General features: G+C 44.9%; 1 protein-coding gene across 2 annotated transcripts; it reads left to right on the top strand.

Moving 5' to 3' along the window:
- The first annotated feature begins 32,595 nt into the window (after positions 1-32,595).
- LOC144130398 (uncharacterized) lies at positions 32,596-55,025 on the top strand. 2 transcript variants are annotated; one of them, XM_077664322.1, is made up of 11 exons: positions 32,596-32,875; positions 34,511-34,717; positions 35,912-36,111; positions 37,787-38,157; positions 40,177-40,372; positions 43,247-43,446; positions 45,267-45,377; positions 46,250-46,441; positions 51,369-51,491; positions 52,091-52,234; positions 54,856-55,025. In XM_077664322.1, the coding sequence occupies exons 1-11, from the start codon at positions 32,648-32,650 to the stop codon at positions 54,897-54,899; spliced, it is 2,016 nt and encodes a 671-aa protein (XP_077520448.1). In that variant the 5' UTR covers positions 32,596-32,647; the 3' UTR covers positions 54,900-55,025. The 2 variants fall into 2 exon arrangements, with proteins under 2 accessions (XP_077520448.1, XP_077520449.1); XM_077664323.1 differs by having other exon boundaries at positions 40,177-40,336.
- The last annotated feature ends 17,064 nt before the right edge of the window (positions 55,026-72,089 follow it).

Consider the following 72,089-nt stretch of genomic DNA (forward strand, 5'->3'; position numbering starts at 1 on the left):
AGGTATGTGTTTAGTATATTAGGAATTCGATATTTTAGTGTCTGAAATATATCGAATTTAGTTCACAGGGGTGAAACACTTAGGAGCAGTTCTATTGATTCAATTATAGCACTGCTGTAGGACTATTTCTTTGAGCTTTGTTGACAGTTGGCCCAATATTTTGTACATTCTGCATATAACTTGTCGATATTCGTATTTTGTCAGCCTCTTTCGTTCCGCGTTTTTATATTTATTTGCGCTCAAATTACATTTCCGTGCTCCTTTTTATGAGCGACGTCTTTATCAGTGGACAATGCGTGGGTCGGGACATTTGAAAAGGCAATAGGCTATTGGCTGTAGTTGCAACTTTCAATAAATTTGTCTCACCTGCACAAGCGTTTTATGTGGGCTCCTTCGTTAAAGCTGATGAGTTTTGCGCTAGAATTGGTGACTTAATACTTGCACTAGACTGGTATGCAACCTTTAAATGCAAACATTCTACAACTAGAAGCTGTTACACAGCCGTTCTGTTGAAAAGGACGGCATTGATTCGTCGGTCATTGGTGCGGCGCACAAAAAATATTAATTGTCCAAAGGCGCTCCCCCCTCCTACCGGCGCAAACAAAGCTGCTTCATTTCTCAATTGCTTTAAACAGTTGGCGATCGCCGCTGCCTCACAGGAAGTTCAAGCAAACCTGATGTCGTCACAGAAGTAAACCGTGCGTCAATGGAGGAGAAGTGTAAATAGAAAGATTGAAAAGTAATAATTTAAATACTTGAGGCCATTTTGCAAAATTATATCGGACGCGTTAAATATAAAACATTAACGCTACAGGGACAGGAAATATCCGTTCTCCAGTAATCACGCGCTCCGAAGCAGTCTCATACGAGTCTAAGTGTAGTTTCCTATATTGAGCGTTAGTGAAAGCGTGACATGCTCAAGTCCCGTTCGTAAGTGAAGTCGTGCTCGAACGGGATAGATCTCTTGACCAAAGCGAGCACCGGCGTGAGAATGCTTAAAGTCACAAGCTGAGTCATCGCAAATTCTTTTCAGCCTCGTCCTTGTAAGCTGCACTTGAGTATTTTATGCGTAGCCTCGTCTGTAGCGCATGCCAATGGTCTTCTTGTGTCCTCAGATTGTTACAGTCCACACGCAGTGACAAAGCGAACTTGCTGGAACAGAATTCATCCGCATACCTCGAACCAGTGTTTCTGTCTAAAGGCTTCCAATGTTATTCGACGTTTATGATTTATTTATTGGCGCATCCTTTTCTAAGGTTGCTTGGCCATTGACCGGCTGTGAATTATTTGCATTACCTGGTAGCAACTACGCCGGCCTGTTAAAGGCCAAGCAACAAGCGTGCACTCTGGGCAGTCAAGCTCTGCGTGCATGCGAAGTAGCGCACTCCTTCGCGAGTCACGAGCGCACACTTCTTTGATATCCTACCTTTATCATTTCATAACTTTTATTTTTATTTTCCGCCTCCTTAAGCACCCACTTCGTTACCTGGGGCGACCCTTTCTTTTCATGGCTGTTTGCGACAACTGTTGCGTGAAAAGTCAGACTTGCCGAGAGTTTCAATATTGTTTTTCTATCCGCGGAGGTTGCTCGCGGGTCTAAGGAGAAGGAACGCTGCAAGATCCGAGCATTCGAGCAGCACCGCACCGCACGGGTTGCTCTGCCAAGCAGTACCTCCCCATGGATTAACTGCGATCCGTTCACGCAGAAGCTTCCGGTTCGCTTGCTGGAAGGACCGGTTCTTCATTTATTTCGTCCTTTTTCATGCAGTCATTTTTTCCCCTCCACGAAGCACACACACACACACTCGATGATCAAAGGATGCAACAACCGAGGTGCCAGAACCTGCTTCGCGTGAGGGAGCACTTGCAACTGCGCTGTACCGGAGTGCATTTTGAAAAGAGAATAAAAGGGCACGGGCACCAAGCTAGCCGCTTGTTCTTCACCGGCCTTTAGTGTTTTTACTCAGGATAAACGAGCTAAGTGCACAGTTGTTAGTTGCTGTTTTGCTCTTTCCCTGGAGGAGCACAAATAAAGTACAGCTTCTTGTCGACGCACACCATTTCTATGTGAAGAATCAATATTGATTTTTGTTATTTAGGGGTAATGCTTGCTTAATGTAAAACAACCATGAGGTTACAACTCACAGGGAATCCCAGCATTCTTTCAATCTCATCAAATGAAGATTAGGTATGGGTGTTATCGAAGTATTCACTCGATATTGTTAATATGCTGATGCCTAATGTTTAGAATTTTCTCGTGATGTAGATTAAAACCGCTCTATGCTGATGTAAATTTATAATGTAGTTCGTCTACTTCTTTCACTGCTACTAAGCTCCTTACACACAAATTTGTATGTAAGCTAAAATAAAAAGGAAAAAAATATGTATCTCCAGGTTTTCACTGTTTTCGCTTTATTACCGTCATTTTATAGGCTTCGGAAAAAATCAATAACAAAACTGTCAAGGATTTTTGTCACCGTTGCACTGACTTTATAATCATGTCACAAAAAATTAAGGTGGAACAATATGTCTAAAAAATTGGTTGCATTTATCAATATTGTAACCGTTTCTCTTTCCGACAGTAGCTTTGGCGACAGGTAAAATAAATTTTATTTTCATCTCATTTTATTTTAATTTTATTTTTGTCGCACGTACCAGGATAAGAGTGTTGCTCCCTGCTGTGGCGAGTATGCATTTGTAATCTTCCGCTACTTGCTAAATTGCACATTCATCATGCTAAATTCGAGGTTAAACTTAGAAACATCAGAGCAAAGTAGGACTGAAACTTTTGAGTTGTTTTAAAATCCTGATAGACCAGGAAGAGCAGAAATAATGTGTTTATTTGTTAAAGAAGCAGGTAATATAAAGCGTTTTATAGGTGCTTTAGGTGCCTCAGTAATCATTAAACAAGAAATAATAAAATTGTTAGTTGTACACTGTCAACATAAACATTCCTTCACGAGAAATTTACTTTTTTCTTGTATTTTTGCCACCAAGTATATTTTGAGGAGAGTTCAAGCAGCACTATGATAACACAAGCCTGTTCAATCAATCAATCAATCAATCAATCATTTTTTATTCAAGACAGTAATACAAGACTATTGTCTTGGGGGACGTGACAAAAGGCGGAAAAGTGCCTGACGAGGTCACGCCACCCTGCGCAGCATTCAAGCGCAGATACGCAGCATTTTCGCTGCTGATACAGCGCAAAATCTGAGATTTCTTTTTTGAAGTCTCTTAGACTTCAAGGAAATAAAAATGTTGAACTCGCAAACTCAGTCGCGTATAAAAATATTTTTAAAGGCGCTTCGGTAAATTTTCATAGATACCTTTACTTTTATTCTTTTTTTAACTCAGATGCACTTTCATCAGGTAGGAAGGTCGTCATGCTATGCTAAGCTAGTGTGCATCTTATGCGCTCATCCATTTAAGCAAATATTCATCAAACGCTTACTGCAGGCAGATAAATGGCGGACGCTCTTGCGACTGTCTGCTTTTATGCAGCAAAGCTTACTTCATAGCAGCGCTGATTTAACATTATTTCAAATTTACTTGGAGCATATCCGTGTGTCTACTATGTATGAATTCTTGAAAGACATCAGATATAGGCTCCTTAAACGCTCCCGTCACAGCACTGTCTCTCCATGTCTACCTGACATGACGGTGCTTTGCTTGCCCGAACATAACGTAATGAATTAAAAAAGAAAACGCCTGTTAAGCTTCGCCTACTGCATTTCAGTCGTAATCGAAGATCTGCCACCGAAAGAAACTTAGCAAACAGTTCAGTTAGAATGACCGGCCGCATAGACTTGCTCTTTATTATAGTAAGCCTGCTTTGGACTGCGTTAATATCTCAAAGTAAAAAGTAGACGAGATTTCAACATTTTTTTTCTTTTATTTAAGGGACCACCGTTGCGAAAAACCTTAAGCCTACACACAGTAGGTCATTTCCCGCCCCGGAAGACCGAGACCAGGAAGAGGCCTATAACCATTAATCAGCCGGACGCGCGCAGGTGGCCGTGCACTATTAGCTGCCCGCGAGCCGGGCCTCTTATCGGGCGGGGTAAGGCCGTTTGTCCCAGGCTATATCGATATCGGGTCCAATAATGGGGTCCACTCTGCTCGGTTGGCAAACCAGGGTTCTTGCTCCGCCTGCAGCATCCCTCTTCGCCGAATAGTATCCTTAACTGGATGCTAATAAAAGGCGCTACAAATTGCGAGGAAAGTTATTGGAAGCAGCCTTGCTTCTTTTTGCCCTTGTACAAAAGAGCCTAGAGGTGTGTTACGCTCTACGTACGCCATGCATGTTGAGCGTGCGTGGAAGCTTCTATCTGTTCATGACAATTAAGAGACTCCACAATGCAGTGACTCCATTTCAGCTTTGCCCTTACTATTGTTGCTATAGCGTTGGAGTTTTCAGGATACGGTTCCTTTAAGCGATTTTTTCGTGCGAGCCACGCTTCCAGTTCACTCTACCCGGCCTCTTCAACGGCGAACACCTGTGTATACGCAGTGGCTAACCAGATTATATTCTGTTTCCTGCATGTGTTACAATATTTCTTAGAACGAAGGCTGGTCGGGGTGAGCCGGCTAGTGAAAGAAGCCCACATAATAGACTTTCTCATAAAAATGCTCTTTAGAACAGGGGGCGAGCAGTGCATGCTTATGACCTCCCCAAAAAAGAATCAACAAGCCCCAAGAAAGGGTGTCAATTGTTTCTGGTATGGTGTTTTTTTTAACGAGTGAGTTCGTGCCAAAATGAGCTGTGTAAAAATGACGCTCCGTTCCTTTTTTTATTGTGGCTGGCTACGAAGTCATATTTTAGTAGTCGCTGTAAAAGTCGTGGAAACTGACAAGCGTTTTTCTGAATTGCTTACAGCGCGATGGCTTCAATTTAAATCGATGAAAACTCAATTAATCATTGAGACTCCCTTTGTTAAGCGTAGCTGCTTGATCAGTCGTAAGCATCGCAGTGTCCCCCTTAAACAGTCAGACGAAAGAAAAGTTCAGCCGCAGTAAGCGCTGCACAAATGTAGCGAAGGAAACGGCGGAACTTCAACCAGGTCACAGTGTTAGAACGGCCAAAAGCCTCGAGCAGTGTGATGAACGTGTCATCATTTGTAGGATGCGGTGTTCGGCCGAAGCCTCTCAGAGACAGACGCCGAAAGGTGCTGAAGAAGTCGATTCCTTGATCTAAACTTGTAGCAAAAGAAGACTCCGTGCACAAAACCAAGCTGCGAGAAAGATGACAAGAATAATACTGCTTTAAAGTATGCGCTGTGGATATTTCTACTCTGACAAACTCCTTTGAAAGATAGAAAAACCTCAAGCTTCCCCTCTCAGTTCTGTTGTTTCCTGTACACATTTGTGCCGCATAGTATGTGTCAACGCCTGTGCGGAATGCACCGCAGTACAAGCGCACTACTTTGTTTACTTCAAGCTCGATGGCTCAGAATGCCTGCGGGATGCCCTTTGCTTCATTAAAAATTCTTTGCGACTATTAGTGATAGAACGAGTGCCGCCATGTATGCTTTCTTCAGAAGGGACATGAGGGAACTCTGTAAGAACAAGAGTCACTCTGAGCACAATTTTTTGACAGCTTTCTTCACAGCTGCTATGCTTATCTACCGAACAACCTGAAAACCTTGCGTTATTTGTGAGGATATACACTTCCTAGGAAATGTAGCATTTGCAGCGATACTCCCTAGAGTACATCACCTATACTGAGCCGTTGTGCTTGTGAAAACGATCAACTTCCCTAAAACAAAAATTCGGTTTATTATGCAGCGTTCGCCCATGCCGCAGCCCTTTTCTACTTCTGTTCGAGTTCGCGATAGGAGAGAATAGAATTTTCATGTCTGTATACAAGCGCAATAGAACCACAACTTGAAACTCCATAGAGAGCGAGTAAAAAAATATGCGTGCTCTGAAAAAAAAAGAACGTTAGCCTATATCATGGCCAGCATTCTTGGGAAAAAATTTCGAAATTCGAAATATTGTAAAGGGTTCTTATGGAAAGTTTGAAGATTATGGTTCATCCTTACAAGGCACAGCGAATTTTTTCTTTCGTTTGTTTTTCATCGCACGCATCGAGTAGTTAAGACTGCTGCAGTAAAATCAATAGAGAACATTTTAAAGATAGTAAAATGATGATAGGATGAAAATTAAAGCCTTAAGAGGGAAGGTGTGCGGATATATTGAATGTGTTAGGGAAATCTCGCAATCCATGACAAAATGTGTTCATAAACTTTTTTTAGTTGAGAACTGCTGGGTATCACCAAAAAAAAAATGTTAAACACGTAGCACATTTCTATTTTCTAATTCCTACGCAGTAGTATAAAAAAGGCCGCATCTCCGTGGCTTCGGTGGAATTTAAATGAAACATTCATGGCTGGAATGATGTTCCTTCGTGCAGAGTACCGGATGTTCATGACACTCCACGAAAATATATCATTACTGATTGAAAAAAAAAATACTTGTCATTTTCGTCATGTTTTACGACTATAGCAACTGCTGATTTATTTAAACATTCAGCCACTCGAACAGCATTCGCGAGCTATCTAGTCGGACCATACGCTCAGGTGATGCCAAAAAAGCAGCTCCAAAATATGGCCATGTACCAACGAAAAAAAGAGGCGGCGCTGTGCTCTGCGGCACCGTTGTCCTGTCGACCAGCAACCGTGCACCCGAGAAGACTTATCCGTGACACCCAACAGTGAGGAAAGCAATTGCGGCTTTGCAGGAGGAAGCCTCTGATAATAATGAGGTGCATGCCAAGTGACCCGCCGCTCCCTCTGAGAGAATAACGTGGCGGCGAGCTGCCTCGTTAGGAAGCCTACCAGTTTGTGTTTCGTCAGTTCTTTGTTTTCAAGTTACTGACCTTATTCCATGTCATTGCCTTCAACGACATTACTCACGTTGATTTTGATAACCGATGGCTTCCTAGCCATGTTTTTATAGTGCAGCAGTTTGGAAGTCAAGCCTGCTTATCAGATGAATACATTTGCGGCCTTGTGGCTTAACCACAGAATACGTACGTACTTTGTTTCTGACTTCGGGGATCGTTTTAGCATTAGATACACTTAAAAAGTTTGCACTACAGACTTTGAGAAAGTCTGCTTCCTGGATCAGGGAATTCACATTCAGAAACGTAATAAGATCTTGTCTTTGATGATCCCGAAAATTCTTTTATTCTTGCTCTAAGGTTTAATAAACCATTTTGATCACAATCGGATCTACTTCAAGCTAGCTGTAACTTTTTGTGGCAAGAAACTTTTTGTGGCATGACGGACGTGTATAGAGCCACGCATTAGCCTGCCTTAGAGTTAGAATTATTCTATACACGTGAAGCTCAGCTCTCCTAGAGCGAGGCGCTTCCTAATTGCTGAACGGCATGATTAACCTCCTATTAGACCACTTCCCTATTATACGGAACCTACTTTCGACGGCTCCTGGAGCCGCTGCCAACCCGGCGCTGTGAATCAGTACATATGCGACTTATACGGAGTCTAGGTTTTTGGAAAACAGAAACGCCAAAGAGATTCTAACAAACGCTCAAAAAACGTGTCATAAAACATTCTGTTTGTTTCAAAATTAGTAATGAAGCAGGACATGAGAACTGCGTGCCATCTGAAAGCAAGGCTCTCTAATCTAAATTCCAGTTACCACAAGGAAATAATGCAGTTTACTTTGGCGATATGCAGACTAGTTGAAAAGTCATTTAAAAAGTAATATTTCATAATCCATAATGCGTTTCTGATAAAAATGTGAAGGCCGCAGGAAGTGTGTTCTTAATTACAAAAAATTTCGTTGCCAGAATAGTTTCATTTGCTGCCAAAAGGTGACGTTTTAGCTTTGCAGTTTAGCTGTGAGTATTGTGGTACCCGCCACCGCCGCTTCGAACTGGACGCTATTAATATCCATCCATGTGCCAGTAGCTTATATGATGCGCAATAGCGCTGTTTTGAATTGTGGCAATAAAATTTTTAATCACAAAATAAAACCTGACTTTGTGCGCATTTCTATGAAGATATCATTGATCTAGTGTCTGCCTTTTTTGATTTCTGGGTTTTTACGTTTTTTCATTCTTTTAATTTACCTTGTGAAGCTATCGGTTTACAGCAGAAGTTTCCAGGTGTTTGAGCAGTCGCTTTTATATGCCTAAACAAGGAAATCTATTTACCATCGATAAGGAGCGCTTTCATATGGCGGATTACCTGCTCGTATTCAGTTTTCATTCACAATTGCGGTCGTAAGAGTGGTATATTGCAGAATTAAAGACGTCTGCTATTTGTTATACGCCGTTCTTGTGCTTCTATGTTATGTGCTGATGCAGGAAGGTGGACACCTAACCGTTGCATGGTCGCGCCTTCTCCTAGACATCTTGCTTCATTAAGAAAATAGACTTTCACTTGGCAAATAAACATGCCAATCGCGTGTCGTTATTCGTTTCGTAATGGTTAAGCCACACAAATATCATAGTCTGTCAGCAAGGGAAAAAATAGAGACATCGTAGACTTTTTAGAGAACCATTGGTCTTTCCTAAAGTTAAGCACGAACATAACACACTAAGCTGAGTGATTATGGAACATGTTTTGCTTGAGTTTTGAGTCTTTGTCCGGAAGGTAGCAGAACCGTATCCCCTCAGTAGTTGGCGATTTCGTAGGTGGGAGATTGCGAAAACACCTCTGTGCTGTGCGATAAACGCGCATTCTGACGAACCCAAGAGGGTTGAAATTAATTGAGATTTTTTTATCTAAAACTACCTCTACCACAGACGCTAGCGATGTGTTCCGGAAGACCATTCCAGTTAAAGATAGCCAACGGCAAGGCGGTTGGATTATATACGATGGTTCGACCTGAAAGGCATCGGAAGCTTTGACAGTTTTTAAACCGCGGGATGTGCGATAAGGTCGAGCAAGAAGCACAGTTGAAGGATTTGTAATTCAGAGTATCTTGTGAAGTAGGCAGATTGGGGCGGTTGTTCTCCGTGATTGTAATGTAGGAAGACGTAGCGATGATATAATCTTTGTTTTCTGGTTTAATAAAACTGATTTAGCCAGTATGGTCTTCGAATGATGTCAGTATCATCGAGGTTCAAAAGGCTGAGAAACCAATATTTTAAAATGAAAGATATTGCAACAGACATATTATCTCGCGTCTGCCATCCGTCAAAGCTCGTTGCCCTTAGAAACAACTCAGGTGCAAGTTGAACGAGCTTTCCCTGCCCAGCCAGAAAAAAAAAATGGAGAGTAGAAAAGGGCGGTTCCTATCAAAAATCAAATCAAACAGAAGACCGAAAATGTGTAATATAGGTTGCCAGGCAATCCAGACTTTTTCAGCAATGCAGCCCTCATTGGTCAAATTTCGCTGAGATTAGCAAGATACCTCTAAATCTGATAAAAAAATGCATTTTTCCCGAGGAATGAGTTAGAAAAACGGATAGGTGATTTGATTCCTGAGGGAAAATATTAGTTTTACTGATTATCAGAAAAGGCCTTAGGGCAATCTGACGTCAGAAGAAAAAAAATGCGTTTTTCCTGAGGCATTACTTGGAAAAAAGGATAGCTGATTTGATTCCTCAGGGCGAAATATTAGTTTAACTTATTCTCAGAAAATGCGTTTGGCAATCTGACGTCAGAAGAAATAAAGCCTAGACAACTAAAACCAAAGTGGTCCCGACGAACACTGGGAACGACATTCAAGCGCGCTCCTAGTTTTCAAAGGCTACATTTATTTCAATTCAACTTCAATTCAGTTTATTCGATTTATTTTCTAGAAACTGACAAGGGCGAAAATAAAAGCAGGGCTATCAACTGCTTGACAGGCCTCGCCACCCTTGTGTTTCAACAGTGATACTATGTAAAATATGTACATTAAATGGTCATTGTATCGAATGTCACCCATCACAACAAAAAAAATGTAAACATATTCAACATTTAAAAAATTTATTAAAAGAACCTCAGCAGAATAGAAATTGAATATTCTATTGCTAAGATAAACAATTTAGCTTGAATTATAATCAAAGCGGTCCCACATAAAGCAGGCGGATTCAAAATCATTATTCTGAGTGTATCATTGGTTCTTTGGTGTGAACCAGCTCGTATATGCTGTGGAGGAGTTATTGCTTTCACTCAAGGTGAACTGATCGTCCAAGCTAAGCATCGAGTGTGGAATATCACCAAAAAAGAGCGATAAGTGTCCCGCTAATCCATATTAAAACCAGGCGTTGTGTCTTATATAAGCAGTTGTCATTCGTTTGCGCTAAACTCTAAGTGGGGCTTGCGCACAGTGCTACAACGTCATCTTTCTTGAGATAATCATTGTTGAATTTGAAAGAAAACCTAAATTCACAAGCTTGAGAAGCTGAGGAGCAAAGAAGAACCAAGAGCAGTTAGAACACACTGTGCTTGAATAAAGTGAAAAGTCGCTGAGTAGATAGCCCCGGATCACAAATCGTAAAATTTCAAGAGTGGGCACGCAACCTTAATACATCACGAAGGCCTCAACAAAAGATTCTGAAGAATTCAGTACACAGAAGAAAGCATATTGCGCTCCAATCAGGAGACGACAAGCTCAGAAGCTCTCGCAGCGACATCAAGAGCCAAATAGGTTCGTGACAGTAAAGCCAGAATTTCGAAAGTTTCAATCTGAAGCGATGAGCACGTTCTGGTCATATCCTCTGACAGGCAGTTCACCGAAGTGGTATGGCACTCGTCGGGTGCACTCTGTCTGCGGATTAGGGCGCCGCTGATTGGGCAACTGCCAAGAGCCTGAGTTCAGACATATCCCACTTATTATCGTCCCGCTTTTTCCTTCCTCTTTCTCTTATTTTTCGTTTTTTTTTCTGAATTACTGCACACTCAACGAGATGTGTATGTTGCGCACGCCTCTTTTATTTATTTCTTTCTCCCGTCTGAGACTTTACTTCAAGCCGTACTCTGATAACAGTGCTTATTTTGTTTGTTTTCAAAGCGCCTTTTTTTTCCGCATTATTAAGTTTCTAGTCGGCAACTTTTCTTCATTGTCCTTTTAATATGCCAATGCATTTCTTCCTCGTGGATTCTGAAAGGGAGCGCACTCATCCAGCGTCGCCTGTCACTCGACGGCAGCCGTGCGAGTTTTCGAATGGCCTTGTAACTTTGATTTTGAAGACGTGAGTGGAAGTGCTGATAAACTGCAAGAGCACGGAAATGGACAAAAGAAAACATTCAGTATGTTTCTCGAATATTATAATGCAGGACAGTCGCGTGTAAGCTCTGGGACGCACAAAAGGCCGGCCACATACACCACTCGTGCGACCTGATTTTTCGGTCGCCAAAATTTTCACATTCGTTTAATGGTTCCGACCAGCATAGTGTTAGAGCAAATACTCTAAAAAGTTCATAGGCAGCTCGGAAAAATTTGGATGAAATTTACGGCTTCCGTGGCCTCTGCACGATTCCATGAAACGAGAATAAGTATGAGAAGAAGGTGCTTCTTCTATGCTTAACACACTAATCGGGGGCCACAGTAAACCAACGCTCCATGCACGTGCTTTACAAGAGGCAGCTCTGCTAAAAGCTATTGGTTCTTTCGCATCGACGCAGCGTTCGACGACGGGAGATGTTCATGCACGTGCACGTGCGCAATCATTCTCATCATCAATGTTCGTATGAAATTATTACTGATGCACTAATACACTGAGTATCGAATCTCCTATAGCTTACCGTTTCTAGAGAGCAGTAATGCTATTTTAGCTATTAAAGGTCCTCTTCAATGAGTAGGTAAGTTTGTGAATGCTCAGAAAGCAATATCTTTTCTGTAGGTGAGGTGGTTCAAGAACTATGACTATGCTTCTACGTTGCTTGCTCCACTGAAAATATTAAGTTAAAAATAGTGCGTTTCATGCCGCACGGGAATAAATCTGCAATATTGTTTCATTACTGCTAACAATCACCATGCATCACGTCAAAAAAAAAAGGAAGTAGAAAAAAATCAACGCATAATTCGGCCCATGAATCAACTAAAGTAAGCACCGAACTGCAGATTAAATGAAGTTTTTCCAATGTTAGTATGAAAGCTTGCAAACATGAACACAAGAAGCCTCACAACCTCCAGTTCTCCAGACGCATAAATGAGTGATAGAATGTCAATCAATAAGAACCAAACGCAAAAGTCTTGCAAAATAAAATGCCGGCTATATTTCTTCAAGCTGAGATATGAATTATTTGAATTGTGAATACGGAGAGGAAATGTTGGACACCAACCAACCAAACCAACCTGCTGATTTTCAATGTGGGCGCCCCAAAAGGCACCACCTCCACTTTGCCTCTCTCGTGGTACCTATTTCATCTGTCACCCATCTGACTGCGGTCCCGGTGATCACAGCAGAACTTTGTGTTTGAGACAGGAACGAATAGCACCAACGAAGACGAACGCAGTCCACTAACTCTAATCGCCGATATATTGCCGTGTTTATTTATGACCAGGCTATTTATTTTCCTATGTTATTTTGCAACAGAACCTTTTCACAATAATGTCAATAGCTATACTAATTCTTACTCGACAAAAAGCTTGTTTTTGACGAGCCAATCAACCAATAATTGACTTGTGCTTATTTCACGGCGACAGTGACGAGCGGTTGCTGATTTCTGCGGCACGTAGCGGTGCATCATTGTGCTTATGAGCGGCTCGGGATGGAGTACCTATATATGCTCTGACGCTTCCGAGAAAGGGGCCGCCACGAGGATCCAGGCTTGTTGACCCACGGGAGTTGGTCCGTTGCTAACGAACAAGCGAGGCTGGTCCAAATCCTCTGTCTTCATAGATCACCACAGGGGTGGTAAGCGGAGATGGATCCAAGCATAGAGCACGGTAGCCACGAAGGAAATGGAGACTTTCCTTTTGCCTAGCGTCTCTCTCCTATCATTCCGATGGATTGGTTCTCCCAGTGGCGGTTTTAGTTGGTAGCGCATATATCCACTAACAGATTCGGCAACCTCTGCTCTGGTGTGGAGCTGATAGTGGAAGTAAAGAGACCGTGCCATTTGTGTTGATGGTTGTGCTACTTATAAAAGAAAAACAACAGAATTAAAACAGAAGAAAACCAAAAATCTGACGTTAGCTTGAGATAGGATTAGCTACGAATTTAGCCTATCATATCATCCTCTTTCTCACTGCCAATTTCGAGGGACTGAGAAAATGCTTCCTCTTAAACATTTCCTTCTACAAGAGATGTTCATACAACATTAATTGCTAAGCGTATTATCTGCCAGAAAACTAAATTAGAGCAAAACTTAAAACCGGACTTGTTCGTGAGCATTCAGGGTGATTTTGCGCGGCGACAGTATAAAAGAGACGAGAAAAGAAATCAGTGTCCATTTCATCCTTCTTTGCGAATGCAGTTTCTGCTGTCGAAGTGAAATTAATATCCTCCATTTAATTAAGCCTGTAGCTTTGCGACGTGCTGTAGGTCATTTCAATCACTCAGCTCTTTGTGGAAACGTATATGTGATAGACCCACAAGCCGAACTCAACGAGTCATCCTTCCTGATTTTCAATCCTTCAGACTGCGGTGCAGTTCTCTTTGTTTCATATTTCAATTTTGTGTGTAAATCTGAAAGTAAAGGGCTGAGTAAGCTCCTAGTGCTTTGGCCATCATTATCCTGTAAATGTCGACAGTGATATTTTAGAAGTAACTTGTAAGGGTTATAAAGGTAACTCAGTGATCCGTGGAGAATTTGCCGTGACAATTTTTTTGAACCTTTTAGTGTGAAATCTGTTTTTATCTATGATGTCGAATACTATATGCCCTGCAAAAAGCACACCTTTGTTGCCTTATTGCAAAAGAGAGCAGTGACCGAAGCGCTGTAATAAGTTGGCTTTGAAGGAACAACCTGCATAAAAATATGAATTTCAGTACACTCTATTCTTTCACGGCCAAATTTAATGGTCAGCTTAAATACGCCCGCAATACGTACATTAAGCCTGCATACATGTCCTGCGTAAAGCAGGTGCTTGGCTGCCTTTGCAGATTCATGCCGTTTTGAGTCAAATAGTTGCATCTACGTAGAGAAACTACATAGGAAAACTTATTAACACTTAGGTATTCTTATTCTGACTGTGTGCAATGCTTAAGCGCCTTGCTTTCCACTTTCCTCTACATTGCGCAGAGTTTACAAACCAACCACATCTTTTACTGAACGGTAAAGCCATTATGGCCTTTACCGTTGTACCGCTCATATTCACTGTGACAAGGGCTACCTCTCGTCTCTCTCGCATAGAGCAATACTGCAGCTGAAAACTGGTTGGGCTCAAGTACGCCCATCGAGAACTTATGTCACTTTCCTAAACGTAAGCAAGCAGCGGCATATTCTCCTGTGTTGCATGATATAAAAACTTCGCATGCCATACATAACGACTGCTCCGGTGAGGGGATGGTCCCAGGTTTGAACTACAGATCAGAACAAATTTTTTTTAAATCTAAAAAGTGTCTGTGAAAGCAGTATAGCTTTCTTTTGCAGCCGTATGGTTGCGCTAGGGCAGATGTCAGTGAGTAATTACATAACTGTTACAAATATACTCCAGCTTGGGGGGTTTCCCTTAATCAATGGACTAACGGCGTTTGTGCTTAGAGAAGTTGACCAATTTTCTCTCGCTCTAATATACGCAAGCATTCCTAGTAGCTCAGGTGGTAGAGCGACTTCTCCAGTCAGGCGGTGATCTCGTGTTCGAACCCCAGATCAAGACGAATTTTTTAACTACAAAGTTTCCGTGGATATTCTAAGCTTTCCTCTTCAACCGCATCACTGCACTTGGGCAGATGAAAGTCAGTAATTACTCTTTTTTGAATAATCTACAATAAAACGCAATATACAATGAAATTTATCGAACAACTAACTGTAATGGCGGGATACTTAACCTGGTAATAAATCGGAATACAAAGAAAGAGGGGGTTATGAAAAGGTTCCAAATTCTTTTCTATAACAATATCACGAATAGGTGACTAAATATTTATATGATTCTTTGATAAATCATTTAGACCATGCACTACCAAAATAATAGAAAGAAAGGCAAAACCATAATATGTTCAAAGTACTTGAACATATTACACTTAAATACGTTAACATTTTTTCTTGAAGATTAACGTCTATTATTATCATTTCAACATGACTTCACCAAGGGCTATCAGCGGTAACACAAATAATTGAATTACAACACAACTTATCCAAACGTAGAGAGCCAGTAAAAAACAGACTTAATACTAGTTGATTTTTCAAAAGCAATTAATTGAGTTACGCATGCTAAACTAATTAGCAAGCTATAAACTACACTAATTCACCGATCTGTAGTTACCTTCATTAGGAAAGGGTTATCAAACAGACCGAAATTTGTAAAAATAAGCAAACAGCTTCCTATAAAGTTCAAGTATTATGTATTGTTCTCCAGGGTTGCGTCTTGTTCACTGTCCTCTTCCCAATTTTCGTCGGTGATTTCCCGGCTGTTTATAACGTAAACATACGACTCTTCGAAGACAATCACATCGTTTATCGGGAAATAAACATATTTCATGAGCATAATCTTCTTATAAATGCATAAAAATATAACAAAATGATGCATGGAGTGGCAGACGAGTCTCAACAACTGTAAAACAGCTAGTGTGGTAATAACAAGCAAGATGCATCAATCAAAATTTCATATATAATAATGACGTACAGCTCACTCTAGTGACTTGAACATCTCGGCGTAATTATAACCAATGACCTCAGAACGCACACATATATGGGATTACTTCAACAGCTCTAAAACGACTCCTTTATACTAGAAAACACCTGCGCCTACTCTCTTTCGATATTTAACTGCTAGCTTAGAACTATTTCGTTATATGTGTTATCGAATATGCTAAGTTCATTTGAATGATTTGTACTATTCACAGAAATAACTAAACTAGAAGCAGCGTAAAAAAAGCAGTGAGATTTATAATTAACAAATGCAAAATAACTGATTCACCAACTGTGAAGAAACTAAATGGAATACTTAAATAGCAAATCTGTGCAAAATTCGCGCCGCCTAAGCTGATATCTCAGTTAATTTATCTATACTTAAACAAGGTAGTCTGGTACAAGAGAACTGCAAACAAAGAGAACTGCACCGCAGTCTGAAGGATTGAAAATCAGGAAGGATGACTCGTTGAGTTCGGCTTGTGGGTCTATCACATATACGTTTCCACAAAGAGCTGAGTGATTGAGATGACCTACAGCACGTCGCAAACTTTCTATGGTAATCAAATATTAGAAAATAAACTACCACGACTTCTTAACAAACTCGCACAAAACGATATTGATCTCCAAAACACAACACGCCACAAACTGTTCGAGTATTTTTTTTTTTTACACTACACCTAACCTTTTTTCTGTGATTTGTCTACCTAATTCTTCTTTCTTTCACCATCATTGTAAGTTTTCTTTCCAGCCAGGACAATGCTGTTGATTTTATGCTGACTACAGTAACCGGATAACAACTCTGCTATATGTATTTTTTATTTTCTTTATTGTATTGTATTGTATTTTCTTTATTTCTTTACTGTATTGCTGTCAAAGTGGGGGCCCGTGGCCTTGTCAAGCTGTCAAACGGCAGCTTTTACTACGGGTCCCCGCCATCATCTGTACCATGGTGGCAAATAAAATTTGAATTTGAATTTGAAAAGGCACTACTAAACCTATGTTCTTCTCTTAAGCAAGATCAGTGCGTCATAAACATTTCTTTACATTTAACGACCATCATTTCAGTGCTGACTGCTTTAAATACTCTGTTTTTCCTTCAGCAATAGAAAATGTAGCAGGTAGAATCTTTTTATTCGTAACGGTTCACCACTGATAATGTTTACCTCTTTATTTAAGAGCATAAAGCGTAATCAGAAAATTATTTCTTGAGTTTTTCTGTCTCTGTATTTTTCTACCTTTTAAATGAACAGTTAATGGTGTTTAAACTTGTTTTCAGCTGTGACGCTATACACAAACCACCGATATTACTTTCCTGTCTCTGGCGAGGCACCTATTGCATCAGGCTTGATTGTATGCTGTTTCTAATAAACTGGCTCTCCTTCTGTTGCTATTCTAGCACTTAACCTACAGTCGTATTATTTTATGACGCTTTTATGTTCACTTAAGTTACGGCTTTGTTTTACGGGACTAGTTACTAATAGTGAGTATCCTTCATGCTTTCAATTTGTTGTTTTTGATTTTTTTATGTTTTCAAATTGAATGTGTTTTTTTCGTCCATTATTGATTTTTAAGGCCCTGCTGCAGCAATCCAACATGCGATGAGTAGTGTCTGTAAATAAATACAATAAATAACTAAATAAACGCAGTACTTTCTGCGACTTATAGTTGATATATCGGTTGCATTGCACGCTCGATGGAATACAAATCTTCTGCAGAAAGGCTGCACGCCACAGCGAAAGTTATGCTGAAGCAGTCGTTCTTTTCCCGAAGGAGTGACTTTGCTGTGCCAGGGTCAATGTGAGACAACCAAGCGAAACATAACATTAAATCGCTGCGAAACCTACCTTTGCGTTCAATATTGGGCGCAGATTAATAGCTCACGACATAAGATGTGTTCTCAGCAACGAAAGGTTCATTGCGCTGCAGCTGGAAACTAGGAATTTAGGGCCTCTGAGCGCCGAGAAGAAGGCTTACAGATCAATACGCTGAACTTATGCCCCATAAAGGCAAAGGCAGCAAGCTATGACCCAGCATGAAAAATGCGTTCTTCACCACTCTGAATGAGGGCCTTAGAGAAATTCCGCGTTGGAAAAAAATGTACTGCAGACTACCGAGCATGTTGTCCAATTTTAATTATATATGCATTTTCTGCCTTCCGTTTATGCCTTTCTCATTTTTGTGGGTAGGCCGCTATTCCCGCAGGGGCATTGTGCTATCAAAAACCACCAGGCTGCCGCGTATGTCGGGGCCAAGGCCTTTTCGTAGCTCCCTTTTTTCTTCTCAACAATCAGAGTAGTGAAGTCTACAGACTTTGAAAAGATTTTTCATCTCACAGAGATCCCGAGGCCCCGCATATGATAGGCTTTGTTGCAGCAACTAGGCCATGTTCTCTATGACTCGTCAGTGCGCTCCTTGTGCAACTCGGATAAGAATGAAAGGTATCTGAAGTGCGAAGCTCCTGTCCTAATTCCGCATCAGTTTTATTATCACGTCAGCTTTAGAATCGCCTGTGCAAGCGGAAAGGGGGGCCACCGTCACACATTGTAACCTCGCAGTCACGCGTGGCCTCATTGCATATAACAAACGTTAGGCCGCTCTTCCCTAGCAAACTCTCAACATCAGTCATTAAGTTAGCGTCCACATGCGTGGTGGGCAGTTATGCATGACCTGATCATCACAACCATTATCATCATACTGAGAAAACTGGACAGCTTGAGAGGTGCCAATTAAATTAGATTGGGTGCGAGAGTTTTCACGGCAGGAGCAACATGGGTCTGACAGGTCCCACCAGTGGGCGTGCTTGAAACACCTACCTGCCACGGCGGTAGCGCATCGCTTAACCGCTGCACCACTGCGCAAGGAGTCGTAAGAGTACACCCAGCTATTTATGAATGTAAAGTAGCAAATGATAAATTACACATATATAGGCAATATCCTGTTACTGTAGTATCGTCCTATGCATGGAAAACGGAAAACGTAGGGTATGGCGTCTGTTATGATGATGATGATGATGATGATCGTCAATCGTCACACTGCGTCGTCAATGATCGCCAATCGTCACATTGCAATCGTCACACTGCTGACGTTATGATGTAGATACAGCCTGTCAGCGCTGTCTGAAACCTGCCGAACTTAGCAGGATGTTCAAACGACTTGCAGAGTTTCCAGATGACCAGCGTTTTCGCACAGACGTCATTGGTACTAGCGTGCCTTGCAGGCAAGGTTATTCGCCAAGTATGTAGTAGATCCGCAGCGATAGTTGCTCCTGGTTTCGATGTAATGCACTGGCGATGCTGACAGTCGGTCATGGCCGGCACTTGACAGTCCAACAAAAGTCATGATCCGTGCTCATATCCAACGCGCTTAACTGCTTGCAGCCTTTTCCGGTAGCTCTCTGATTTCGTGGGAAGCTTTCTCGCGCTGACAAGCAAGGGGCACGGTGCACGACAGCGTCAGACAAGAATCTTCAAGAGGGGGCGTTCACAGAAATAGTGACTAGACATCTTCTCAAGCGGTTAATACCGAATCATGTCGTCCGCCAGGCAAGCTCCCAGACCCACACTTAACTACAATGCTGCGAAGCGAAGAGGCGTACTCATCTGCTGTCTCGCCAGAAGCTTGGTCTTGGCGGCGAGAAGAATAATTAGCAGAGATCACGTTCACGAAAAATTTGTAGTGCCCCGCCAACAGAGACAACAACTCGTCGAACTCGTTAGGGCAACGCGCTTCGTCACCATATTAGGAAGTCGCGGCCAAGGGCCTCGAAGTTAACTATGGCAGTAAAGTGTAGAAGACTCACTCACGTTCAGTGCTCAGTTCTGACGCAGTTAAGCATAATGACCTTCTGGCTGTACGCGGCCACTATGGAAGCACCCGACGTCGGCAGTTGCGGAGCGCAAGCTCCGATTGCGCCAGGAACGGGAGGATTTCCAGTAGCCGATAGGAAGAACGGCGGCGGGTGGAAACCCAAGGAACTCATGACGGAATTAAAAAGGCCACTTCCACTTCAAGCTTCTTCGTACCGCATTCTCTTCGTCAAATAATTTTGTATTATCCTCAGTATGCAAAACATAGGACACGTATGGTAAGGATCCGTTAGCAGGCTGTTCAACATTTCTTCTTCGGTCGCGTCGGCGTGTGTGCGTGCATCGCTCTAATTCTCACCCTTTATAACAATTACCATCATCGCACCATACCCTTAAGGTGTAGCTACTGCTGAGTTGAGGAAAGCAGGACCGTTGAGACGCCAACCGGACAGCTTTGTTCCAGCCAGGCGAATGTCGGCCCGAACCCCTACGCGTGCCAGTTGCCGCCAGGCTCGCGCGAGCCCGCAGCAGCGCAGCGCAGTCAAGCCAAGCCAAGCAGACGGCCTAGCCACTGCATTAGGCTACTGCCTACAGCTGCAATAAAAATCAGCAGCAACAGAAAATGCTAACGCATTCAAACGATCCATCGCAGACCACCTAAGCGTTTTTTTATTTTTCCTTCATTATATTTATCAATGTGTTTCTTCAGTGCTTGAAAGAATAACGGCTTGAATTGAGTGGAAGCGTCTGATTGCCCCAGCTTGTCAAATAGACAGGCGTGACGTTTAGTAATGTGTTTGGTTGATAGAGCATATAGTGCCATTGCTTCTGCGATACAAGTGGTACAGGCAAACATTTTTATTGTGGTGTTTAAAGGTTTTACGAATGCTGTTTAAAGAACCTTGAAGTGGCCTTTTTACTTCCGTCCTGAGTTTCTCGGTTTTCCAGGCACTGCCGCCCTCTCTGCCGACTCCTTGTAGTTCTGCCGTTTCTTGGGCATAGTGGGAGCTTGCGCTGCGCAATTGGTGCCGTCGGGTGCTGCCATAGTGGCCGTGGACCAGCGGAAGTTGATTATGCTTAACTGTTTGAGCACTGAAAGTCAGCGAATCTTCTACACTTTCCTGCCTTCAACTTCGAGGCCCTTGGCTACGCCTTCTCTATATAGTGGCGAAGCGTCTTGCCCTTAACCGTGTGTCGCGAAACGGTGCCGCACCGCCGACTATCCAAAGGGGAACGCCATCGCGTGCAGGCTCTAACAAGGCAACAAACAGATCAAACAAAACAAAACGAAGCCGTATATCTAATCTAAAGGAAAATAGCCGATAACAAGCGAAAACACAAAGAAATAAAGTCAACACGCGTACAACATTACAGTTTAAAGGAAAGAGTTAACCCCATATTGTGCGCCCCAGGTGAAGCGGGGTGCTTTGCAGACAGGACGGACGCGGATAGATGAACTGCGACGCGTCGCTGGCGTTTCGTCGACGGAAGCGGCGTAAGCGAGCCGGGTGGTAGTAGAGACGTAGAAGACGCCGGTGGACTCACGTCAGCCGCCCCAGAAACTTGGCAACAGGAAAAGCGCAGCCAGGTCCGGTCGACGGCGTCCCGAAACGCCATAGGCTTAATGCAGGCTATCCAAGGGAGCCTCTCGGCAGCACGGACCATCAATCCATTGGCTGCCACCCCCAAACTTAAATGGGACGCAGGAGACTTGAGTTGGTGATCGAAGGGAGGCCCACGGCAGCCCAGACCCAACGTCCGACGGCTGCCACCTCCACGCATGAATTACCCGATATCCGCTGTGCTGTCTCCCTTAGCTTGGTTTGGTTTTTGAGGAAAAGAAATGGCGAAGTATCTGTCTCACATATCTGCGGACAACTGAATCGCGCCGTAAGGGAACGGATAAGGCAGGGACTAAGAGAAGAAAGCTTGACACCTCGGTTTTCTGACACATCAGCTCTCCGCTCCTCGTGCTCGAAACGCTCCTTGTCGCGTCGTCTCGCACACACCATTCGCACGCGCACACGCGCAACGCTGGGCTGGCACGCGCAGCCCTCCGTTGTCGACACACCACTGTCGACACACCGCACTAAAAAATCCCCCGACGATTTCGTGTGCACATCACACCGTGGTACTTATGTGGAGCGGGGAGCCCGCGCCTTTGGGCTCATCTATTTTCTGCGTGTCATGACAAGTAACAATGTGGACTTTATTTATTATTCTGTGCTACGCGACACTGATTTAAGGATAATGTTGACAGCATCGCTATGCAGAGATTTCCCATAGAAGAACACTTTTTTATTTTGTTTTCTTCCTAATATTGCCCTTCACGACGGCGGAGCCATAAAAAAAAGCATCGTCACATAACTTCTAACAAAGCGGGAAAAGCAAGCGAAGAATTTCTCGACCGCAACTGCTAGTGGCAGGTAACAATTATTCTCGTGATTAGAGCTGGAAGTGTAGCTCATACCGCAGTTTCACAATAGGCCACCGGGAATCAGGGCTTTGAATTTTTCGCCAGGTCCTCATAACTAGTAATTAAGGAGGTAACGGCAATCCTGGTTTTCTTCAATAGATGCTATACATTATAGTAAGCACAAATTGGTTTTGTTAGGTGCTTGAATTGAATCATATGAGCAAAATATTTAGAGCGGGAGCTAGAACGAGGTTTTTATTTTTCCTCTTTCGACGGTATATGACTTCTCATAATATAGCAAGAGTCAGAGCAAGCACAAAGACGACAGAATGTCTCGCTGTTCGTATAATAAGAATTAAAATGCATCGCAAGTATTCTATTTACAGAAGTAGGGTCTTCTAAAATGAGTACATGGTGAAAATAAATGACGAAAAGCAAATGTCAATGCTCCTCAGCCATCAAAAGATTCCGAACTGATTTTGTTTCATTATATACGCATTTTTCCCTTCTGTTCGCGGATTAATTCTCTTTATATATCGCGGACGTGTAGCAGCAGTCAGAACTATTTGTTGGTAATTAAAGCGTCATTATGTTCACTGCAACGTCACATATTTTTAACCACAGCCAAAGGTGCACATCCTCATACGCATCTTGAAATCTGAATGCAGCCAGTAGTACCCGTGCTAAATGATCTTGACACGACTGCAAGTTTTCGCAAACTATTTTTGAGACAGATCTCAAGAAAAAGCCATAAATCTAGCCATTTTTTAACGGGCCAGGCCGTTGCCTCAGTCTGCGATTAATGTGTGGCTGCTTGGCTCGGCGCAAAGCCTCGCCTGACAATTGACGCGACTCAGAAGGATGTGTATCATAAATCTTTCGTGTCGTGTCGAGATTATTAATCACATCTAGCGGAGGCTAGGCGCAACTCAGACGAGAAACGATGCTGCCGCTTTCGCTACCGGAGCCGTCGTTTGTTACGGCAGCACCAGGCCGAGATAATGAGACCCGTCAAGTGCATGAAGGCCGGATAAGCAAGGCGCTCTCTCAGCCATAGAACAAAACGCCAGCGACGGATGGCCAATTGACACTCCCAAAGTGTGCCTTGTTGCTTCCTAAGCGATAAGGCAGTTCATTGCAAAGCAACACAATGTGTTTTTTTTTGAGCACGGAATGCTTTCAGCTGCATTATTTGCAGACCAAAAGGAAAATCGTCCGGAAGACGTGGTGGACATAATGTTGATCAAAAAATCCAACTGGAACCGAACCTCAAGCCGCAACGATAAAAAAAAAACTCTCCAAATTTTTCTGTCCAAATGGCAGCTAAAGGGACAGTGTTCATCACTGTATAAGATACGTGAAACTGGAACTAACGTGTGCGCGAAAAAAGACAATTTTCTTCTCGACGACTTCAATTGCCTAATAGTCGTCGTTTTTTTGGAGGGGTGGCGGGGGGGATTTTTTTTTTTATTTATTGATACTGCGATCTTTTACAAGACCTTCGCAGGGGTGGGCACACAATACATAAATTCTGGAAACAACAAAAACGACCTCAGGAACAAGCAAACAATCAAGAACAATTGATCAACAATTTAAGATCAAGAAACAATGAAACAAAAAAATGTAGCGGTAAGACATTATAAAAAAAGTTAAAGGTGGCTTTCAAACCTTTTTAGTGAAGTTTGGGTTACTGCATCATTAGTTAGATTATTCCAGTCTGTAATCGTTCTGGGGAAAAAAGAGTACTTAAAGGTGTTATTTCGTGCGTTTAATGGTGTTACTGTAAAATCATGGCGTTGTCTTGTGTTGTACCCTGAGGAGAACGATATAATATTGGATGTGTCAATATTGTACTGACCTTTGATTAACTGAAATAAAAATTTTAGACGACAGATGCGATTTCTATGAGAGACTGGAAGCAAACCACTTTGATTAAGAAGTGCAGTGATAGAAGTGCGGTTATATGAATTGTAAATAAACCGTGCTGCTTTCTTTCGGACTCTGTCTAATTTAGCAATGTTAGACTTAGTGAAAGGATCCCAGATTATGACGGCATATTCTAACATAGGGCGAATAATAGTGTTATACGAAAGTGAACGTACACTGGGGGGGCCGAGCTTCAGAGCACGTCGGAGGAAAAATAGTTTGCGTAGGGCATTAGCTGTAACGTTGTCAATGTGCTCTGTCCAGGAGAGGTTATTGCAGATCCGCAGACCTAGGTATTTGTAAGTATTCACTTGAGAGAGAACTTTGTTTTTAGCAGTATAGTTAAACAAAAGAGGCTTCTTTTTCTGGGTTATACGCATGAACACTGTTTTATCATAATTAACGCACATTTGCCATTGGTCACACCATGTTATTATCTTAGTGAAATCGTTATTTAACCGTACTTGGTCCTCAGTAGTAGTAATCTTTTCATATAACACACAATCGTCAGCATATAATCTAACAGAAACTGAGATGTTATCGACAATGTCTTTATGAGCAGGAATGCGCCATACAAAAAGATTACCTAAAAACAGCAAGCTAGTGGCTGCGCTGCGAACACTTAAAAGATGCTCAGAGACACAATAATAACTCAACTAAAAAGGTAACAATGAGAGACAGCACATAAACGATGAAAGCCAATAGGGTGAAAAGTCATTTTCTTCACTGATGCCTTTCAGTCGGAGCACCATTTTACTGATATGTGTGCTGAGTGACATCAACAGGCTCGGAATACTGTTGCAACATACGCTCTTTGGATACATTTCGCAGTTCGGGTGGAGGAAACATCTAGGAATTATGTCATCCTTATTAACTTTGTGCTCTTTCTACTCAATTCATTTTAATTTCTGTTGTACCCCACCACTCTCCAACCAAACTATGGTGCACGGCTAGAAATTATACGACTGAACCGAAGGAAATATTCTTCTCAACGAATTAAACTCACTGCTTCCCTTTCCTGTACTTTCACAACGCCATCAAACCCTTCCAGATGCCAGCATACCTGTCCTTGGTGGGGCGGTAAGCCCGCGCAGTCCACATTTCGCGCAATTGCGTGACGATACCATTCAACCTAACAAAATTACCATCATCTTACGAGCAGTGGGAGGCAGCCCTGGCCGGCAATTGTATGAAGGACCAACGCTAGACCACCCGACGAGTCCAAACATCACCGCAAGCCACCGAAGTCCTGAACTAGGCAGTCCACCAATCTGAGTCTTCCAACATTTAAAAGCCTTATAAATTTTTGTGTATATCTCAGTCTCTCTCACTGCACCCTGCTGCTTTATTACTGGGATACTACCGCTAATCAAAGTTTTCATCGGATGCGTCATTTCGCTGCTTTGCATTTAGGCTGTGAACCAAATTGGGGCTTAATTTACATATGAGCATTATAAGTGCTCCTTCCTTTCCATACATTTATCTCGCTCCTCCAGCAGGCTTTTTCTGCGTAGCCTTTTAGAGCATGCACTGTGCGTAAACTGAGGATCTGCCTCGCATTGGTCGCCAAGTGTTCCCTACGGGGCCTGCGGCGGTTTCAGGCTAATACAGCGTTCGCTCTCAGGACAGAGGTAGAAGTATGTTCCTGCTGACAGGATACTTTCGGGGTGCCTCAGGAAAGGCTCTTGTAAACAACTACTTTCATTCCCGTGTTCGCGACGCACTTCTTGAGCGCGGTGCATATATCTCGCAGCCCAAGCAGAAAATGGCAACAGTAGTCTTGTCCACAGAGTTGTTTACACAGACAGGATCGGCTCGGTGCGCTTCGATGATGGGAGTGCCTGAGTACCCAGCACGTTAAGTTGAGAGTCCGTGACGCTCGATGCTCATGCGAAGGCTTCTCCGCGTCCAGATGTGTGTGTATTACATCGTAAAAGATAACATGGAAGAGGTGGCAAACTACAAATTTACTGTTCGTATTTGCCTAGATGACATTGAATGAGAAGAGTTCGGTTCGTTATGACCACGGGTATAGCTAGGAAATATTACAAACTCGCCTGCTTTTTGAAATAGGAAGGATACACCGACCCTACGACGAAGCTGAAAGAAGTGAGCACATGGCATGGATCCTCAGCCTGCTAACACCCACTTCACTGCCGCTGCAGCCAACGACACAATATCCGGGTGGTGGACCCAGTCAAGCCCGTTTAATGCATTTTGTTCGCGGTCCTCAGCATTTCTACTACTGGAAATGTATGAAATGAATGCGACCCTACCTTACTGTGAGCTTCAGTGCGCGGATTCTGAAGAAGTAGCATCTCTGGTCACACGATGCTGGCGGGCCTTGCAGTGGATGTCCTCACTGCAGGCACCGCACTGTAAATGCCGATGACACTTCGCCACTTTGGGAACAGTCGACAGGTCTGGGAGTATTTTAAAAGCTGATATTCAGCGGCGAAAAAATTGTCGCCCGACTACTACCACATTCCTAACAACACGCGAAGACTGTATCATAGAAACAACACTCTTGATTTCATTGGGTTGGTGAAGACAACGCACATTTCCAGTGCTCACTTATGGGCGCTCTTCTACTGTTCCAGTATTTTATAGCGTTTTTTTTTGGTAACTATGGCTTCGGGTACCGGTCTTGGTTATGCTCCCACAGCAAATATGCAGCCTGTCTAGCTTTATTATCCACATTATCGTTAATATTACCATAAATATCTTGAGTTAATACACAAAGACAAAATTGGAAAAGCAAGAATATCTTATCACCAAACACAAGCCTCTTCTCAAGGCAAACAGAACCGCCACCACGACGTCATCAAAGCCTGCCTGCTGCACAAAAAAGAGGAAAATGTTTTTACAGGCGATGTTTATTGCCTCAGGGCATAAAGGTGATGAAATGAGAGATGAGGAAGATGGTTAAATAAATGAAAAAAAGTAGGCTGATCTATTGAATTCAAGTAGTGAACGATGATATGGACCCTGTGTTTAGGCATTATAGGAATACGGATTGTCCGGTGAGAGACCCACCGCCGCCAGGTGCCGAATTCTCGTCGGCTTCAGCGCCGGGCAAACCCACAACAGGTGGTGATAATCCACCTCACAGTCTCTGATCTTGCCGACTGGACACCCGGGGCAGGGGTATAGATCTTTGAAATGTTGCCACTTGCGTGTCACAGCTGGAGTTATGGCAACCCCAGCCCGTATCCTCTGAAGCGCAACCTCCTCTGCACGGGTAAGACCACGGGGGAGGGTTGCCGCACACGGAGAGATTAGAGCACGTGTGCGGCGCCGGAGGTGTTCCTTTCTTGTTAAAGGAGGGTGGAGTCATCCAGAGTGACGACTCGCGGCAAAGACGAGGCTGAGGTCGAAAGGCGTGTCGCAGAATCTGTGCAGCTTTGTGCGCTCAGGAGGTCACGCGGGACCCATTCGATACGTATTTGCTACGGGATGCCTGCCGCTAGACGGTGGATGTCTTTGGAAATTTCTGGGGTGCGACTGACGCGTCGTAGTAGACGTGTGACGTGAAGGACGTCGGTGAGAATGACAATGCGGGCCTTAGGTAGCATGAGGACGCCGGCCACTTAGCAAAGTGCCTCTTGAACCGCAAGCATCTCCGCACAGGAGGAAGGTGGTTCTGAAGGTGGTTCTGAGAGGCGAAACTTTGACGTTTTGTTCGGGGCAGGCTTGAAAGTAAAGTAAACTGCCGTTGTTTCGGAGGCCTGGTTGCTGGCGCCAACGTATATAACGATGGAGCCATGCGGCAGATTGGCGTCTTGCTCTGTAATTCTGTCACGAAACGATGATGCCGCGCGAGTAGGTGATGGCCGACGTAGATCGGTTGGCTTGTTGTCGCTTAGCTGCAGAAAATGCCACGGAGGAAGAACTGGCGGGGGCGGCTGTAGAAAGGAGTGCGATGAAGCATACGCCCTGAGCGCACACTTTGTGTATGTAAGGTTTGACTAAAGGCGGCGAGCTTCGCGTCATTGCTGCACGAGCTCATGTAGTGTATTCAGCTGCGCATGTTCTTGGAGCGCCACGATCGGGGTAATGCGGGGAAGGCCAGTGATGACCCTCATTGCCTCTCGATTAACAGCTTCTAGATGATCCCATTGAGCCCTCGTCAAATGCTGGAATTGGGCTTAGTAAAGAGGCGCGGTTGCACAACCGCCCGCACAGACTGTCGTGCAACATGACAGTGGGCTCCGCCTGTTTTAGGAGCAATGCGGCTAATCAGACAAAACGCCTTAATTGCTTGCTTTTTAGCCCCAGAAAGCGAAGCAGCACCTGTTCCTGACTAGTGTATAGTTTAAGCCCAAGATTTTTACGGCCGAACTTTCTTGAACTGGAGTTCCGGATAAATAGAGACGAATTGGTGTTGCAGCGAGTTTACGGCGCCCCCAGCGGTTGGCGGCTGACAAGAATGTGGTTTTGCTCACTGAAAGCTGAAGACCAATTGAAAAAGCATAAGTCAACGCAATGTCTATGGCTGATTGTAGGCCTGCTGCTTGAGTCACCAAGTCGCTGTGAGTTATATCATCAACATACAATAAGAACTTAATCTCAGAGACATCATGTAAGCGCCAAGCAAGGGGGATAAGAGCAATATTAACGTGTTGGCGATAACACCGATCCCTGGGGAATGCCGCGAAGAGGTACAGATGATACGACGGCCTCACCACCGAGGCATATAGCAAATTGCCGTCCTTCAAGGAAGGATTTAACAAAGTTGCGCACTCTAACGGAGAAATGCAGCATTCCAAGGGATTACAAGATGGCAGCATGACTGATATTATGGTACGCCTTTTCAACGTCCATGGCCAGTACAGTATGTACATTGTGGCTGCGAGTTGAGGCCTGAACTGCTGACGCCAAGACAGCCAGTCCATCTTCTGTACCTATAGACGTACGAAAGCGAATTTGGGCGGGATGGTAGAAACCATGGTGCTCAAGCCACCACGATAGTCGGGTGGCAAGCATTGTTTCGGTAAGCTTGCACAATGTTGGCGTAAGCGATATAGGCCGGAAATTTCCGAGGTCTGTCGGCGGCTTCCTCGGATTTGGTACGCGGATCACAATAGCCGATTTGAAAGTTTCTGGTACAACGCCTTCTCTCCATACATTGTTAATGGTGGCGAGGAGTTGAGGCAATACAGCCGAAATTAAGTTCTTGTATTCCGACGGGCCTCATCTATTGCTGCAAGCAACTCGTGCATTGGAAATGGGCTTGAAATTCCCTCGGCGTAGGCTGTAGAAAGGAGCTTATCAAATATGCTGGAATGGCAGCCAAAGGGGCTCCTATGAGCATTGAAGGCAACACATTATACTTGGGGAAAAATTTCCGCGCTGTCTCTCTGGCGAAATCATACGAAGCTAAGTTAGCTTCAACGCATGCTGTGGCCGCTGCGTCAGGACGACGGGAACCATGTTCCATTGCACGAAACGTTCGCCAGAGAGCAGCATTCGATGACTTTGTCGAAAACTGCTCAAACCACGCATGCCACTGCCGTCGCGAGAGATCGCGTTCATATCTGCTAGCCTTGGCAGTAAGATAATTCAGCCTTGTCCGTGACTGCGCAGAAGTCGGGTCTCGGGAAGCTGCCATCTCCGCTTGTCGGCGAGCAGCCCACAAATTAAGCAGACCCACATCCGGCGCCGGGTGATTCACGTCCGTACAGGTGACAGCAGTAGCCTTATTCAGCGCAGTTTGTATGCAGTCCACAAGTAGTTTAGATTATTGCAGAGAGAGAGATCTTCGACGGTGGTGCGAAACGTGTCGCAATTGACCACAGAACACCTATGGCGTAATCGACGGGCCCTTGATGGATGGAGACCGATGATGATAGGATGGTGATCACTACCCCAGCAGTCTGGCTCCACGTGCCACGAGGGAGTGTCGGGTCCTGACCACCACGCAAGGTCTGGAGCATATGTTGAACTGCGACAGTGGCGCACAGTCCGCGTTGATGAATCTGGATGGTTGAGTAAAACAAACAGCGCATCCGCGAACGCGTCCCGCACACGCCTACCACAAGGGCTTGAAGTGGGGTACCCCCCGTCCGGATGAGGAGCGTTAAGGTCACCACCGACTAAAACAGGCCACCCTGGGTGCTGTCGTCATAGAGGTAATAACCACCCCAGATTAATGCGGGAGGGAGCTCCACCGGCGGGTCTTTCATAGTATGACACGACCAGAACAGTTGCCTTGGGGAGCTTCACAGCAAATGCGCCTACTTCTTGATATGAGGTGCACCAGTTTTCTAGAGAGAGGCGAACTTGAGGAAAACAGGCTTCAACATACACCGCCGCCTTTCCCGGAGGGACAGCAGTGTGCACACGATGGTCGTTCATTCAAGGAGACATGTATCCATAAAAGCCCGGAATGGATGGCAAGGCATTGTTCTCCTGCAGTAGCAGGGTCCACACCTGGATGTTGTACATGCGAAGTCGAGATTTGAGCTCTCCCAGCTTTGTGGAGAGGCCTCTGCAGTTCCATTCGAATACACTACAACAAGTACTCGCCATTATCGATTAGGCTTCCAAGCGTTGTAATAGAACTGATGTCAGGTTAGATAACTGTTTTACCATAAATCAGAGGAGGGATGTTGTTGAGTTATCCTGCAGTGCTGCAGAAGACCTGGTAGAGTCTGTGAAAAACGCATGAGGGCCGGACGTAGTCGAAGGTGCTGCAGCGTTGACTGGCGTGGAGTGGGATTCCGCTGGTTGTCTACGGCGCGCAAGCAGTTCTCGGCGTTACCGTAGCTTAGAGACCTCGGCGAAAAGGCGTGCAATTTGGTCGCCAACTGCTGCCATGTCCTCTCGCAGAGGTTCCATCATGCTGTGCTTTTGTGTAGCTTGAAGGTGACGGCGATCCTTGCGCACTTTAACACTGTACGACTGTTGGCCAGGGGCTGCAGGTGGATTGGGTGCAGAAAGCTCCGGCCAGTCGTCTTCATCCCACTGGAGAGCCACAAACCTGTTGGATATCTGTATCGGGGCTCTGTTTTCATTAGGGGGCACTTACTTACGAATCTCACGCCGAACCTTCTCAGTTGCTTTCTGTTTTGTTGGGCAAGATGGAGAGGTGATCTCGTGGTCGTCAGTCTTGCAAAGTCCGCACCTGTAATACGGTGTGCCTTGTGGCCGAGCCTCATCTTGCGTTGTAAAAGGGCATGATCGGCGCATGTGGCCAGGTATGAAACAGCTGTAGCAATAGACAGCACTCGGTTTGTAAGGGCTAGGCCGCAGAATACGGCCATAGTAGTAAAGTCGTTCTGGAAGAGTCGGTGGGCCTTGTAGTGTGGCGATGCACGAGCTCCCCTTTCTCATATACCGCACTTGGATGACACGGTAGTTTGGACAGTACAGCTCACGTTGGAGGGTTGTCTGGTCTTCGGCAACGTCGACGTTGTAAACAGCACAGAGTTGTAGGTCCGAACCTTCTACTAGGTACACCTGGACCGGCACCGAGATCTCGCTTGTAATCGCTCTGCACTTGAGCGTTTACAGACGCTCGACAGCGTCTAAAGTCGGGAGCCACAAGCGATGGTATTAGATTTCGTTATAGCGATGTCTTAGCCACGAAAACCTTTGTAGTCACGAAAACATTTGGTCCCAAGACACTCGTTCAGGCTCACCTGAAGAATCCTGTTCGGAATGTCTGTCAGGCTTTTGGCTGCCAGAGCTTTAATGGCCACTTTATACGATACCGATCCCGATGTCGGCACAGCCACCTGGTTGGCATGCGCTGGGCAGGAACGCTTGCCTTGTGAGCTGCAGTTTGAAGAAGACGAATCCTGTGCAGTGTCCCCTGATGGGCACTTTTGAGAACTGCAGGAAGCCGGTGGCACGAATCGAGGTGCTGAAGACAGGTCCATTGGAGAGCTCTCTTCCTCAGGCTGCACGGTTGAAGCCCCATACAGCAGTGGAGGCTGGGCAGCCATTGCCGAGTTCTGCCCAGAGGGCAGATCGCTCACGGGCTGAGATACATCTGGAGAAGTCGGGATGTGCGCTGCCGCTGATGGACCGGGAGCAGGGACCGACACTGGCGAAGCCACCTTAGCCAACGCGTCACTGGTGGTCCTAGGCCTGGTCTCGGAGCCCAGACCAGCTGCCGGGTTGACTGAAGGACATTTGCTGACTGCCACCCAGTCAGACGGCGCATGAGCTCCGGGAGCTTCCTCAGATGGTGTGAAGTCAATGCTCTTGATATAAGGAACGTATTTACGCGGATGGTAAATTTTTCACTGGAGCGATGTGCAGCCACCTTCTTCGTCTTCTTCTTAGTAAGCATGGCACATACCCACGCTGGGGGATTGGCCAAGGTTCAGTGGATAGTCCCAATGACGTATTTGCTAGGGGAAAAATAGGCGTGTGAAGACTAAATCAATATAAAAATTGGAACAGTTAAATGACCTAAATAAATATGAATTTCCAGCCACCTTAGCTGGAACACTTCGCCTTCTTCTTCCTCAAGAAAGAAATTGATCTCAAAACTGCCTTCAACACAGGAGCCTTTTTCAGCTCCAACGCCAAGACATTTCTCAGCGCCGACATGAGAAACACCAAAAAGCAGGTTACTTGGGGCAAAAAAGGCACGCATGATTGAGCGGGTTACTGCAACTTACAGCATAAATTCTAGTACACGGGTGGTAAATTGAGGACAACAAAAGCAATAGTAGAGGAAGAAATCGAAGTGTTTTCGCGAGGCGCGAGGTTCCGGGCACGCCACCAGTAACCGACCACGTGACGGCCCACGCAGTGAAGGCGCAGTCGAGCCGACAGCCGCCATGTTCTCGGGCAGCGGGCTGCTTCCCGGGGGCGACACGTTGGCGGACTGCACACTGCGTACGACGGACGGCGCTCAGTTCCGGGCGCACCGTGCCTTCCTCTGCACAACGAGCCCCTACTTCCAGGCCCTGTTCGGCGAGGACTACGGTGCGCCGAGGAACGTGCTTGTCGCGGGAGTCAAGGGCACCGCGCTGGATGTGCTGCTCACCTTCGAGTACACGGACCAGGTCGGTGTTAGCACGTTTCTTTATAGTTTCGGTGCGACAGAAGGGAGGGGGATGGGGGGGGGGGGGGGGCGGATCACTCTTGTTGACAGGAACCAGAGCCAACTGCGGCAATGAAGTACACATGAAGGCGCTCCTCAAGGGTGTGTTCCTTTATGTAGAATACCAGCTCTATCACAGGGCACCAAAGCCTATACACGTACGGCACAATTCTTAGGTCCCTTGAGTGAGGCAAGAAGGTATGGGCGAGGGAGAAGCGGTCACGTAGGTGAAGGCGTCTGGGTATTGTCACTGAGCGTCTTATTAAAAAAATAAATTAAAAATTGGCATTCTCCTGCTGCCAACACAGCTATTCCTGCAGTGGCGGTTTCGATAACTCAGAGAATCTGGTTCAACTGGGAGGCAGTCTTCGCTTGTTCAAGAGAACTATTAGGCTGCAACACTTGCTTCGTTAAAAATCTACATGAACCTACCGATCCTAACCTGTAAAAATTGAAAGGAGTTAGAGGCTTCTTTACGATTTTTTTCTGTTGAGCGTGGAAGGAAGCGATCGCGATGATTTCGTGTTTTTATCTTTCTTTCTGCTCTCCCTCAGAAGTTACTTCTTTTCACATTAGGGTCGTACCTAGTTAAGATTTTCTTAGCCGCCACGATTCTGGGCTCTCCGAAGTGCATAGCGATAAATGCGAAAATTGTATTCCGACTGCACTCTGCATATACACACAAAGAATGTACTTATATCATAATGTACATTAGCTCGGATTTATATAATCGAGTCGCTAGTAACGAAAGAAGACGTATGAACAATTGAACACCTGCGCATGAGAGATATAACGAGAGATATAATATGAGAGATATAATAGATAATAGTGAGTTATAGCATAGCGCGATCCGTGATCCGCTTCACCGAGGTGCCACTGCGCGTGCGCAGAACTCCCTGAGGGCACCAGATGGCGCAACGTGTCCGCAAGCTACGTGTACGCCTGCCGCGTCGGTACCAATCAGCGCCTACGAAAGTGCTGTATGACATTGCTTGCTTCCTATCAGTTTCTAACGTTACAAGCGTCTTCCACCAGAGCTCCTTCAATATACCAGTTCAGAAACCCCCCTTGAAATCACGAACAGTGCCTGTGCTACCTTCACTTAGGCTAGCAAGTGGAGGCGCCAGTTGGAAGCGGCAAATGAAAACTATCGCCGTTCGTCGAAATTAACTTCAGATATACTTCAATTTATTCCATCTTCTAGCAGTTAATTTATCTCTCGGTATGAATTGATTCTGAAAAAAGGAGAGGCCTATTAACTGCTTCCTTGTTTTAGTGGAGATCTCAACCGTGCTATGGGGCAAAGCAGAAAGGAGGGAGGTAATGCAAATAGAAGTGTCAACATAGTGAAGGCCACCGCATAAGTTCCGGCGACCTGGAGTTCGTTAACGTGCACTAAGGTGTACAAGGCTGTCTTGCATTTCTCCTCCATCTACAGGCGGCCTTCTTGGATTTGAGTTGAATAGGAACTATCTCAATTGTGATGATCGAAGTGCCCTAATTGCCACGAGGGATGCAGTGGGAAAGCGGTGCGCCTATAAAGGAATCCTTACGAAGCATGCTCCAGCTGATGTATTCTCACTGGCGTGCGCTGCAGCTATGCGTGAACAAGGATACCGTGTTGGACGTGTTGGAAGCGGCCGACATGCTCCTCCTGGACGCGGCAAGAGAGCAGTGTTTGGACCTGTTGCTCCGCTCCATGTGCCCAGAGAACTGCCTTTTCCTTGGCACGCTCACACGCCGGTACTACTGCCCCAAGTTCACCGAAGCCGTAATGCGGTACGCACACAGGAACTTTGAGGAGGTGAGCGCATGAATACATTACACGGTTCACTTTGATAAAACACCTCGGATATGAGTGCAACTATGGTACAAAGCGAAGGTATCATCAGCAACACAGGCGCGTACTTTTTGAAGAGGCTTCCCTCAGCAACCGCTTCGGAATTAGCCTGCGCTCGTTACTTCGTCAGCAGCCGAGCGTATTGCAATAGCCGATAAGCCAAGAATATCAAAATTGTTTAATCTTCAAAATGTAAAAATTACTGTCCATAATTTATGATGCCAGATGTAACTCACTACAGTGCGACGAACGTCTCAGTTACTATACGGCACACGGGGTTTTTAACGACACTGAGTCAATCGACACTGAGTGACACTGAGCGATATCGACACTGAGCGATATCGGAGACTGCGAGCGACCCACTCCTGAGGCGATCTTAGAAGAGGATGTTACCTGCGCACTCATTTAATTTGCTACCGACGATTCGCGTTTGTGCATACCTTTGAGCGAATTTCTGAAATGGCTGCCGCGGTGGCTGAGTGGTTATGGCGCTCGACTGCTGGCCCGAAAGACGCGGGCTTGATACCGGCCACGGCGGTCGAATTTCGATGGAGGCGAAATTCTAGAGGCCCGTATACTATGCGATGTCAGTGCACGTTAAAGAACCCTAGGTGGTCGAAATTTCCGGTGTCCTTCACTACGGAGTCTCTCATAGCCTGAGTCGCTTTGGGACGTTAAACTCCCATAAACCAATTTCTGAAATTATGCCGAAACTAACAAAACAATGAAGGAGCAACGAAAATACGGTGTGGATCAAGCGAAACATGCGCGGCTTCGAAAGCAGTTTGGCTGGCATCAAATAGAAGGTGCAACCTTTAAAGTACTTTGCACTTGACAAGGCAAAAACAACAGCTCGCGTGCGTGCATCGTGACGAAGGTCACGCAGTGGTGGCCCGCAGCGGTGGCCAAGTGGTTGAGCATCCGCCTCGCATGCGGGAGGTGCGGGGTTCGATCTGTAGTGCCGCCGGCTACCCACCGGTGATGCAATAGGCACAAGCTTTCCCCTGGTCTGGCGCTCGGCTTATTTAGGGTGAAATGCTTGGCAAATGGGTCTTTGACCCCACCTTGAGAATTTGGAAATACCTTGTGCCATGGCGCTCTTTGGCCATAGATGCCCTTGCGCCATAAAAATCAATCATCATCATCAACGTCACTCAGGTCTGGCAGCGCAGCGAGACGTTTGGTGAGACCCCAGTATGGCTGCTGTACGACCTGCTGGCCTCGCCGGAGCTTAACGTCGAACGCGAAACGAGCGTGCTGGAGGTGATCGCCCGATGGTTCTCCACCGCCAGTGCAGAACAGCGCTCGAAGCTCTTGGAATTGCTGCGCTGTGTGCGCATAGGCCGCTGCAAGATGGAGTGAGTGGCAGCCACCGATTCATTCATATTGTTGGCGCAGCAAGCGTTCGAATAATGAGCACGGTGCTGTAATATTAGGTAAAGTTCTGAAATATCAATCGCGAGTGCGTACCTCAAGCCCCGTTTTGAAATCGCAAAAAAGACGTGTAGCTTGCATGCTGCTGTATTTGCACAAGGTGTGTACGTTTAACAGCTTTCCGGTAATCGCTAAATTTTGAATTTATACCAACGACATAATGATTACATCACTCACCAGCTCGACGCCAACAACTCTATTGAGGTTGCATCCGCTGTAGCCCAGCGGTCAGCAACATTGTTCTGAGGAGTTCGCAGTTTCAGAGAGTCCAGCTATTCCTAGTGCAACTTTATAAGTCATATCACACTTTTTACGCTGAGAAAACTGCTTAAATCATGGGAAGCGATTAAAGCGTGCAATCTACATCTCCCGTTCGTGTAGTAGTCCTGAACAAATTCTCCCTCACAGAACATAATAAAGAATGTCGACCGCTATTCTTGTTCTTGATGCTTTTCACGAACAGTGGTGCTTTTACCATATAGAAATTAACATCATCGTCTTGGAGTGCCTGCTCAAGGTGTACTCAGGTTGGCAGTAACTTTTTCTTTATACAACAAGTTACATTTTTTTTTCAGAAGAATGCGAATATTACGCAATAGCATAGAAGCCTGGTTGTAGCGAAAACCAGCCGGACGGAGAAAACCGTCCGGCATGGCATATTGGCCAATTGCGAAACATGACAGGTGGCACGTTGAGCACATGCAGAGCTAGGGAAGTGCAACCGCTGTCGCATAAGCGCCATTAAGAAGAAAAAACTCAGTCCCGAGCAGGATTTGACCTAGCGGCGGCTCAATAGACCACCTTAACCTGCCGCTGTTTTAGACCACTTGGCCATCGTCGCAGCCATTCGCCAGCGTGTTAAACTGCAAGCCTTTTGTGTTGTTTTTTTTAAATAGTCTTCAGCAGCTTACATCCCTGCGTCACGCTCTAAGCTTGGGATATTGTCATTTTGATCAACTTTCATCAGCTCCTATAGGCGGTGTGCAAAACGGCGTAATGCGGCGTTAACTGACGGGAATGAGCGCAACGGAACGATGGGAGACTTGAATTACCGCAGCAAGGCCGAATCAAGGAACAAGAAACACTTAAGCCGCAAAGTTCGTGCGATTTCATTCTACCGCATCAATTACATTCATCATCCCCGTAATTTTTATGGAGCGCTACTGTTTTTACACAGTTGCGTCGCGCAAAAATAACCTACAGGGAAAGAAGACAAAGTGGTTATAACGGTAATGCTATTAGTCTCTTCTACACTGATATTCAGACGGCGTGCCTTCGCTTTAGCAGATGCAATTTGCACATGCTTCATTTATAAATCTGCAAACTGGGCGACGAAAAATAAAAGAATTACATGAAAGCTCCTCCAGGCATTGCAAGAACTCTGAGTGCCACTTAAGAATGGAGTCCGGCGAATATGATCCGAGTTTTCAAGATGTGCTGTTAGCGCGATAACTCGCTTCTTTAATTTGTGAGGAATGTTTATATACGACTCATATGTTCACACGAGACAGGAATTGGTCGCTACACACTTCGTTGTTTGTTTGTAGTTTTTACGTTTAGGTTCGCTTAGGCTAATCAGCTACTTGTGCTCACACGCAGGGCCATCGAGGACTTTGAGCGACGCTGGCCTCAGCTGGCTGACAGCGTCGAGTACAAGGACGCTGTGACCGAAGCCCTGAAGCTTGGCCCGTGCGTGTGCTCGCAAGACAAGCTCCTGCTTCAACTGCTGAAGCCTGAAAAGCCCCCGCCGCAACTGGCACCGGCCAATCTTGTACCGAACCCGGCTGCCGCGGTCGCGCAGGCGGTGGGAAATGCGCTCTTCGCGCTCGACCCGCAAGCAGCCGCAGCCGCCCTCGCTGCCGCAGCCGCATTCGGAGCGGTGGCCGCAGGTGCAAACCCAGAAGTACTGGTAGCGGAAGGCGAAAATCAGGATAGCGGAGTCAACACCCCGGAGCCTGTTCCTCAAACTAGTGAGCTTTGCACTCGAATTGTCAATCCGGCGATTCATTTTCTTGTTTTCAAGAGAAAGTTTTAAAAACATGCTGCTCTGTGGGATGCCGTTTCCGCTCTTGCGGTTATCATGCAAAAATGCTCCGTCTGTCGTCGTAGCCTTTGTCATTTTTATTTTTTCATCCATCCTTTCTGCCGTACCTCAGAGAGCTATATGCTCTCTGCGGCCTGTAACTGTATTCGAACTTTGGTCTGATATATTTAGAGCAGTCAATATGGCTACTGCATCTCTACAGTGAGCCCATGATTTCGTAACAGCCCTGCACGCAGACGTACTGATAGCTGCCGTTTTAAAAGCGCGCCTTTACAGTTAATTTTTTATTGTGACGATCTTAAGCAACATAAAAAAATGCTCGTTAAAATAATTCAAAGCGAAGCATGGTCTATGACGGCCGCCATATTGCACCACTCCGAATTTCGGCCACTTGGGGTATTCAATGTCTGTGTTATCGTACAGAACACGGGTGTTTTCATGTTTCACCTCCATAGAACCGTGGACGCCGCAGAAAACGACACGTACCTTAAACGAACGCGTATAAGAATATGTTAAAAAAAACCATCCCGACAGAGATGCTTTTTTAGTAACTAATGAAAGCCCATGCTGCGATTTGAAAACGCCAAGAAATTCCTGGCAGAAGTAACATGAACACACGTGGCTCCAAGCTTTCCGCATTTATGAAGCGACTAATTATAGCAACAACACCTCATTGTCTGTTTTCGACGGAGTGACTTCCTGAACTTGCGTCTCTGCCATTTCCCTCTAATACTGGACGTTACATTTGTTTTAACTTGCGTCTCTGCTATTTTCAATTAAAAATGGACGTTACATGTGTTTTAGTTGGACTGTATTGAGCATTCGCTGCTGGATGCGGATATGTGTGTGCTTCCAGAATGCAATTTTTGTGATAACACTGCGCGTGTGGACAGGATGGGCTGCGCAGATAGGATTATGGGCGGGCCTCTCAGCGCTAAATGCATGCGTTTTTGCGGCTACACACTGTCAGAAAGTTACATCAACTTCATTTTTTTTCTTTTAGCTTATTTTCTCTCTTAAGTTTCGGTGTCACTGGTAGCCCAAAGCAAACTACCGAATTCTTTGAACACTAACTATATCACATATGTACCCAGCCGCGCTCGCTCAGTGGTTCTTCTCGCAATGGGGAAAAATGGCCTTGATTCGTGGCAGCGGCGACAACCGCATATCGCCTTAGGTTAGATGAAAAAGTGGCCGCTTGCTGATATATTAATAACGTCAAGGACCACAGGATTAAAAAAAAATCCCGAATCGTCCTTCGCGCCTTTCAGCGCAGTTTCAGCGTCTGGCTCGAACTGCCAACCATCTAAAATTGGGCACATGTAGCAGGTCGTGAAGAGCATATTTATGCTTCACACAAATAATCATGCTCATACTGTAGTCCGCAATAGCTTTAAGCTATATTTATCCATTGTGAAGCGAAAAGCTTCAGTACGCTAGGTAAAGCAGTCGTCGCGTAATCCGGAGAATGACCTTGAATGACCTTCAGCCCAACCACGTTAGCCGCGTATGACCATAAGTGGTATAGTTATGGCGTCCAACCCTTGACCTCTGACCTTTATCTATGACGTTTAGTCAACCTCTGACCTCTGAAATTGGGTGCCCTTTGACCTTAAGAACATTTGATGTGGTGATGTGAAGCCACGTGATAACATCCGACGGGAGTGTCGTAAGACCATGTGATACCACGTCATAGCCACGTGGTCGTGTGGGTATATATAGAACGGCTGTCGCGAGCTTGTAGCGGAGCTGTCATGGACGAGCCTCAGACGATTAGCAAGCGTCCCTGCTTTTCGCTGAATTCCAGGGTTAGCCAAGTTAAGCCATTGCCATTTTTTTTCTTCATTGGGCAGCCGCAGACTAGTAGGTGTAGCACGATGCACTTAGAACTGCAAGACGCGTCGCTGCGACTGTGCCTAATCAAACACTCCGTCATCTGTGGCAGAGCCCATGCCCCTCACGCAAGCCCGCTGCGACACCTGTGGTCTTATCAACCCCGAGCGGTGGTTGCCACGCCTTCCTTCCGAGCTCATTTTCATCGTCGGCGGCTGGAGCCAGGGCCGCACGCGATCCACCATCGAGGCCTTCGACACAAGGGTCAACAGGTGGTTCCAGTTCAAAAACGAAGAATTTGAGCCGAGGCAAGTTGAACGCATTATGGTTGGACGCAATGATCGTCTATCTAAATACCCCGTTGTGTCGTCAGACTAACCGCAGTGGACGTAGCTAGGGCACGAAAACTCTTGGTTAACTGCTTGGGTAAAGTATGGGAACAACCAGCTCTTCTGAAACTACGTTACTAGTGTCTTTTGACACTCGAATTTAAAAACTGGAATTTTCTCCGCACCCACATGGTTTCCAAACTTGGTTACAAAGCTTTCCTCTGTGCACCAGGGGACGAGTTTTTCGTAGCGTAAAGAAATATTATATTCTAAATACTGGTGCGAATTAAGGATAGAAGGTATGCTAAAAGCGAAAGGAAAATAACTACTTTTACGTTTCTATTACTTCAATCTAATACCTCCTTAAACATTATTCGGTATGTCAGGAGAGCCTGGTTCTAAAAACAGAGCCGATAGTAGGCCCACGGGATTTTTAAAACCTATTTTCACTTACAGTTGGGCCATAAAAATGACTTGAAAAGCAAGGCTGAATGTTTTTATGCTTCACTAATTCTTCTCTAGCAGTAAGGCGAAAGGAAAAATAACAATTTCATTGAATGCTGGCACGTTTTAATATGAGCTTCTTTTATCCTGTAAGAGAAGCGTAATTTCTTCGCAGCTGCATGGGTTTTAAAACTTTTTTTACTCGTGGCTTGTTTTAAAAAAATGCGTAAAAGTTTTTCGCTCACGTTCTCACACATGTTGGCTGGCGACTGCAACTCTAGTGACGGGTTATGTTCGAAACTCCAAATTTTGGGGGGGGTATTTAAGAGCCCTGCAGGCGACGAATAACGTTTATCGCACAGTAACTGGCCCATTTCAGCTATATTCATGTGATAAATGTTGTTTTCCAGGAGTGGCTTAAACAGAACCTCCCAAGAAATCTCTTTCATTCAACTTCATCTCTGAGCGCACAGCAACGAATCCCTTTCAGAGAATATACTTATCCTAGTTACCACAATACATGCAGCGCCCTCATTCGGTGCTCATATCATCATCATCATCATCATCATTATCAGCCTGACTGCACCCACTGCAGGGCAAAGGCCTGTTCCATGTCGCTCCAATTAACCCTGTCCTGACATGGAGGTTGTGCTCATATGACCCCACCTAACACACCGTGGTATCCCTGGCTATGTCCTCAATCATATGAGATATCATCGATGTGCTACGTCATGAATGGCTCTGTGATATGATCCATCATATAATACTTTTCAGGGAAAAATTGAAGAGAGGTCACGAAGAAGGTTGCAGAGGCAAACCGAACAGAAAAGAGATAAATTGTGTCTGCCATTCACTGCAAGGCTAGCGGCTACTAATTAGATTCGGCAATGTAAGGTTGCACTTTCCAACAAATTGAGAAAAATAGGTATTTGCCTTCGACCATAAACGTTGCGAAATGTTCTTCTTATATGACCCTGAAAATAACCTTAAATGAAAGGGTACTGAAATAGAACGGTGCACATCTACGCTGTATATTATTTTTTGGAAGAGATTTACCATCTGAAAACAGCCAAAGCTATTCAGGGTATGAAGAAAAATACCCTAGTTCTAAATACTTTGCGCAGAATTATTTACATTAAAGGGAAGCTGAAATGGTTTTCTGAGAATTCGAGGTTATTCAAGAATTCGAACCTGCGGAGCTTCTAGGGAAAGCGTGCAAAGTATTTTTGTACAAGCATTTAAAATGGTGGCGTAATCGTCGATTAAAACCACTACGATGTTCAGGATTCTTCTCACTGCGTCGAGGAAGTGCCAGGAAGTTCGTAGTGACGTCATTATCGCGGGAACTACAGATGTCCACTGCCTTCACCGCCATGCTGCTGTGTATCGTCCGAAGCCATCAAACAATGCTTTGTGGGCTTCACCTTCGATGGCGTTGGTTTTCTTCGACGAAACAACAGTTTCTTCACTGGAAACGCAGTGCCGTCGTACGGTTGTCATTATCGGGACCTCTGCCCATCGCTGTGCACTGCAGAGAAGCGTCCACATCCATGCCTCTCTACTCAGCGATTACTCCGCCATTTCAAATGCTAGGGCAAAACCATTTCGCAGGCTTTAACTGCATGTTTAACATATTCGACCCTTTTAAACTCATAGAATTCTAAAACCTCTTCACTTGCACTTTAACGTAAGAGGAGACAGACTGAAAAAACTAAAACAAGTCCTAATGAGCTGTGAGGAGAAGTTGGTGTAAAAACGGGTTTTCAGTATGCATTAAAACACGGGGAAGTATACGCCTGCTTGTATCCTCACATGGAATGCCAATTTTATTTTTATTTAATACTTTTTGCATTATCAACACAAAGAGGCCACACCACACGCTGAAAATATTCCTGTCGATATTCTCGCTAGTTTAACTTCACTATTTATTAACGAAACTCCGGGAAAAACACTCCCTGAGAAGGAGCCTTATGTCGTCTACCTTGCAGCGGATAACAAAGTAGAGTAAAATATTTGCTCCAAGTAGCACGGTTCACAAGGTATAAAAGTGCGTTGCAGTAGGGTAAGCAAGCTTTGTTCGGAGCATACGTTTATAATGCAAGTCCCCCTACTGACCCGATTTTATGACTGCTCAACGAACGCCTCTTATTTCATACGTATGATAGCTACACCCATCTGAGTACTTAAGAGCGGTTTTAGGAGGTACGCGTATGTTGCTTAGACATTCTCTCTCAGACATTACCAACGTTAGCCTTATCTCGTCAACGCTACCTGAATCAGCAGATCTCAATTGCTCAAGCGTTAAAACAGCTTATGTAAGGTTTTCCTTGCAAACGCGGAGTCTCACAAGTGGACGGTCATGCAGCGCCGTTGCTAGCCAGCTGAGTGGTCCGCTCCGCGTATGTGCAGGTCGTACCACGGCGTTGTGCTGGTACGGCGGAGGCTCTACGTGGTCGGAGGCTTGAAGATGCGGGAGTACCTGCGCACGCTAGACAGCTACGACCTGGACCGCTGCGAATGGCGAAACCACTCGTCCATGAATGTGCCACGCGCCTACGTGGCCGCCGCGGCGCTGGGCGAGCATATCTACGCCGTCGGAGGGCATACCGGTAGGGCTGCCTCTTTGTGTAAAACTATACCCTGGAAACCACCAGTGTCTCGAAGGAGAGATTGCTGCTACACGTCATTGTTACCAACGTTAACCTCCCATCATCATGAGTTAGCCTAAGTGCCAAAACGAATAGCTTGAAATGACTTTTGAGCCAAATATATATTCTGCTATAAGCGACCGAGTATGGTGCGAACTTTCCTGAACATAAATGTCAGTTCAATCCCTCTTTATTTAAACTGCGTTATGCTTCAATTGCCATGCATATTGTTAGAAGCCCTGCTCAATACACTTCCTCCTTTGCACTCAATCGAGAATACTAACACTGTTTTTATTGTCTCTTAATGTTACCTCTTCCAATTATTTCCCCGTAACTTCCTGCACCTTAGAATTAAATAAATAACCAGTAATATAGCAGTGCCTGCACGCACTGCTATATTATGGTATTGGAGACACAATGCAGAAGTCATTACCCTGCAGTGGGCGTAGACAGGCACATGGTGGTGATGATGATGATGATGATGAATGAAAAACCAGACACTGCGGGCTCATTTTCTTGCTGTACTAAACAATGCCTCTTTGCATCTATTGAGTTTGTGGTTATGCTTAGCTGGTTCGTGTTTTTCTATCCCAAAGAAACAGCGCAAAAAGACGCAAGAACACAAAGACCGACATACTTCAAAAAGTAGGCCTTCCGTTCGTCCTCTAATATACGGTAGTGCCGTGGAGGCCAGGAGCGTTAGACGGGGATTTGGGCAAACGCCGTTGAACGTATCTAGTCGGGTAAGAGTAGCAAGAAAATATGATGCAGTCTCGGAAGGCAAGTTAAGATTATCAGTTAAAAAGGTACATAACCCGGAATGATCATTAGTAGTAGTGGTCGCTCCGGTCATAGTTGTTGAGAATTAGGCACTATGGATCGGTTATAGTTTGGCATGAGTACATTCAGACCTTATGCTGATGATCAGTGCGGGAAGAATTAGCTGAAGAAGAAGACTTCTACGAGTTGCTATGCTTTCCCTTTCAGTTGCTGCCTACTGGTTGATATTGTTGTGATCCTTTGTTGTGCTGCTGTTGAGCAGACAAGAATAGAGTGAGGAGGCGCACATTCAGTTACATGTATAAAAGGTGGCAACAGGAAAAAAAAATGCGACAAGAGTTTAGCCTTTTTATGTTGTCCGTTGCAGTGGAAATTTACTGTCAGTAAAGCTAAATCATTTTCTCCTTATGCTGAAGTTCGTGCATCCCACCGACAAATAGCGGCTTTCACAAGTGCGGCTCTGGTACCGACCCATTCTTCTATGTGCGGAGTGCCTGCTTTTGTGAAAACTGGAGAGCAGAGCAATAGGAAAGCCGCCATTTAGAGGTCTTGGCGCGAACGCATCGCAAGAGTTTTAACTTGCATTATAAGGCCAGTTAGCTCTCAACCCGCTTATGACCTCTGGTTTGTCCGTCTGTGTCGCATCAAATGCGTTCCTGTTGGCTTTCATGTGCATTTTCCCTAGACTTGAACAAGCCCTCAATATTTCACATTTTTCGCCATCTTGCCTTCTCTCTACATTTCTTTCAGTACTGCATAACTCTCGAATTTTTCTTCGTGCTGTATCTGAATATGTGGCAAAAGTGTCAAACCCTGCTGTTAAAAGCGCTTTGCCTTTAAAACTGAAGTATTAACCTCTCAATATGCAACCGTTGCTGTAGGAAAAACATATAGGTGAGCGGCCGTGGTATATCACCTATGTAACCAAACTTTGCTCTGCCTAGACTTCCACCAGTATGCGGCCCGCGTTGGTCGGTTTCTTGCTTTGGTCTCTGCCGCAGGCACCGAGCGGACGTCCTCCGCTGAGCGGTACAGTCCGCACACTAACCAGTGGACTATGATTGCACGCATGAGCAGGCGCCGCAGTGATGGGTCTGCCTGTGCCTTTAAAGGTGAGTGGCTTACGCTTGATTTGTAGTCACCTCTGGGGCTTGACGCTTATGTGAAAAAATGCAGCGCTAAGGCTGATAAAGTACCCTTTAAAGTCAAATGAGGGAGGGCGCTGTTTTCTCGCGTAAAGCACGCATTGCTAAAAAAAACTGCGCAGTTAGGTACAACGTAGTATAAATTTCTTTTGGAAGGTCTTGCTTCTCGGGGTGTTCACAGCACCTGACTGCAGTTTTCCTAGCGGCTGTGAAGCGGTCATGTGTTACAAAACGTTTTATTCAATCACGGATAGTTTCTGGGCGGCAAAGAAAAGCCAAGCACTGGCAACCTATATGCTTTAGGAACGATGCAGCGCTTTTAAAAACCTGTAAAGTATCTGCTTTATCGGGGCTGTTTCAACTACGAATTGTTTCACTTATTTTGCCTTCTAAAATTTTTTCCACCTTTGGCTGCTATGTTGCTTTCCCTCAGCCTGTTTTTTCTTCTCGCTCCCAAATTCACAAAAGCAAATACATCTTCTGAAATCGTTTCCTTGTGTAGCAGTGGACACCTGTGACCAGAAACATGACTCCCCCTTTGAAAAGCATTGTGTAAAATACTCCACCTCTTACCCACTAAACAGGCCTTCCATGGCGCCCTCAACTTTCGAACATGGCATGGCAAAGCCGAGTTCCGCCAAATTATTTGCGCATGAAAAGGTAATACGGCCTTTTCAGCCATCCTTTGAGAGAGCCATTGTTATGTATAAACCGTGGTAATGTCCACTCGCGGCCAACATTATCGGGAGGAAACTGCCGCGACGTCACTGAGTCGGTTCATTAAAGGTTTGGAGTGAAGAGTTTATGCAGCGTATCGAGGACGTCCTGATCTTTCGCAGGCCGTCTTTACATCAGCGGTGGCTTCAATGGCAGGCAGGTTCTGGAGAGCGTTGAGGAGTACACACCTTCCCTCGACTCGTGGTGCCTGGTGCGGCCGCTGTTGAACCCGCGCTGCAGTCACCGCATGGTAGAACACGGCGGTAGGATATACGTTATTGGCGGCTACGACGGACGACGACGACTCCACACCGGTGTGTGCGCATGAGAAAACGCGGCGCATATTCGAAAGCTCGCCCTTCCTTCATTCGAGCGTATCAACCTCAACAGTCATTTTCGTTGGTGCGAGTGCGTGCCTAACATTCACGGAGGTGTACGGGCTGGGTTTGGACAGGCCTCTCCAAGCCTAAATAGATTCAGGTGATACCATAAATATAAAATATCGCAAAAAATGAACTTTGTTTTTTAAATATTTGGCGCCTTGCGGGGCAACTGGTAGTTTTGGTATGCCCGTGAAGGCAGATTTTAGTGACATTTGTTTTGGATTCTACATAAACAAAAATTAGGAAATTTTTCTAAAACGTTTTTCAGGCGGATATAATTTTCACAAACACAGTGGCTTCAGAATACCTATTAGTCGCAACTAGCTGCTTGCAAGGCTGGCCGTTCGATTTGCTTTATATTCTAGCGCAGGTCGCGGTGGTGAATGCCGTTGGAGATTTACCTTAGGTCAATTCTCACACATGGTGTTTCAGCGCATCTGACGCAAGATGCATGCTTACCTGATCTGGTGGCATATTAGCGGTTAGCCGCATCAGAACAGGTTTAAAACATACGTAAATTCGACGGCGTTGCAAGCCCTTTAACGTTGTCAAGTGTCGAAATTCTTTTTGTGAAGTTTTGAATTTAATTTCTCATAGTGCAGGCAAGTGCATTGACCCGAACAGGAGGAGGTTTGAAACAGAAAGCATTCAAAGGCTTGAATAAGCTTAAATGACATCCATGCGATGCATGAAATACTCAAGAGTAATGATCACACCTCGACATCACCTTAAGTTCACAAGAGTAAATTTGCAGGCAATGGTTAGGATTTATGGAGTTTAACGCCTAAAAGCGACTCAGACTGCGTGTTAAGCAGCAGTTGAAGGCGCCAGAGAATTACAGCCCCCTGTGATTGTTACTTAACGTGCACTGCCATCACACAGTGCACAGGTCTCAAGCATTTCGCTTCCATCAAAATGCGATCGCCGCGGCCGGGCTCAAACTCCTCCTTTCTGGTCAGCAGCCGAGCACCATAATCGTTGCGCCACCGCGGAGGCTGTTCACAAAGATAGCGTGATGTGATTTATTTAAATACAATAATAGGGAGTGGGAGTGCGGCCTGATCTCGGTGACCAAAACCGACAACGCACTCCCTCACCAGAGCAGGATTTGGCCACCCTGGTGTAGTACTTGGCCACAACCTTCTATGATCAAACCAATTAACCCTCGGCCCTCAGTCCCCAGCGGCTGCAGAGCAACTGACCACGGCGGCGGTCAGACCTGTGACGCAGCGGAGGGTGCTAAGAATCTCTGGCTCCGGACAGGCCGCCATTGGAATCTGAACCTGGCAACGTTTAACGCTAGAACTTTAGCTAGTGAGGCTAGCCTAGCAGTGCTGTTTGAGGAAATAGCGGGAATTAAATGGGATGTGATAGGGCTTAGCGAAGTTAGGAGGACAGGTGAGGCGTATACAGTACTATAGGACGGACACATACTGTGCTATCGCGGGTTAGAGGATAGACGAGAACTAGGTGTGGGTTTCCTCATTAATAAGGATATAGCTGGCAACGTAGAGGAGTTCTACAGTATTAACGAGAGGGTAGCAGCTATAGTAATTAGGCTGAATAGGAGGTACAAGCTGAAAGTGGTGCAGGCCTACGCACCCACATCCAGCCATGATGACCAGACCGTTGAAAGCTTCTATGAGGACGTGGAATCAGCAATGAATAGAGTAAAATCGCAGTACACTGTACTGATGGGCGACTTCAATGCGAAGGTGGGCAAGAAGCAGGCTGACGACCACGCGGTAGGTGACTATTGGATATGCTCTAGAAATAGCAGGGGAGAGTTATTAGTCGAATTCGCGGATAGAAATAATTTACGGATCATGAATACCTTCTTCCGCAAACGAGAAAACAGGAAGTGGACCTGGAAGAGCCCCAATGGTGAGATTAAAAGTGAAATCGACTTCATACTATGCGCTAAACCTGGAATCATTCAGGATGTGGCCGTCCTCGGAAGGGTGCGTTGCAGCGACCATAGAATGGTAAGGTCTAGAATTAGCTTAGACTTGAAGAGGGAACGGAAGAAGCTAGCGAAGAAGAAGACCATTAACGAGTTGGCCGTAAGAGGGAAAGCACAGGAGTTTAGGATAGCGCTGCAAAACAGATATTCGGCTTTAACTGAGGAAGATGATATCGATGTTCATTCAATGCACGATAACCTGACATCAATAATTACGGAGTGCGCAGTAGAAGTAGGCGGTAGGACAGTTCGAAAAGATATCGGGAAGCTATCTCAGGTGACGAAAGATCTGATTAGGAAGCGCCAAAACATGAAGGCATCTAACACTACCGATAGAATAGAGCTAACGGAGCTATCAAAGTTCATAAATAAGCGCAAGGTAGCCGACATAAGGAAGTTTAATATGGAGAGAATCGAGCATGCTATAAAGAACGGAGGTAGCCTAAAAACAGTGAAGAGGAAACTAGGCATAGGTAAAAACCAGATGTATGCATTAAGAGACAAGCAGGGCAATGTCATTAGCAATATGGATAAGATAGTTAACGTAGCCGAAGAGTTCTACACAGACCTGTACAGTAGCCAATGTAATCAGAGCGCTAATGAGAAAGACAGCAGTGCACAGCAATGCGTCATCCCGCCAGTAACGAAAGATGAAGTAAAGAAAGCCTTAGAAGCAATGAAAAGGGGAAAAGCAGCTGGGGAGGATCAGGTAACAGCAGATCTGTTGAAGGATGGAGGGGACATCGTGCTAGAAAAACTAGCCACCCTGTATACGCAATGCCTTATGACCTCGACTGTACCAGAAGCTTGCAAGAATGCAAACATTATCTTAATTCATAAGAAGGGAGACGCCAAGGACTTGAAAAATTACAGGCCGATCAGCTTACTATCCGTTGCCTACAAAGTATTTACTATGGTAATCGCTAATAGAGTCAGGGCAACGTTAGACTTTAATCAACCAAATGATCAGGCAGGCTTTCGTAAAGGATATTCCACAATAGATCATATTCACACTATCAATCAGGTGATAGAGAAATGCGCAGAATATAACCAACCTCTCTATATAGCTTTCATTGATTACGAGAAAGCATTCGACTCAGTGGAAACCTCAGCAGTCATACAGGCATTGCGTAATCAGGGGGTAGAAGAGCCTTATCAAAATACTGGAAGATATATATAGCAACTGCACAGCTACTATAGTCCTCCATAAAGTCAGCAATAAAATTCCAATAAGGAAGGGCGTCAGGCAAGGAGACACGATCTCGCCAATGCTGTTCACCGCATGTTTGCAGGAGGTTTTTCGAGGCCTGAATTGGGAACAGTTGGGAATAAAAATAAATGAAAAATACCTAAATAATCTGCGATTTGCTGATGACATTGCCTTGCTGAGTCACTCAGGAGGTGAACTGCAAATCATGATCAACGAGTTAGACAGGCAGAGCAGATCGATGGGTCTAAAAATTAACATGCAGAAAACCAAGGTAATGTTCAACAGCCTAGCAAGGGAACAACAATTCACAATTGGCAGCGAGAGCCTAGAAATTGTGCCGGAATACGTCTACTTAGGGCAGGTAGTGACAGCTGATCCGGATCATGAGAGGGAGATAACTAGAAGGATAAGAATGGGCTGGAGCGCATATGGCAAATTCTCGCAGATCATGAGTGGCAGTTTACCAATTTCCCTCAAGAGGAAAGTGTACAACAGCATAATCTTACCGGTACTCACCTACGGGGCAGAAACGTGGAGGCTAACGAAAAGAGTTCAGCTTAAGTTAAGGACAACGCAGCGAGCCATGGAAAGAAAAATGATAGGTGTAACGTTAAGAGATCGGAAGCGGGCAGAGTGGGTGAGGGAACAAACACGGGTTAATGACATCCTGGTCGAAATCAAGAGAAAGAAATGGGCTTGGGCAGGGCATGTAATGCGAAGGCAAGATAACCGCTGGTCTTTAAGGGTAACGGAGTGGGTTTCAAGAGAAAGTAAGCGTAGCAGGGGGCGGCAGAAGGTTAGGTGGGCAGATGAGATTAAGAAGTTTGCAGGCAAAGGGTGGATGCAGCTGGCAAAGGATAGGGTTAATTGGAGAGACATGGGAGAGGCCTTTGCCCTGCAGTGGGTGTAGTAAGGCTGATGATGATGATGAAGAATAGGGAGTGACTTCCAACTTGTGACTGTTCGAGGGGAAAATAGGTACTTTTAAGAGTTCATTCCCTCAGAGTAAGCAAATATTCATGACTGTGTTATGTTGTTCTTGTTAAAGGGCGACTCGTGAAATGAAGTGTCTCCACAATAATATTTTTCAGAAAGGTTGCTACATGTAGTACAAGGCGAGTAATTTTTCTAATAGTTTCTAATTGCCGTATTTTGTGTTGATGCAATGATGAATACGAGAATCTTTTTCAACCGTGTTTCTTCATGTATAAATCTCCTAGGCTTTTTCTGAAAGCTTCCGAGTTCGAAAGCGTCCTTCTTATTAAGCGAGTAGCACAATTCAGAACTATATTCTAGTTTAGATTTCGGAGTTGACTTCTGGGCTAATATTTGTGTTCTCTGAGGTGCGTGTAACTGCATTAAGGCTTTGTCGAATTTCAACCTTTGTGGAAATAATCGCGCCGGTGGACTCATAATTTGTTAATGCATCGGATTGTCCGCACACCAGCACCAAATTACGCACCCTAGAATTGATTCGCGTTGCAGATTCTATGATTATTTTCGCACTTTTACTTTAGCAGTTCTTGAGCATTTCGGATTAAGGTGCGCGTAGCACGTGAGCTCCCAGTTCAAAATGCACCGATTCGAGCGGTGCTGTCATCGCGGTGTAACAATCCGATTACGCCCAGAAGGGCAAATACATCGCCTGTGTATGGTTGTGAGTCGAGCGCCGTCACTCCTTGTAGTCCTACGCAGTGAACCCGGCCTGCCGTTGTGCTGGCGCAAGATGCCGAGGTTGAACACTCCGCGCAGCACGTTTGCGGTGGCTCAGCTGGGCGGTGACTTGTACGTCATAGGTGGATTTAACGGTAAGAGTTCGTCTCTTTGTGCTCACTGCGCGCGACGCTGCTCCCAGACCTTGGCACCGTGCTACTGCATGCAAATGATTCGAATCATTTTGATTACCTCCCGAAAGGGCTCTTCGAAATCTTCGAGCAAACGCGTCGCGTATTCTGTGCGAGGGAGGGCTCACATATGTTGTGCCGTAAAGCACGGCAGAAAGGAGCAACGTGGATTAGAGAACGAAATCAATATAATGATATCCTCCCGGTTTTACAAGCAATACAAACAGAAGCAAATATTACTGCAGCGAACAGAAATCTGACGATCCTTTGGATTCGAAGACAAAATATGTAGGCGGGGGCTGCTGAATGTCATGCGGAAATAAAGATTAGGATATTTGCTGTATTAGGATGTAATACAACAAATGTTCACGGTAGCGATAAGGACGAACAGCATTCGTCACTCGGGAATATAGGCGGCGTTTGCAATGCTCTGTAACAAGGTCCAATGCGTTCAAGGTGTTCACGTAGCGATTATTTATCGCAATACTTTTGCGGTTCGCTGCTGGAGTTTCTCCTAAGCTGCTCACGAGCTCTTGTATTATGGTGGCGCCATCTGGTCGCAGGGACGTCGCTTATCTCTGACGTGGAACGCTACACGCCGGGAGACATTTGCTGGTACAGGATCACACCCCTAAACCAGCCCGTGAGCGCCCTCTCCGGCTGCGCCGTCACCGGCGTGGAACTAATGAGGAAGTTCTCCGCCCGCGGTGTGTATTTGATTTTAATATTATTTTTTAACGTTTTCAGCATCTGTCAGTCGCCGCCTGTGTCTTGGCCAATTCCCCGCATTGGGTACGCGCCCTTAACTTCTTGAGGACAGCAACAACAACTACAGGAAGATGGATGCAGAACTCTCGGCAAGCTGCGTGCCGAGCGCATTATATAAGCACCCCCTTTCTTGGGTTCTTCTACTTCTCTATTTTTAAGCACCCTTATTCCTAACACAGTTTCCCAATATGATCTTGAGGGATACATGGATCCACCGTCTGTGCGAATTCCTTAAAGACCACTTCACTCACGGCGGGAATGCTGAGACATGTCAAAAATTCTTGGACAAACGTTTTGAATAAGATGATATTATAAATACTGTTATCAAATTTTTAAAGGTAATGGTTCATTCTTTTGATGCGTAGCGAAATCTTTCAAAGTTTTTTCATTACTCGCATGAGCAGTTGAGGCTGCCAAAGAAAACTAATCAGGAACTTTTTTGGCGGCAGCAAAAAAACTCAAGCCTGCTGACGGGTGATCTGCAGATATATTTATTGTCATAGTGACATCTTATGATATATGAAAAAAATTAGTCGATAAACTGTTAATCTGGTTGAAAAATGGCCTTCACCTTAATTTTTGGAAACAAACGAGGTTTCCCATTTTGCTTAGCTAGTGTTGAGCCGAAAACGTGATTCGACATAAGACGCGGCAACTACACTGTGATATAGTTCTCTCTGCCACAATAATTATTTTGTGCCACATTAATTATTTGAGCAGTGCGTTTTCCAGTTCTTGAAGGATGAAAGTTCGGTGTTAGGCCGGCATGAAAACCTTCACGGCAGTGGTTGAAGGTTTGCTTCTAAAAGAGTCATACTTTTATAGGTTAAGCCACGTTTTATGCCCAAAAATAACCAAGCCAAGTGCGGAACTTCATGTACCTGTAATTTCTGCCCCTCTTCATGGTGCATAAAGGGTAGCGCCGCCAGCTTTCTCTCTAGGTAACATTGAGAAGCTTCTTGTCTATCCTAATTTCTGTTTTTCAGTTCAGAGAGAAAATAAGACTGAAATGTTTGCTGATGTTTTTGAGCTGGCGCAAAGATATGTCAACGTTTGTACCTGTGGATTTTACGCTGTGTGGTATCCGTATCCTGCTGTACGAAAAAAAAATCGCCGTGATGATGGATAGGTTTTTGATGTGCGTTATAGAGATTCGTGCATGCGGGCTTCTTGCTTAAAGGCGAACTACCATTTCGTGTCTTCATATTAAAGCTTCGCTACTTTCCTTTCGGAATGAAGATGCACTATATACTAACACATGGAAACTTTCTTATCGGACAAATAGAAGAAAGGCTGTACAAGCTAACTTATAGCGTCATGCGTTCTTCAGTTTAGTAATGCGTCTGAACGGGCGTGTGACCAATACTGTTGCGATTGCCATTAATGTGCAAACGATTTCTTCGTCTCTTTGTAAAAATATAGATTTCTTCATATCACTACAGTGAGCCAAGTTTTCAAACTAGTTTTATAACTATTTGAACATATCTGTCAGTCGGACCAAAATATAACCAGGTTTGGGCTATTAAGTTTCGCGCAGACATATCGCGTTGCAAAGTACGGAAATAATCCTTTAAAAATGCTGATTTTCGTTTAGGCGCTCTAAAAGCGTTCTCCTGCGTTACAAAAAAAAATATCAAAAGTTATTCGAAATCAAAGCGTCATCAATAACAAATAAATGGTGCCTAAAATCATTTTGTTTTCAGCGACAATATAGGAAACAGGTATACTGGTGTACTCCAGTAAAGAATAATGCCGCACTCAAAGTCACCCACAATCCCATCATTGCATCTTCCCATGGCGTATCACTTCAGCTTTTATGCAAAGTTCTTCGGAATATTCTAAAGTGTCGCTCTATAAAAAGTGCGTGGTATTGGCCGTCACTGGATTTGAAAAAGCCTGAGCACCTCCCCTTTCCATCTGCTACAATTTTTTACTTTCTTCTTACGCAGACTGTATGAGCGGAAATGTTCTTGCATAAAAAAATGCCTTGTGTGCACTATATTTATCACAGCACTGCACAATATGGACCTTTTAACGCAGCAAACAGCATACATTTCAATATTTGCAGACCACACAAGGCGACAACAACGCGAGCGTCACCATCTTTTTCATCGCTGTCATTGATTATTTCCGAAATGAACTTACCATTCCTAGTCGTGTGAAATAGATGAGAAGCTCATAAGTGACGACATAAAGATGATCTTTGCCCAACCTACTCCTCTTGCAGTCCTGAGAGGCGCATTTATTTTTGCCACCTACAAGCTTTTTCCGCATCAGCGAATTTACGAACAATTTTTATAACTGAAGAGAAAGCTTCAAGATTTCTCTACATTTCATTTTTTGCTTAAATACATAATGCACAAGCCTGCGATGAAGGCAACAGAGATATATTGTTTTCTTTCTGCGTATAGTATACTTTTGTGAAACGGAAACAAAATTTTTATCCTGTAGACTGGTATTAAGAAAAATAAGTGAGAAGCTTCTATCTTAAAAAGTGAAATGAGTTACTACTATTTACAGAAAGAAAGCAAAACAAAGTATCCTCATTTTTTTTGTGCAGGTTCACAAGCGTCCATCCACGTACAGCCGATTGTATTAGAATAGTATAATGGCGAATGCCCATCCACGGACCGGCAGCTATGGTGAAGAACCTTATGACCATCTGCGCGACTTATGCCAACACTTGGGGTTATCGCACAATGCAATGACTGCGAGAATAATTAAAATTAAGGTCTTCGAGGTTTCATAGCTCATTGTGGGAGCGTACCACTTGTAAACTGTAACAGTATTTGACCTGTGTCATAGCTTGCACTCGTGTAAGTTTTGAAGCAGGCGGAGAGTTGGGCGACTTGTCAATTATTTATCTCTATGGGATAGCGTCAACAACGTGACCACAAGAAGGAAAGAATACTACGAAATAAGCGCTATTTCACAACTTAGATAATTCATTGCTAAAAATGCACTTTTATACCATGCCAGGAAACCCCCAACAATGATCAAACCCAGAACGTGAAGAAAAACCGCGATAAAAATAAAATTATTTTGAGCCGTTAACCTGTATCTATTTTTTCAATAAAATAATTAGTTCTAAAATATTGTTTGCACCCTCGTTTTTCTCCGTTCTTTAGGTCATATGATCTGCACTACCCTCTTGAGATGTGTATGCGTATATTTTTTACAATAAACTTCGGAGTGATAGCCGTCGTCTTTAGCAGCCTCCGTAAGTCTCCTGCATGCCTAATTCCTCTCCGAGTGGCTTCCAAATATAACCGGCATGACTTTCCCTCGCCAAATATTTAGTCTCATGTGGCCACCTGACGCCTTGCTGGTGCCTGGTTCATTTGCGCATATATCAATCTATACCTTAGAAATCATGGATTGTCTCCCCTTGACTTTATATGTTCTTTATATGTCCCTTGTTTTTGTTTTCAGCTTGGATATAATTAACTCGCCGCAGATTGACATTGCTTTCGCAGAATGTGCGCTATTGAGAAATACATTTTGAATAGAGAGTTTTAACGTCCTGAAATTACACATGGGCTATCAGCGATACCGTAGCGCAGAGCTTCGGATAAAGTAAACAACCCCTGGATCTGTAACGTGCGCTGAGATCACACACAGTACACGGGCACCTTTATGCCTTTCGCCTTCGTCAAAATAAAAAAAAAGCTTTTGTTTAGTACGGTACCGTACGGTACGTTATGATATGGTACAGTGAGGTGCTGTGCCGTATGTGATGGTACGGCACAGTACGTTACATTATGGTATAGTATACGATAGGCTATGCCATTATAAGGTACGATATGGTTTATTCATGTTATTGTATGGTATGATGCACTGTATGGTATTTCAAGATTTACATGCCAAGGCTGTACACGGGACCTTAAAGACGCCGTATTTAGGGGCATAGGATTAATTTCTGTCGCCTGTGGTTCTCTAACAAGCACTCATATCGCACTCAACAAGGATATTTTTCCCCATCGGGTCCCCCTACAAGCGGCTTTCACTGCCGGCGCTTCAAATTGTCGTTGTCGGAGTCCTCACATTTTCCGCAAAATGCTGCTTATAACATGAAAATATTTAAGTTCTAATGCAAGCAATGTTCTCATTCAAGTGACCCTCAGTGAGAAGCGTATCTTTCGTCTTAAAGCAAGTGCTTGTAGCCTTCTTTTAAGAAATCCAGTTGTACTAGTATTTATCTGTGAAACAGGTGCCTGTATTTTTTTACTACCTTGCGATATCAACGCTCTGCGTTTATTCACGGCAGATGAATGCCGCGCAACGTTCCCGCAGACCTTCGGGCTGGACGTAACTGATGCCCTGAACACTGCAAAATCCACGTATAAAAGGTATAATGTCCATAAATGCGGGCGCTATAAGAAAGTGGTGGTATGTGCAAAATAATCCCCAAAAGCCCTTCACTTCAGGCGTGCCACTTTAGCGCAAAAGATCACATTTAACACGAACGCCTCCTCGTGGAGCACCTGGGAGAACCGAAATCTTTCCTTTACATCTATGCTTGCTCTTTCGGCTCAGGCAGCACAATCTTGCATAAGGAAATATTTGGCGAATCTCTCTAGCTCATTTGCTTATTGAGATCATCTTCGCAGCCCTTTTTCTCTGCAGTGACAAAAACACACATCTTGTGCGTCTTCAGCGCTTGCTCCTCAATATTCAAGGTCACATTCCTTGTCTACAATACATTTTTTTTTCATTGTGAAAACGGTAGGCAGGAGTCTGAGGAATTGCCAATAATTACGAGTTCCGAAGAACCTGCGTCTTTTATGACGGCTCCGTTAAGACAGACGCGTGAGTAAACGTGAAACGCGTGAGACGCGTGAGTAACTCGATTTACATCGAGTTGTTTTCGATTGCCTTAAGTTAGGCTATCAGCGTGGAACGCTCGCCTCAAAATAAATTTTCACGACACTGACCACTTTCGGGGAGTGTCACGGGACGCTTGTGCTTAGAGAGCGTCACAAATAGAGCATCAGCAGAGTCGACAATTGCGCTGTTCTTACGTCGGTTCTGCTCTGGCAGCTGCGGTCCCGTTGTTCAGAGCATAGAGTACAGCTAGCTCCTCTGAGAGCCCAATAGGGCCTGAACTCAACAAAACGAGCCTCTCCATGTAAGCTAGCGGGTCTGCAGGTTTTCCTGCTAAAAGAACTTCGAAACTTGTCTGAGCCTGTTTGTGGCTGTATATCTTGACTTGGGGCCTGAGGGACATTTAATGACCCGCGGAAACAGCAATGTTTTCTTTTTCCGTCTCTGGTTTCATTCGCATTCAGCTCTTTGCCTCTGCTTCTACAAGGAAAAAAGTTAGCTTAATTATATTGTTTTTTTCTGTACGCCTTTAAGTGCTCACAATTTATTGCCGCCAATTCTGATTGCACAAGCGTCTGCAGAATGGTCATCAGGAATATGAGCGCTGCTGTGCAATTTGAAATCATGCACGCAATTTGGCTGTCAAGAGGTGGATTCGTTTAGCGTGAATCGGGCTCCGGCACTTTCTGGTTACGCGAGCAGCACTCAGAGCATTAGGCCCGCGATCACGTACTTGAAGGCAGAACTGATGACTGTGCAGCTCAAGGGCTCTGAGATGGAAGTGCACCGAGAAACTTTCACTCAATCACTGACGTGCTGAACCGGCCTCTCAACCTTTTTCCCTTCTTGTCGGCCTTCGTAGCTGAATGGACAACAGAAAAAGAGCAAGTAAGAGTTCACAAGTACGTGATCCTTTTTTTTCTCCTCGAATACACTATGCACTATCTTCAGGCCCCGTCGCGCTGGTAACTACACGAGCCTCTCTGCATGACTGAAGCGGAGGCTGGGATGCTGTGCTTGCAGAAAATAGTCGGCCGAGTTACTTGCATTGCTTCACGTAGTGCTTCTGCGCTACACGGTTAAGAATATGGGGAGAATGCAGCTTGCGAGTGTTGAGTATCTGGATGGCCGAAGGAAGATTGCTGCGAAGGGAAGAAACAACCTCACAAAAACTGGTGCTTGCATCATGCTTTCCGGCGATAGTACCTCACGACGCCTTCCTCGAGCCGGTGGAGCTGTTGCAAAATGAACACAGCGACATCCGAAACAAGATAATATAACCATGCTATGAAAAGAACAAATTTAGGTAGAGGTGCAAGCCCACAGTTTTAATTGGAAGAAAACAACACATGTCTAGTTCTGAGCCGTTCTTTTATACTGCCAACTCTTGATCGCGGATTCTTAAAGCTCTAAAACTTTGTTGCCTTTTTAATGTTACTGTCTGGTGGGGCCAGCATGTTTCAGTATGCCGAAGCAAAAGTTTGCATATGAGTTCATGACATAGAAGTTTGTCGCTAGACTTTGTAATTATCAAAAATGCGTTCGTGGCTTGCTTACGAGTATACATATCAGTTACATGCCAAAACCTCAGTCAAATTCTGGTTCATAATAATTTTTTATTTTCCACTTTGCTGTCGTTTATACACAACATGGTGTGTCTTAGAAAACACTATTGAAAACACGGTGACGACGGCATTTAGGCCGCAAGCAGTGCGGGGTTAGTGCACCTGGAATGTGCGAACAGCCATGGCCTGGTGAATGCGTGTATATTTCTGCCCATTCGCGTTACCCCGCAATTTCTTTATTTTCTTTTGTTTTTAGCAAGCTGCAAATGTCTTTTTGTCACTCATAATATTAGTTTATACGGTTGGAAGAAAAGTCGAGTTTGCATAAAAGTTCTGGGGTTGAATTCCACTTGAAATACTCGCAACAACAATAACTTGCAGCTCGTGCAGGCTCCTTCGAAACAGTTCTCTCGGCACTTGAGTCAGCGTTTTCTCAAAAGCAGCAACAATTGTTCATTCACAAGTGCTCGGCGCCCATGCGTAAGGAAAGCGCTAAAGGCCTGCACTGCGCTTCTGAGCATCAAGACAAGCAGCTCGAAAGAAAAACATTGCGCCACAGCTGGTAACCCTCCAGCCTCCTCCAATATCATGTGCCGCCTTTTCCTTTAAACGCGCGGTCGCTTTCAACACAGAAACGAAGAAAAAGAACACAATACCTGTACGACAGCCTCGAACATTGGGTCACGATGCGCCCAGAGGGAGGATAGCGAAATCCTTGAGCCAAGATTAATGAACCCCTTTCTAACTCCTGACGACACCGCTAAGTCACTGTAATTTCCGCGCCGTAAGCAAAACAGGAAGGCAGACAATTTTCGAGGCTTTCGAAATGCACTTTCACGCTTGGCGTTCTTACCCCTTTTAATCTTGATAGTTGTTGCCGGCCTTGCTTCAACCGTCTTGGCCGAGTAGAGAGGATTGCCCCCATCCTTCTCCTGTTGCCACAACACGAAACGGTGAAGCAAGTTCCCGGATGTCTGCGCCGCCGCAGCAAATATTGTACTGTCTTCACCAGTGGAATTGATCTAGGGTTTTTCTTGGGTCGTATATTTGTTTTGCTCATGCTTTGTTTTAATTATATTCCCGTGCTTTGAGAAAACAACCCGATAAAGATGAATGAAATGTTACGTCATATAAATATTTTCAAACAACGGTGGCCTTTTGATAACGAATGTCGAGAAGCAACATGAAACACGTTGGCAAGCAACTTAATCGTGTTTGTTCCTCAGTATTTTAAAACTGTATGTCAGTGTCTGGAAACGTATCTATTATTCTCTATGGAGATATGAAAAGATTTGTTACGAAATTAACGAAATCTAATTAAAGGCAGAGCAAGAAAGATATTGAAGTTCGTTTTCCGCCCTAACCATGCGGCTATTCAAGCTGCCATATAATATGCTTTGCATTTTAGTTAGAAAAAATCTAGAACGCGACGCACTGAAAAATTTGCAAACAATTCAGTAACAGCATGAAAATCCGAATTTTCTCTTTTGGATGTGAAACGCTGAATTTGTACAATATTTTTTTCAGGAAACATTTTTTTCTGCAGTTGTTTTCAAGCTCTCTCAATGACATATTTCTTAAAAATGATTATGCTGTGAATACTTCAGAAAAACAATTCCAGCATTCATTGTGTGCAATAAGGGGCACTTCTGCGCTTTTTAAGAATAAAGTGAATGTGAATAGCTGGCGGCTTTAGGAAGTACTGTCGTGACAGCATTCATTTCATTTATTCGCATTTCGGCAGCGGTAAACTGATCTAGCCAAAACGTACGGCATCTTAGAGATATTTTACTTCAGTGTAGCATTCTAAATTCCTGAGCCGATTAGAAACGATATATGCGTACAGGGCGTGAACCGACAGTAAAACAGCCTTTGATGGCCTTTCCTGTCTGCTTGTGCTATTTCGATTCTAATAATGAATGGCGAACGTCACTACCAACTAGCCAAAATAAATGCTTTAATGTTCATTGCAGCAGAGACGCATTCTTTCTTCATCGGCGACGGAGCTAATTATCTCATTGTTATGGATGTCTTCTAGGTCTGATGTTCCGCCGATCCGTCGATTTCTTCATATTCTTCGCTTTCGATTAGAAAGCAGCGCTGGGGAAAAAAATGAATGAAACCCGCCTCGAAACAGTCGGACCTATGAGGCTCATCCTGAAAAAGAGGGCTCTCACAAGTGGAGCTTGCTCATTTGCATTCTCATATGAGCAGGATATGGCTCCTTTTAGATTTGGCGTAGCATTTTCCTGCAGGTTTTTCTAAGTTTCACCAAGTACAATTGGTTCTTGCAGGTTTTGCAAAAAAAAAAAACGATCAATTTCTGTTCGTTTGAGCTTGTGGGTTTCGCTCATTTCGAAAGGAACTCCTTATATGTTTCAATGAACAGTGGCCAAATAGCAGATAGAATGGCAAACGTGCTTGTTTCAAAAACATAGAGCGGCTACAATCAAAAACTAAGTACAAAACTTGCGTGAAATTGAAAAAAGACCTGACTAAAAAAAATAATACCAGGAGATGCCGCGCGCACGTGCAGAGAAACAATCTCAGCTCAATGTCCGGTGGCGATGAGCCCGCCTGCTTTCGCTATGTTTTTTAACACGATAGCGTAGTCAAGAGTTTGACGAAACGTCGTCTGGTCAGGTAGAGGCATAATAAAAACATAGGGTCACTGACCAAGTCAAAATTTTAAAGAAACGTATTGACGTTTCGGAAGCCCTACGGCTTCCTTGTTCACAATGGGTGAAACCAGGCAAAAGCATGCGTTTATATCTTATTCAAAAATGCGTCGTAATGATCTTGCGTAGTCAGCAGGCAGATTTCCTTGCGTCCGATTTAGTGTACCGGGAGTGGTTTGTATCATCAAGGACTCTAGATACAGGCGTCTAGAAGTGATTCGTTCTCTGGCAAGCACACGTGCCCCGTCCCAATTGATGACATGTCCAGTCTCTTGCACGTGTTCGGCCAGAGCGTTAGCAGCACTGCGTCCTTTCGCCACGTCATTTTTGTGCTGCTGGATCCGTCTGCACCAGTTTCCGGATTCCCCGATTTAATTCCGGTCGCAATCTTCACACGGAATCTTGTACACGACCCCAGGATATCTGTCAGGGGGAAGCGGGTCTTCCACATTGACGAGCTCGTTTCTAAGCTTGCTTGTTGGAACGTGGGCAACTTGCACGCCGTACTTTCGGAATACCCGACCAAGTGCTTCACTGATATGTGGCATGTAGGGGATGGATGCGCGTTTTGGCTTAGAAGCATTGGCGACGTCAGAAGGTGGCGGTCGCTCCAGTAGTTTCTTTTTTGTGTTTGCCACAAAACTTCTTGGATAACCATTTCTCGCCAAATCCCTTTCAACAGTCTTTAGCTCTTCCTTCAGGGACTGCTCGTTCGAGCACGTGTTTATTGCTCTTTCTACTAAAGAGCAGACGACAGAGCGCTTGTGTGCCATCGGGTGGACAGAATAAAAGTCAAGATAACGGCCTGTGTGCGTAGGCTTTCTGTACACGGTGAACTCCAGGCTCGTGGGTTTTCGCGTCACACGGGTGTCCAGAAAAGAGATGCAGCCATTCGCCTCCTCTTCCACAGTGAACATGATTGAGGCTTCTATGCCGTTGAGGTGGTTTAAGAACCGTTGGACGTGTTGTTTCTTTAAGATGCAAAAACAATCATCCACGTACCTGACGAATAATTTAGGGCGTGGCTCGAATGTTTCTAGGGCTTTCGTCTCGATGGCTTCCATTGTGAGGTTAGCCGCCGTCACGGAAATTGATGCTCCCATGGCTGTGCCGAAGGTCTGTCGATAGTAATTGCCACCGTACGAGAAATATGTGTTGGCAAGGCAAAAGGAAAGAAGCTTACATAGGTCGGGTACGTCGAAAGGTGTGCGCTCTTCAAGAGACGAGTCCTCGTTCAAACGAAGCTTGCAGGCTTCCACAGCCAGGTCAACCGGAACGCACGTGAAAAGGGAACAAACATCGAAGGAAACCATCACTTCACCACTTTCAAGTGCGACGTTCTTCACTTTGTTAATGAAGTCCACTGTATTCCGTATATGCGTCTCGGTCTTGCCAACTAGAGGAGATAAAATCTTGTGCAGGTAGCGAGACAAACTTTGGAGTGGAGACCTTGTAAAATCCACAATAGGACGCAACGGAACACCTTCCTTATGAACTTTCGGCAGCCCGTAGATAGCTGGCGCCGATCCGTTTGTGCAGAGTAGCTTGTAATATAGGCTTCTTTTTGACGGTGGAAGGAACTGAAAAATCGTTGACAGTAGCTTTTGAAGGTCCCTCTGGACTTTAGAAGCGCGGTCTTTGGGTCGGCGGCTGTAAGTTTCCGGGTCCTGAAGCAAATCTTCAATTTTGGCTTTATAAGACTCACGGTCAAGAATAACTGTGACGTTTCCTTTGTCGGCTGGTAGTATCGCAATCCTGCGGTTACTGCGTAGCCTTTCTAGTGACTTCCGCTCTTCTGAGGACAGAGGGCACACAGGGTCAGACTTGCGTATACGTGAAAGTATCCCTATCGCCTTCGTACGGACTTCATCCCTGAGACCAACGTCTAAAAGTTGAACAGCGCTTTCAACGGCAGAGATCACTTTTCGTGAATCTGGTGGCTTTCCTTGGTTGAAGCTCAGTCCGTGACTTAGAACCTGGGCTTCGCTCGGAGTCAGAGTGTAAGAGGAAAGGTTCCGTACCTCAGACAATGGTGTCGCCCGTATGCCCCTTTTTTCGGAGGTAAGTTTGTCGAGCTTCGATTCCTGGGCCCTCTCGTGTTTTTCCTTTGTCAAGCGGGCTTCTTGGTTGGCAACGAGTTGGATCTCGTGAAAAACGTCTGGAGCCGAAGATTCTAGGAGGCGCCTTTCACAGAACACATCATTGTCAAGGCGTTTCAGAGTAAGTTTGCATTCTTTAATGCGGGCTTGGACGAGAAGGCGCTCCGCTTTGTTGATCACTTGGTGTCCAAAGGCAGATCTTACCGGTCTGTGCAGACGAAGGGATCTCGGCGTCACACGGTGAATCTTACAGGCCAAGTTGAATTGCAGATGCGTTCGGAAAGCTGCCAGTTTTGACGAACTACGAATGAAATGACGGATGCTTGTAATGACTGGCTGCCCATACTTATGGCGTATGTTGATGTAGTCAAGAGTTTGACGAAACGTCGTCTGGTCAGGTAGAGGCATAATAAAAACATAGGGTCACTGACGAAGTCAAAATTTTAAAGAAACGTATTGACGTTTCGGAAGCCCTACGGCTTCCTTGTTCACAATGGGTGAAACCAGGCAAAAGCATGCGTTTATATCTTATTCAAAAATGCGTCGTAATGATCTTGCGTAGTCAGCAGGCAGATTTCCTTGCGTCCGATTTAGTGTACCGGGAGTGGTTTGTATCATCAAGGACTCTAGATACAGGCGTCTAGAAGTGATTCGTTCTCTGGCAAGCACACGTGCCCCGTCCCAATTGATGACATGTCCAGTCTCTTGCACGTGTTCGGCCAGAGCGTTAACAGCACTGCGTCCTTTCGCCACGTCATTTTTGTGCTGCTGGATCCGTCTGCACCAGTTTCCGGATTCCCCGATATAATTCCGGTCGCAATCTTCACACGGAATCTTGTACACGACCCCAGGATATCTGTCAGGGGGAAGCGGGTCTTTCACATGGACGAGCTCGTTTCTAAGCTTGCTTGTTGGAACGTGGGCAACTTGCACGCCGTACTTTCGGAATACCCGACCAAGTGCTTCACTGATATGTGGCATGTAGGGGATGGATGCGCGTTTTGGCTTAGAAGCATTGGCGACGTCAGAAGGTGGCGGTCGCTCCAGTAGTTTCTTTTTTGTGTTTGCCACAAAACTTCTTGGATAGCCATTTCTCGCCAAATCCCTTTCAACAGTCTTTAGCTCTTCCTTCAGGGACTGCTCGTTCGAGCACGTGTTTATTGCTCTTTCGACTAAAGAGCAGACGACAGAGCGCTTGTGTGCCATCGGGTGGACAGAATAAAAGTCAAGATAACGGCCTGTGTGCGTAGGCTTTCTGTACACGGTGAACTCCAGGCTCGTGGGTTTTCGCGTCACACGGGTGTCCAGAAAAGAGATGCAGCCATTCGCCTCCTCTTCCACAGTGAACTTGATTGAGGCTTCTATGCCGTTGAGGTGGTTTAAGAACCGTTGGACGTGTTGTTTCTTTAAGATGCAAAAACAATCATCCACGTACCTGACGAATAATTTAGGGCGTGGCTCGAATGTTTCTAAGGCTTTCGTCTCGATGGCTTCCATTGTGAGGTTAGCCACCGTCACGGAAATTGATGCTCCCATGGCTGTGCCGAAGGTCTGTCGATAGTAATTGCCACCGTACGAGAAATATGTGTTGGCAAGGCAAAAGGAAAGAAGCTTACATAGGTCGGGTACGTCGAAAGGTGTGCGCTCTTCAAGAGACGAGTCCTCGTTCAAACGAAGCTTGCAGGTTTCCACAGACAGGTCAACCGGAACGCACGTGAAAAGGGAACAAACATCGAAGGAAACCATCACTTCACCACTTTCAAGCCAAAATTGAAGATTTGCTTCAGGACCCGGAAACTTACAGCCGCCTACCCAAAGACCCCACTTCTAAAGTCCAGAGGGACCTTCAAAAGCTACTGTCAACGATTTTTCAGTTCCTTCCACCGTCAAAAAGAAGCCTATATTACAAGCTACTCTGCACAAACGGATCGGCGCCAGCTATCTACGGGCTGCCGAAAGTTCATAAGGAAGGTGTTCCGTTGCGTCGTATTGTGGATTTTACAAGGTCTCCACTCCAAAGTTTGTCTCCCTACCTGCACAAGATTTTATCTCCTCTAGTTGGCAAGACCGAGACGCATATACGGAATACAGTGGACTTCATTAACAAAGTGAAGAACGTCGCACTTGAAAGTGGTGAAGTGATGGTTTCCTTCGATGTTTGTTCCCTTTTCACGTGCGTTCCGGTTGACCTGGCTGTGGAAACCTGCAAGCTTCGTTTGAACGAGGACTCGTCTCTTGAAGAGCGCACACCTTTCGACGTACCCGACCTATGTAAGCTTCTTTCCTTTTGCCTTGCCAACACATATTTCTCGTACGGTGGCAATTACTATCGACAGACCTTCGGCACAGCCATGGGAGCATCAATTTCCGTGACGGCGGCTAACCTCACAATGGAAGCCATCGAGACGAAAGCCCTAGAAACATTCGAGCCACGCCCTAAATTATTCGTCAGGTACGTGGATGATTGTTTTTGCATCCTAAAGAAACAACACGTCCAACGGTTCTTAAACCACCTCAACGGCATAGAAGCCTCAATCATGTTCACTGTGGAAGAGGAGGCGAATGGCTGCATCTCTTTTCTGGACACCCGTGTGACGCGAAAACCCACGAGCCTGGAGTTCACCGTGTACAGAAAGCCTACGCACACAGGCCGTTATCTTGACTTTTATTCTGTCCACCCGATGGCACACAAGCGCTCTGTCGTCTGCTCTTTAGTCGAAAGAGCAATAAACACGTGCTCGAACGAGCAGTCCCTGAAGGAAGAGCTAAAGACTGTTGAAAGGGATTTGGCGAGAAATGGCTATACAAGAAGTTTTGTGGCAAACACGAAAAAGAAACTACTGGAGCGACCGCCACCTTCTGACGTCTCCAATGCTTCTAAGCCAAAACGCGCATCCATCCCCTACATGCCACATATCAGTGAAGCACTTGGTCGGGTATTCCGAAAGTACGGCGTGCAAGTTGCCCACGTTCCAACAAGCAAGCTTAGAAACGAGCTCGTCAATGTGAAAGACCCGCTTCCCCCTGACAGATATCCTGGGGTCGTGTACAAGATTCCGTGTGAAGATTGCGACAGGAATTATATCGGGGAATCCGGAAACTGGTGCAGACGGATCCAGCAGCACAAAAATGACGTGGCGAAAGGACGCAGTGCTGCTAACGCTCTGGCCGAACACGTGCAAGAGACTGGATGTCATCAATTGGGACGGGGCACGTGTGCTTGCCAGAGAACGAATCACTTCTAGACGCCTGTATCTAGAGTCCTTGATGATACAAACCTCTTCCGGTACACTAAATCGGACGCAAGGAAATCTGCCTGCTGACTACGCAAGATCATTACGACGCATTTTTGAATAAGATATAAACGCATGCTTTTGCCTGGTTTCACCCATTGTGAACAAGGAAGCCGCAGGGCTTCCGAAACGTCAATACGTTTCTTTAAAATTTTGACTTGGTCAGTGACCCTATGTTTTTATTATTAACACGATAGCGTTAAGGATCTCGTGTCGCAGAAAATCCGGCATCGTGGTCAGCGTCGTTAACCGTGAGCAAACAATCCACGAAAACTTCTAAGAGCAGCCACCTAGCTTACAGAACTTTGTGGTGTCATCACAACCTGCACTACGGATTGCGATCAAACTGTGAACCGTGGCAGGTGGTAATTGAATGGATGACTCACCGCGAGATGTTGCTTGGTACGAGCAACCTGGATTGCACGAGCCCCAGAGGTGGCAGAACCTGCCATCGAAGGGGAGTGGCGCATCACTAAACCGCTGAACCACTGCTCCAGGAGTGGTGTGAGGACCCTCAAGGATATATGAATGGTAAGTAGAGAAAAACCAAATCTGAATATATGGGCATTAACCCATATATGTCCATATTGCGTAATTGCCTTCAGGAGGGGCCTAAGTGTCAAGTCCAACTTTTTTCTGTTTCTAGGCGCACAATGCCTATCCTGGCCTACATTAAAATATTCCGAACTCTCAGGAGGTTGCAAAAATTTCTATCACTGACGGCGGTGGGCAAGGACACTCAAGCTGTATACTACGCGTTTTTTTTTCCAACCTGACGAATGTTGCAGCATCTCCGCAGCTGTCTGTACGGTTGTTGGAAAAAATACAGCTAATATTAAGTTACTAAACAGCATAATGAAGCTTATTCGAGCTTGTAGATTGAAGAAAGCTTCTGGTTTAGCCGCCGTTTCCTTTTTCACAAGTTTTGTGCAATAGGCCCACTGTGACCTGCTTCAAAGAAAATTAACAAAGCACGGACATCGTCTTGCGCCAAACTTGGCTATTGCCCATAGCCTCAACGACAAAGCACAGCGAACCACAGTGAAAGATTTATAGTCACAAATATCTTTTGAGTACGTCTTGAAATGCTGTTATTTCTTCAGGCATGAAATCCAGACCTTCACTTAATAACTTAGTGAAATGATCAAACATGAATGACAGTAGGCTCTGTTTCCACTCATGAGAACAGCGTCTCATGACACTTCTTAAAAAGCCGAATGACATCTATAGCAATTTAATTAGCATGCTATATGAGGTGCGTTCCGTTTCATTGTTAGTTTTCATAGTCAGTGAAGTAGAAAAAAGGCTTCGCCGAAGAAGAATTTTCCGCATTCTTAAATATCATAAGCTATTAGAACTGCATAAAAACGATACGTAATTATCACCAACAGTACACGTCTCCTCTTGTGTTGAGCTCGCTCATGATGAGCATTCAAGTTCAAGTTCCTCATTGTATGTAGCGGCTCACGGCTGTGTTAAGCTTAGCCACGCTTTTAATTTTCTGTGCCTCTAACGCACTTCCGTTTCAGACTTCGGTAGCAGAGTTGCTCATAGCATGAAATCTATGTCTCGTCGTGTGGGTGCTATGAGAAAAGCACCTATCGGAAGGGGCACAAATGCGTGATGATTGATCGCAATGCAAAACCGCGTAATAAGTACCGCCTAAGAGTCAAATATACAACATTGCGTAACCCTTGAAAAAGTGCGCCGCTGATTGTTACAAATGTGCTTCCGGACGTCAGAAATAACGGAGAAGGGTATTCTTTATCTCGTAGCGATTAGTGTAGAATGCTAAGAAAAATTACAACTTGCTCAAAACGGAAATTACTTGTAGTTACAAGCATCATCTGCAGAACCAGTCACAGTTACTTTATCGCCCACATGACCGGCTTCTTCGATCGCCTACATGCTGCTTCTGTTCCTTGAAAAAGGGCCGAATAATGCCACCGTACCTCAGTAACATATAAGTTCGTTATACACTTCGAGCCGGGACAAGGCTGCCAGGACCATGTCTGCGACAAGAGCGCTGTTTTGAAAACGAGAAGATGCATGCAATTTGTTAACTCGAAAGCGATGACCACTTGCCCGTGTGGGGCGCTACGTGTCTGAGGCTTATTCGGCGCGTATTTCTTGTGGGTTAACCGACAAGACTTTAACGTTTAAATTTGAGGAAGTGGCAATAATAAATTTGAGACGCCACTGGAGATACGTTTTATATTTACATGCCATTACGCATCTAGTGTACAATAACAAAGGACGAATTTTTCTTCACAGTTTTTTTTAAATCTGTGAGAGATACGTCGCTGCTGGCTGTCGAGCTGCACTGTACAGAAAGACGGGCATTATGTACATTTCGATGGGAATGAAACAAGAACACCCTTCTGCAGTACTATTCTACTTTGCAGCAAGAGATAGTGATTTACAACTGATTTATGAATATTTATTAAAGGGAAATATGATTTTTGAGAATTCTATGAGTTTAAACGGGTGGAATGTGTGGAGCTTGCAGGTAAAGCACGCGAAGACTTTTTGTGCTAGCATTTGAGGTGGTGGCGTAGTCGCCAAATAAAACCGCGCCGGCGTTTAGGCTTCTCTGCAGTGCACAGCGACGGGAAGAGGCCACAATAATGGCGTCATGTACGGTGGCGCTACGATTACAGCCATCAAATAAAGCCGACGCCACCGAAAGGAAGGCCCAGAAGCATTGCTTGGTGGCATCTTACAACCCATGCCAGCATGTGGAGGAATTCAGCGGTGATCTAAAACCTTAAGAACAATGTCGTCATCATGACTTTCCACGCACTTCTACACAGCAGTGAAGAGGAGCCTTAAAATTATCACGAATTTAATGCGGATTGCGTGACCATTTTAAATGCTAGCGCGAAATAACTTGCCACCTGAACGCTTCAGACATTACAATACTTGAATAACCTTGAATTCTAAAAAGCCATTACAACTTCCCTTTAGAAAGACCCTAACCTGAGAAACAATAATTAGGCTACTTGTACACGGCTGCATAAAATGCACAGTAAATATTTTTGTTGTGTTCACAGGCGCTGTTCGGTTTTTATTCTTGTCTAGCATTACATCATGTGGATCAGTCATTAAGTGATTAAATAACTACGTCTACTAACAAACTATCTTATTTCTGATTTCAGGAGGCAAGGTTATACTACGAAATTCATGAAATCATAAAAGATGAGCGATGCTTTATATTTTCTTGATCGGACGTGGTTCTTAATATCGAACATCTAAAATTACACATCTTAAAACTCGTTGAGTTGGCTTTCTCGCATTTCATATATATAATGTGAGAGACACCATTTCATATATATAAAATGGTGTCTCTCACACTCTTTATGAGTCAAATACAGGTACAGTTGGTGCATTTGATGGTGTAGAAGTAGTTCTACAACGATACTACGCGCAACGACGCCATTTTATAAATATCCAGTTGAAAAGGCCAATTCAAGAACCTTTCAAATGCCTATTTTACATTTTAGGTATTCCTAAGCACATTGTCAATTAAGAAAATTTTAAAAAAAGGACTCACCTTCGGTGTTGACTGTCATCAGGTCCTTCCTTGAAAAAACCAATTAACCCTCGGCCCTCAGTCCCCAGCGGCTGCGAAGCAACTGACCAAGGCGGCGGTCAGACCTGTGACACAACGGAGGGTGCTAAGAATCTATGGCTCCGGACAGGCCGCCATTGGAATCTGAACCTGGCAACATTGAACGCTATAACCTTATCCAGTGAGGCTAGCCTAGCAGTGCTGGTGGAGGAACTAGCGGGCATTAAATGGGATGTCATAGGGCATAGTGAATTTAGGACAGGTGAGGCGTGCACAGTACTTAAGGACGGTCACATACTGTGCCATCACGGATTAGCGGAAAGACGAGAACTAGGTGTGGGGCTCCTCATTAATCAAGATATAGCTCACAACGTAAAGGAGTTCTATAGTATTAACGAGAGGGTAGCAGCTATAGCAATTAGGCTGAATAGGAGGTACAAGCTGAAAGTGGTGCAGGCCTATGCACCCACATCCAGCATGATGACCAGACCGTTGAAAGTTTCTATGAGGGCGTAGAATCGGCAATGAATAAAGTAAAAACACAGTTCACTGTACTGATGGGCGACTTCAATGCGAAAGTAGACAAGAAGCAGGCTGCCGACCAGGTGGTAGGCGACTATGGGGTAGGTTCCAGGAAAAGTAGGGGAGAGCTATCAGTAGAGTTCGCAGATAGAAATAATTTACGCATCTTGAATACCTTCTTTCGCAAACGAGAGAACAGTAAGTGGACCTGGAAGAGCCTTAATAGTGAAGCTAAAAATGAAATTGTCTTCATACCATGCGCTCACCCTGGTATCGTGCAGGATGTGGAGGTCCTCAGAAAAGTGCGTTGCAGCGACCAAAGAACGGTAAGGTCTCGAATTAGCATAGCCTTGAAGAGGGAACGGAAGAAGCTAGTAAATAGGAAGCCCATTAATGGGCTAGCGCCATGAGGAAAATAGAGGAATTCAGGATATCGCTGCAGAACAGATACACAGCTTTAACTGAGGAAGACGATCTTAATGTTGATACAATGAACGATAATATGACAGCTATCATTACGCAGTGCGCAGCAGAAGTAGTGGTAGGACGGTTCGACAGGATACCGGCAAGCTATCTCAGGAGACGAAAGATCTGATTTAGAAACATTAAAGCATGAGGTCGTCGCACCCTACAGACAGAATAGAAATAGCAAAGCTATCGAAGTTAATAAATTGGCGCAAGGTAGCCGACATAAGGAAGTTTAATATATAGAGAATCGAGCATGCTTTAAAGAACGAAGGTGGCCTAAAAGCGGTGAAGAGGAAACTAGGCATATGCAAAAATCAGATGTATGCGTTAAGAGACAAGATGTATGCGTTAAGAGACAAAGTAGCCGAAACGTTCTACACAAGTCTATACAGTAGCCAGTGCAATCAGAACGTTAATGATGGAGACAGTGGCGCACAGCAATGCGTCATCCTGCCAGTAACGAAAGAGGTAATATAGAAAGATTTAGGTGCAATGCAAAGGGGAAAATCAGCTGGTGAAGTTCAGGTAACAGCAGATCTGTTGAAAGAAGGAGGGGAGATTGTGCTAGAAGAACTAGCCACCCTATATACGCAATGCCTTATGACCTCTACCGTACGAGAAGCTTGGAAGAACGTAAATATAACCTTAATTCATAAAAAAGAAGGCGCCAAAAACATGAAAAATTACAGACCGATCAGCTTACTGTCCGTTGCCTAAAAGGTATTTACTAAGGTAATCGCTAATAGAGTGAGGGATACTTTAGAATTTAATGAA

This window comes from Amblyomma americanum, chromosome 4 (assembly GCF_052857255.1).
Source record: "Amblyomma americanum isolate KBUSLIRL-KWMA chromosome 4, ASM5285725v1, whole genome shotgun sequence".
NCBI lineage: Eukaryota > Metazoa > Arthropoda > Arachnida > Ixodida > Ixodidae > Amblyomma > Amblyomma americanum.

Coding starts and splice junctions, on each gene's coding strand:
- LOC144130398 (XM_077664322.1), top strand. CDS start 32,648: ATGTTCTCGGGCAGCGGGCTGCTTCCCGGGGGCGACACGTTGGCGGAC. Junction 38,158..40,176: donor GGAGCCTGTTCCTCAAACTA/GTGAGCTTTGCA, acceptor CATCTGTGGCAG/AGCCCATGCCCCTCACGCAA. Junction 40,373..43,246: donor AACGAAGAATTTGAGCCGAG/GCAAGTTGAACG, acceptor GCGTATGTGCAG/GTCGTACCACGGCGTTGTGC.